Source organism: Quercus robur, chromosome 7, assembly GCF_932294415.1.
Source record: "Quercus robur chromosome 7, dhQueRobu3.1, whole genome shotgun sequence".
Classification (NCBI taxonomy): domain Eukaryota; kingdom Viridiplantae; phylum Streptophyta; class Magnoliopsida; order Fagales; family Fagaceae; genus Quercus; species Quercus robur.
In genome coordinates, this window is record NC_065540.1 from 230,867 (window position 1) to 301,912 (window position 71,046).

The 71,046-nt window shown below is 33.8% G+C and overlaps 6 protein-coding genes across 8 annotated transcripts; all 6 read left to right on the top strand.

Moving 5' to 3' along the window:
• The first annotated feature begins 10,001 nt into the window (after positions 1 to 10,001).
• Positions 10,002 to 14,623, top strand: LOC126691571 (amino acid transporter AVT1D). Its single transcript, XM_050386589.1, has 11 exons — positions 10,002 to 10,458; positions 10,896 to 11,170; positions 11,677 to 11,891; positions 12,075 to 12,098; positions 12,205 to 12,385; positions 12,474 to 12,693; positions 12,944 to 13,079; positions 13,169 to 13,334; positions 13,847 to 13,890; positions 13,996 to 14,058; positions 14,147 to 14,623. The coding sequence occupies exons 1-11, from the start codon at positions 10,253 to 10,255 to the stop codon at positions 14,240 to 14,242; spliced, it is 1,626 nt and encodes a 541-aa protein (XP_050242546.1). The 5' UTR covers positions 10,002 to 10,252; the 3' UTR covers positions 14,243 to 14,623.
• Positions 14,624 to 20,975: 6,352 nt separating this feature from the next.
• On the top strand, positions 20,976 to 22,786 carry LOC126691572 (aspartic proteinase PCS1). The gene has a single exon (XM_050386592.1). It carries the CDS (start codon positions 21,317 to 21,319, stop codon positions 22,661 to 22,663), a length of 1,347 nt encoding a protein of 448 aa, XP_050242549.1. The 5' UTR covers positions 20,976 to 21,316; the 3' UTR covers positions 22,664 to 22,786.
• Positions 22,787 to 29,614: 6,828 nt separating this feature from the next.
• On the top strand, positions 29,615 to 34,882 carry LOC126691573 (laccase-17-like). The gene is made up of 6 exons (XM_050386593.1): positions 29,615 to 29,791; positions 30,055 to 30,206; positions 30,299 to 30,543; positions 30,795 to 30,923; positions 31,247 to 32,227; positions 34,579 to 34,882. The coding sequence occupies exons 1-6, from the start codon at positions 29,660 to 29,662 to the stop codon at positions 34,707 to 34,709; spliced, it is 1,770 nt and encodes a 589-aa protein (XP_050242550.1). The 5' UTR covers positions 29,615 to 29,659; the 3' UTR covers positions 34,710 to 34,882.
• Positions 34,883 to 38,697: 3,815 nt separating this feature from the next.
• LOC126691574 (laccase-17-like) lies at positions 38,698 to 42,066 on the top strand. Its single transcript, XM_050386594.1, has 6 exons — positions 38,698 to 38,915; positions 39,013 to 39,164; positions 39,328 to 39,572; positions 39,738 to 39,866; positions 40,015 to 40,977; positions 41,723 to 42,066. Exons 1-6 carry the CDS (start codon positions 38,787 to 38,789, stop codon positions 41,851 to 41,853), a joined length of 1,749 nt encoding a protein of 582 aa, XP_050242551.1. The 5' UTR covers positions 38,698 to 38,786; the 3' UTR covers positions 41,854 to 42,066.
• A 3,705-nt stretch (positions 42,067 to 45,771) lies between these two features.
• LOC126691575 (probable protein S-acyltransferase 16) lies at positions 45,772 to 51,330 on the top strand. 2 transcript variants are annotated; one of them, XM_050386595.1, is made up of 7 exons: positions 45,773 to 46,250; positions 48,105 to 48,197; positions 48,281 to 48,382; positions 48,643 to 48,720; positions 48,837 to 48,935; positions 49,025 to 49,120; positions 50,573 to 51,330. In XM_050386595.1, the coding sequence occupies exons 1-7, from the start codon at positions 45,978 to 45,980 to the stop codon at positions 50,690 to 50,692; spliced, it is 861 nt and encodes a 286-aa protein (XP_050242552.1). In that variant the 5' UTR covers positions 45,773 to 45,977; the 3' UTR covers positions 50,693 to 51,330. The 2 variants fall into 2 exon arrangements, with proteins under 2 accessions (XP_050242553.1, XP_050242552.1); XM_050386596.1 differs by lacking the exon at positions 48,281 to 48,382 and having other exon boundaries at positions 45,772 to 46,250.
• A 7,578-nt stretch (positions 51,331 to 58,908) lies between these two features.
• Positions 58,909 to 61,231, top strand: LOC126691576 (protein FAR-RED ELONGATED HYPOCOTYL 1). 2 transcript variants are annotated; one of them, XM_050386598.1, is made up of 4 exons: positions 58,917 to 59,165; positions 60,207 to 60,586; positions 60,725 to 60,832; positions 61,044 to 61,231. In XM_050386598.1, exons 1-4 carry the CDS (start codon positions 59,128 to 59,130, stop codon positions 61,115 to 61,117), a joined length of 600 nt encoding a protein of 199 aa, XP_050242555.1. In that variant the 5' UTR covers positions 58,917 to 59,127; the 3' UTR covers positions 61,118 to 61,231. The 2 variants fall into 2 exon arrangements, with proteins under 2 accessions (XP_050242554.1, XP_050242555.1); XM_050386597.1 differs by having other exon boundaries at positions 58,909 to 59,165; positions 60,207 to 60,832.
• Positions 61,232 to 71,046: the final 9,815 nt, after the last annotated feature.

A 71,046-nucleotide genomic window follows, 5' to 3' on the forward strand; every position in this document is an offset into this window, starting at 1 on the left:
CTCTCGTTTTTTTCTCTTTCTTTTTATCTAGTGTGATAAAATTTTAGTGATGATGTGCATCAGATGCTATATTTCAGTTTTAGCTAACTCTACTTTGATGGTGCATCAGATGTTATTTTTCAACTAACTCTACTCTACTCCCCTCCCCTCCACTCCCCCTCAATCCAAACAAGCCCTGCTACATGTTAGCCATTTGGATTTAGCCACCCGAGAGGGAGGATGATGTAAAACAGACAGCACATGCCTTCTTGGAGCAGCAGCGGCACAGGAAGTCACAATGCAAGATCAAAGGAGGGTGCGAGTAGAGGCCATCAGGGCGACAGTGTTGAAATTGCATGAAATTTGGTAGGTTGAAAAGAAACAGCATTCTGATCCAGAATCACATAGATAAGCGTCACCTAGGCGAATTCCTTCATTAAGGCCCTAAAAATAGTGTTTTTGTTATTTATAGTAATATTTGTTTTTCTTTAATAACTTTTAGTTTAAAAGTCAAAATAAGGTCTCATCTGTTTTGGAACGATCCTTAAGGTCAATAGTTTATGATTCTATATTTAACTCAATTTTGCCATTTTTGATAAATTTCGTAATTTGGCACCTAATCGTGTAATTAGTGTGAATTAGGGTTTTAGACGTTTTTTTTTTTTTTTTCTCAGTAATTATATGTTTTGTAGTCGTCAGAGATAAAACAGATTATTATCAATAAAATACAGACTTTTTGTCAAATTCTTTCTCTGATGGATTCCAATTATCTCCTTGTGGATTCAAGGAAACCCCTTGTAGATTCAAGGTTTACTATTAGAAACTAATAGTTTAGTTTTTGCTCCATCAAAGAGAGCATCGTGTGTGCTTTCTTAAAGCTATCATGACATCAGTTGGTATCAGAGACTTGACTTACCTTGGTCTGATGGCTAATCAATGAGATGATGACCACCAAAACAATGATAGTGGTGACAACGTCAACAACCCAGTCCTCACTAGGGCTAAGTTCCTTAATTTTCGTGATGAAAATCAACAGTTTCGTGATTCAACCCAACAAACTCTGGACCAGATTCAAGAAGCGCTTGCCATACCCTAATCGTGATGTCGAAGAGCGATGTAATAACCGAGCGTGTGGCCCTTCCTATCACAGTCCAAATCGAAACAAGCAACAAGACTACAACGAAGAGAACAGTGAGGACAAGGAGTACGTAAAAAGAATCCTTGGGAATCATCTTGGTCTTGCGAAGGATAATGGTCGAGATTATCAGGAGCAGAGGGACTATCAGATGAAAGTAGAGTTACCATCCTTTAATGCAATGTCTACATTAAAGGGTACTGTAAAGGACAAACAAGTGTGTTTGGTAGCTTACAAATTGAAGGGAGGAGCGTCTGCCTGGTGGGATCATGTTCAATTAAACCATACCCGTGAATGAAAGCTTCCAATACGATCATGGAGGAGGATGAAGAGATTAATGGCAGATCAGTTCTTACCACCAGATTACTAGCAGGAGTTGTTCAGACAGTACCAGGATTGCAAGTAGGGTACTCGAACAGTTAATGAGTACATGGAAGAGTTTGACAGACTGGCAAATCATAATGATTTGGAGGAAATTGAAGATCAATGGATATCCAAATTTGTACACGGGCTGCGAGTTTCCATCTGCGATCAGGTATCCCTACAAACCCTATATACTTTAAATGAAGTTGTACCCTATCCAAGAAAATAGAATATCAACATCTTAGGGAAGGTTCAAATTTTTCCAACCGTAGTTTGGATTCATCTAGTTCCACTGCCAACAAAAGTAAACAGCCCATGTTTACACCACAATCACAACCTATGGTTAGGGAGAATAGTGGTATCAACCAGTCCATAGTGGCAGTGGCAGGTTCCACAGTACAACCAATAGCGAACGCCAACCCCTATGTAAGGCCAACTGGAAATAAGTGCTACAGGTATGGAGAACCAGGGCATCGATCTAGTACTTGCCCTAAACGAGTCGCAGTGAATCTAGTGGTAGCAAAAGAGGGTGAGGCAGAAGACGAAAAGGAAGGTGAAAAGGTGTATAATGATGCTGATCCATATGCCTATGACCCCAATGAGGTTCAGGAAGATGGGGAAGGCGTGTCATTAGGGAGGTCTTTAGTGTTTCAGAGTTGTTGCTTGCACCAAAGGTGGATTATGGTGATCAGCGAAATGAGATCTTCCGAGCGCGTTGCACCATCAATATGAGGGTCTGTGACTTGATCATTGATAGTGGCAGTGTAGAGAATATCGCATCTAAGAGTTTGGTTACCAAGTTGGGACTGAAGATAAAAAAAAACATCCATCTAAAATAGGTTGGATCAAGAAAGGTACAGAAACTCTTGTTACTCAATGATGTCATGTTACTTTTTCTATGGGTAAATGCTATGTAGATGAAGTAGTTTGTAACGTTATTGAAATGGATGCATGTTGGACCTTGGTAGTATGATGTAGATGCTACTCATAGGTGTAAGGATAATGTATATATGTTCTTTAAGATTGGCAGAAAAATTGTCTTTGGTCCTATTAAGGATAGCAGTGTACCTAAAGGTTCTAAAGTGGAGGGAAAGCCATCTCTTCTCATAGTCAACAATGAGGATGAGCTTGACAAAGAGTGTAAGGAGATGAAATAGGTTTATGCAGTAGTGGTGATGGATGGAGAGTCAAAGAAGGTTGCTAAGATACCTGAGGCAATTCAACCATTGATCAAAGAGTTTGAGCAGCTTTTTCTAGAGGAGTTGCCCGCAAGTTTACCACCAATGTGTGACATCTATTATTGCATTGATTTTTCCTGAAGCTAGTCTACCAAATCTACAATACTACAGGATGAATCCTTAAGAGGGTCAGATTCTACAGGGGCAGGTGGATGAGTTTCTGAGCAAGGGATAGCTCAAGGAGAGTATGAGTCCATGTACAGTATCAGCATTATTAACACCGAACAAGGATGGGGGTTGGCATATGTGTGTGGATAGTTGAGCCATTAACAAGATCACAATCAGGTATCGATTCCCTATTCCCCAACTGGATGACATGTTTGATATGCTAAGTGGTTCCAAGTGTTACACTAAGCTAGATCTCAAGAGTAGGTATCACCAGATTCGGATCCGACCTAGAGTTGAGTAGAAGACAACTTTCAAGACAAATGAAGGGTTGTATGAATGGATGGTGATGCCTTTTGGATTGTCTAATGCTCCCAACACTTTCATGAGGCTTATGAATCAGGTATTGAAGCCATTTATTGGGAGGTTTGTGGTAATTTATTCTGACGATATCTTGATTTACAGTAAGATAGAAGCAGCTAATAGGCCAAAAATGTATTGACCCCTTGTGATAAATTAACCAATTAATTAGCCAAGTGAATTAATTAAGTTAATTAACATGCAATAAGCGTGGTAGCACAAACAAATCACCGACTAAGTTAATATGCAGCGAAAAATAAATTGACATGGTGATTTGTTTATGAATGGGGAAACTTACAAAGCAAAAAATCCCACCGGGTGATTTTAAGGTCACCACTCCTTAGAATCCACTGTTATCACAACAAACGGTTACAAGTAAAATAATCCCAGTACCTTATACCAACCTACAGATGAACCCTTACCCCAATACCCAATTGGACTTGTTCTATAGTGATAATCTTTCATTTTCAATGCACGGCTCCTAGTACGTGACTAACCAATTCGATGCACGGATCCAAGTACGTGACCAACACTAACTTGAGAAGAATGTTGGCTGCAAAGTTCTTCGAGTCATCAACACGATGAAGATCACGAAGCTCCTTGGTTACAAAACCCTACTGCGTACAAATGCAGCAACTTCTTGAAGAGAAAGATGAATTAGGGCATATGTCTCCGGTTCACAATATGCTTGTGAAAAACTTTTGCATTGATGTGCATCAACTGTGACGGCCTAAACATCTATACATGGATTGGAAAGAAATCATATCTAAAAAACTGATTTTCTTAAATCTCGATAGATAGGGTATCTATCGAGCATTGGGCAAAGGCTGCCTTTTAAACTTCGATAGATGCTATCTGTCGAGCTTTAAAATCCATCACTTCTTCACTTGTTTCTTGAACAGACTTGTATGGTTTTAATACTTGGACTTGAACTCTTGTTCCTTGAAGCATTAAACACATCCTAAATCTACACAATTATAAGTAAAGTGCGTTTTGTTAAAGGATTAACCAATTCTATATTGACATATGTTCCTAACATGATTCAAATATGTCCTAATAGCAGCCTACTATAATCATGTGCGAGAAGTATTGACGGTATTGTAGGCCAATGAGTTGTATATCAACTTAAAGAAGTGCAGCTTCTTGACTGATAAGTTACTGTTCTTAGAGTATGTGGTCAGTGCGGATGGGATTCATGTTGATAAGGACAAGGTCCATGTAGTCAGAGAATGGCCAACCCCAAAGACAGTAAGTGATATGCAAAGCTTCCATAGGCTGGCGACCTACTATCGAATGTTTGTTCGAGATTTTAGTAGCATAGTAGCCCCTATCACTGAGTGTATGAAGAAGGAGAGGTTTTCATGGGGAAAGGAGGCAAAACAAAGCTTTGCCTTGATTGAGGAGAAGTTGAGCACCGCTCCAGTTTTGGCATTGCCCAACTTCGATAAGGTGTTTCAAGTAGAATGTAATGCACCTGTGATCAGGATAGGCGCTGTTCTTTCACAAGACAACAGACTAGAAGCATTCTTTAGTGAGAAAGTTTATGAAGCTCAAAGTAAATGGTCAGCCTATGAGCTACAGTTCTTTGTTGTAGTACGAACTCTTAAGCATTGGGAGCACTACCTGATTCAGAGGTAGTTTGTATTATATACAGTTCATCAACCATTAACGCACATCAACAATCAAGCTAGCATTAACTGAATGCATGCTCAGTGGGTAGCTTATATACAGGGCTTCCATTTCACATTAAAACATAAGTCTGGTGTCACCAATAAGGTGGTAGATACGCTTAGCAAGCGAGCATCTTTGTTGACCACACTACGTACTAAAGTTATAGGGTTTGATTGCCTCAAGGAGCTATACAAGGATGATGTGGATTTTGGTGATATTTGGGGTAAGTGTTAACAAACTCATACTGTTGTCAATAGTATGTACATCCAGGATGGTTTCCCCTTTTAGGGTAATCAATTATGCATCCCTAAAAGTTCATTAAGGGAGCAAATTATTAGGGAGTTGCATAGTGGAGGTTTAGGTGGAAACATAGGCAAAGACAAGACTATAGCACTGGTGGGGGAGAGGTATTATTGGCCACAACTCAAGAGGGATGTTGGCAATCATGTAAGGAAGTGTCCAATCTGCCAAACTGCCAAGGGTCAATCTTAGAATACTGGTTTATACATGCCTTTACCAATTCCACAATCACCATGGGAGGATCTCTCTGTGGATTTTATACTAAGTCTTCCTCGAACCTAGGGAGGCATGGATTCTATTTTTGTTATGGTTGACAGGTACTAGAAGATATCCCATTTCATAGCATGCAAGAAGACTTCAAATGCTACTCGAGTGGCCAATCTGTTCTTTAAAGAAGTTGTGTGTTTGCATGGAGTGCCAAAGTCCATCACCTCTAATTATGATACCAAGTTCATCAGTCTCTTTTGGTAGACCTTGTGGAAGCATTTTGACACTTCCTTGAATTACAGTAGCATCAGTCATCCTCAGAATGACGGCCAGACAAAAGTGGTTAATCGAACTTTGGAGAATCTGATCCGATGTATCTCAAGAGCAAAGCCCAAGCAATGGGATCTTACACTGTCCTAAGCAAAGTTTGCTTACAATAGCTTCATCAGCAGAAGCACTGGTAAGTCTCCATTTGCGATCATCTACTGCGTGCCCCTAAAACACGCTTTGGACTTGGTACCTTTATGTGAGCTTCCAGAAGTGAGTCAAGTTGCAGAGAATATGGCTAACCATATTCAGGTCATGCAAAAAGAGGTAAGGCAGAAACTTGAAGCTACAAATGCCAAGTACAAGGAAGCTACTAATGAAAAGAGGCGTGAAAAGATCTTCAATGTTGGGGATTTAGTGTTAGTCTATCTTAGAAAGGAGAGGTTTCCTGTTGGTACCTACAACAAATTTAAGGACAAGGAGTATGGGTCATTTCAGATTACTAAGAAGATTAACAATAATGCTTATATGGTTGCTCTTCCTCCAGACATGAGCATTTCTTCTACCTTCAATGTTGCTAACTTGTATGATTATCATCCTCCTGATGAACCAAATAGTGGAAACTTAAGATAGATTTCTTTTCAAGTGGGGGAGATTGATGTAGAACAGACAGCACATGCCTTCTTAGAGCAGCAGGAAGTCACAACACAAGATCAAAGGGAGTTGCCAGTAGAGGCCATCGGGGTGACAGTGTCAGAATTGCATGAAATTTGGCAAGTTAAAGGGAAACGGCATTCTAATCCAAACTCATAACTTATAAGCATCACCTAAATTTAGGCGAATTCCTTCGCTAAGGCCCCGAAAATAGTGTTTTTGCTATTTATAGTAATATTTGTCTTTCCTTAATAACTTTTAGTTTAAAAATCACAATAAAGTTTCGTCTATTTTGGAACAGCCCTTAAGATTAGTAGTTTATAATTTTGTATTTAATTCAATTTTGTCATTTTTGCTAAATTTCTGTATTTTGTCACCTAATCGCGTAATTAGTATGAATTAGGGTTTTAGACCTTTTTTTTCTCAGTATTTATATGTGTAAGGACTCGATTTGTAACGACCCAAAACGATACTGGGTTCGCACGTAAATAGGCCCAAACAATATAATTTGTAGAGCGTGGGTGTTTAAGAACTAGATTAACTTTTGTAGAATGAAAAGGTTCACCCTCACGTATATTAAAGGCTCAGAGCTAGTACAACGATCATTTTGTTTTGGTAATCGATACAGTTCTTTTTCTTTTTTTACGTTCTCCTTCTCCAGTCTATGCTTTTCTTTCTTTCTTTTTTTTTTTTTCGATCCTTCTTTTGCATGTTCTTCTTTCAGTTTATATACCACCCTCTGTGTTCCATCCTCACCACACACGTGTAGGTTGGGTTCGGGAGATTTCTTTCTGTCCCATCTAGCACCTCCTGGAACTTTCTATGGGCAGCTGTAAGGCTGCCTCCTTACTGTTCAGGTATCACCTCCACATTAATGCGGCCAGAGAGTTGGTTGAGAGATAATTAATGCGGAGGCAGCTGTAGTTATAGATATTTGTTTACCTTTTCTTTCTTACCCTTGGTCTGTTATCCCATCTTTAGTGGTGACGTAATTCCGAGATCCGATTGTAATAAGACCGCGTCCTGATCGTCCTCGGACGCATACTGCCGAGGAGTATGGCGTCCTCGGACGAACATGGAACTCTACTTTCGTGATATTGACCATCACCCTCCCTCGGTAATTAACCTTATAACCTGACCTGGCCTCCTCGGACGGATGTGCATCCTCGGATGGGCCGCAGGCCCAACGATCCTGACCTTAATGGGCCTGTTGATTGGCTAGCCCCTACAATATGTTTTGTAGCTGTCAAATGCAAAGAAAATTATTATCAATAAAATACAGGCTTTTTGTCAAATTCTTTCTTTGGTGGATTCCAACTATCTCCTTGTAGATTCAGGGAAACCCCTTGTGGATTCGAGATTTACTACTAGAAACTAACAATTTAGTTTCTGTTTCATCAAAAAGAGTATCATGTGTGCTTTCTTCAGGCTTCCGCGACATCAGAGGAGGAGGGGTAGGGGTGTGCCGCCAACCCATCAAAACCGACCCGACCCAACCCAACCCAACCCGCCTGGTTGGGTTAGTTTTTAGGGCTTGGTGGGTTGGGTTGGGTAACAAAAAAAATTTTGATAGCGGGTTGGGTTAGGTTCAGGTCATAAAATTTCAAACCCGCCAAACCCGACCCGACCCGACCCACCCATATATTTAAAACATATTATATTATTAATAAATTTTTTTAAATAACCAGTTTTTCCTATCCTATATAAAAGCCAATTGGTTCACACAAACCCTAGTAAATTACTATTGTTGTTTAGTCATTAGTGTTGTTTAGTCATTAGTATTGTTTGCCTTTAAGGAATTACATTGATACTAATTTTAGGGTTTTTTTAATATATTTATATTTATATATGTTTTTTATTCAATTTAATAATAATAGTAATAAAAAAAATTGTCCAACCCATGGGTTCAACCCGACCCATGTTGGGTTGGGTTGAGTTGAGTTGGACTTGTGTGATGAGTTGGGTTGCATTAAATTTTTTTTTAACCCTCCATAGTGGGTTGGGTCAAAAAATCCCTTTAAACCGACCCATGCTCACCCCTAGGGAGGGGAGTAGAGTGGAGTTGGCCAGAAAATATTCTGTTTTTCAACTAACTCTACTCTACTCCACTCCCCTCCACTCCCTCTCAATCCAAACAAGTCTTGCTACATGTCAGCCATTTGGATTTGGCCACCCCAAATCCCAAACCCTTCCTAATTCCCTTCAGTATTGTTTTCCATTCCCCTCCCAGCACGTCATTTTGTTATGTTCTAGGAGGATGAGTCATGAGTGGTTATAAGTTGAATACATCAAGTTAAAAGTTGCATATAGAGGAAGAACTCCTACGATGATAAATGATTGTGTTAGATCAGATTTAGTTAGCTATTATTATTTGAATTCCTTTTAAGAGTTGGGCTAGCAGTAGAAGTTATCAATAAATAGATATCTCCTAATCTTTAGGAGAAGTGATAGATCCATTTAGTTGATTTATTTTGGGATTAGTATTCGAATGCAGTTAAACTTATCGTATTGCATCTGTAATTGTTTTTTGTTATGCTTCATATTGGATTTGTTCATATTTTACTATTAACTTCTGTAATTTGTTTGTATTTTTAGTGCCTATAAGAATAACACCTATTAAAATTTTCTATCGATAATCCTGCACCTGCACTTATATATATATATATATACCTTGAATTTTTCTTGAATTGTATATCAACATGATAGTTTTATTTTGCACACACACATATATAATATTTATTTATTAATTATTACTTATACATGGAATGTTTGTAATTTTGATTTAACATATGATATTTTCTTACGTAAACAAAAATATTTACATCAAATAAGTCTTTACATCTTTGCACAAAAAAAAAAAAAAAAAAAAGATAAGTCTTGACATGTCTAAAAATATACAAGTCAATTTAATAAAAATAATATATAATTAAATTACGTATGGTATACATTAAATACGCTTTAATTTAATGGGTTATGTATGACATAAAAGTAATTAGAGGGAATAAAAAATACATTAGTCAATTATATAAATATATTACATATTTTTAGTGAAAATCTAAGAGGGGCCATTAATAATGGAATTTATGTCCAAGATTATTTATTTTTACCAAAAATACAAGGGGGGAGGATTTTTGAAAAGCCAAGAGGTCATTGGCCTCATTTGTGATCTCGTTTGGCTACATAATGAACTTGCCTAATATCCTTGGTCCTCTTTTTTTTGTGCATAAAACCTGGGTCATTCTTCCAGCCCATTGTCCTCATTTACTAGCATCTAGCTAAGAAAGATTAATAAAATGCTAAATATTAGTGCATACTCGATGTTGTACACAACCGCACCCATACCTTGTATTGATGTCATGATTTCAGTTTAAAACATGTTAAACTGAATCATAATGGTGTGTGCTACAGTTGTGTGTAAAATAAACTATACTCCAAACAAAAATTCTAAAAGTATAATAAAATAATACCAAATCTGACTATACCATTACCATTGTCATTGGCATCCTAATTTCCTTATAAAATAATACCAAATCTGGCTTAACTAGTGGCAATTTGGCATCTAATTTCCTTATAATATATATTACCAAATCTGACTATACCGTTGGCATCCTAATAACAATGAAACTTTGTCGAATTTGGACAAAACTAAACTAAAAAAAAAAAAAAAACATGTACAGCTCCAACATCGGATCTCCTCGTATCTTTCACATGCATGGTATCTATTCACAGTAAAACTAAAAACAGCAACGCGTGTACACTCACACAAGATCTTAGCCACCTATATTTCTCACGCATATCTTTACTATAAACTAGGATCCCCGATTAGCTCGGCATCCTTAGGTACTTGAAACCAATCCAAGCCAAAACAGTATAAGGTTTTGTTTGGCAGTAGAACGAGTTTTTCCCACTGTGAAACCTTAACGTGAGATATCAAGAGATATAGAAACTGTTCTATATAAGGTGGTGTTTGTATATGGTGTTTGAATCCACGAGGAGAAAAGGGATGAAAGTGGACGAAGAATTGGGTCGGGACCTCGTGGACGAGTGGAACTCCGATGATGAAGAAAACCAGGCCAAAACAATAGGTGAGAATGAGGACGAGACTGAATCTGAGGCCACAGGTTCCTCACCAAGTCAATCTGATAACGCCATGGACATCCCATGGCCTCAAAGCTACAGGTACTATATTTACGTTTTTTCTCCCCTCTTATTTCATGTATTTAATTTGCAAGCAAAATGTCAAGAGCTGAAGCTAAAAAGATAATTCGCTGTTGTGAAATTAAAAAAAGATTCAGATTTGAATTTTCAATGACAATTCTTCTTTGTTGGCAGTTCATCAAAAATTGTGCTTCTTGCATTGAACTGCTTTAAGTTAAAAAGGTCAAGATTATTGTTATTAGCATCACTATGAAAGCAAAAAGGCACAATAATAAATCAATTCTTTGATTTTTGTTTAATATGAGCAAGAAAAAGTACTTTTCTAATCTTAATTTAGTGGCATGAACCAATAATTTATAACAGATTAATATTACAGGTAGAGTTAAGAAGCAACAAAAAAGAAAGATTAAGCCGATTGTATCATAACATATTGACTTCCCTTTGTTAAATCTGTGCAGGCAGTCTATGGACATGTTTACAAGTGTTACCCCACCCTCCATTAGTTTTCTAAGGGGGCCTAGCTTGACAGGAGTAAGTAGCTTTCTTTCCACAGCATACAAGAGGCCACAGCCACAACCATTGGAGCGTGATTCTTCGCTGAGTAAACCTCTCATTTCTGAAGATCCTACCACACCACCTGTGAAGTTATCTGCATCTACTTACTCCAAACTTTCTATCAGTGGATTGCCACCACCGCAGGAGCAGTGTTCATTTTCTCAATCAGTCATTAATGGTAAAAAAGAATCATTAGTGACTCCCTTTCTCTTTAGTTTTATCACTATGTATAAACCAAATTGATTCCTCAGTCTGTCAGGGATTTAATTTGTTAGAAACCTCTTTATTGCCCAAACTTCTCATTGAAAAATTATAACAGAAATATAGTTGACACCCTTCAACTATTTCCCTAACAATTAATTTTAACAAAATTAATATAACAACTAGTGTTCATCAAGCATTTTTTTTTTTTTTTTTTTTTTTGATATATAGTATATAACAATTAGCATGCAGTTATATTCCTTGTACTTTCATTAGAGCTTTAATTATGGACTTCATATCCACAATCCATTCCCATGTCCTTCAAGTCTTCCTCATCGATCTACTTCAAATCCTTTTTAACTATTTTTTTCTCCACTTCTTAATGTATACATTGTTGAGGCTAATCTCAACTGGTTCAACAATTATTACAATTCTATCTCCATAGTTTCCTCTGAAAAAAGATCCTCATTTCCTTATATGCAGGAATCAATATTCTATGCGGCATAGGACTCCTTACAACTCCATATGCAATCAAAGAAGGAGGGTGGTTGAGCCTTATCTTTCTCGTGATATTCGCTGTCTTTTGTTGCTATACTGGAGTTTTATTGAAGGAATGTTTAGAAAGCTCTCCTGGACTCAAAACCTACCCAGATATAGGGCAGGCTGCTTTTGGGTTAGCTGGTCGATTAGGGATAGCTGTAAGTCCAATATGAATATGAAATGGCCAATTTTTAAATAAGCATGCTTGTATATATAAGCATATATTGAATGTTGTTATGTATGCACATATAACAAGCATGACTACCATTGAGCTTGCATCTACAAGCAGAAACCTTTGCTGTTTGGAAGCCTAATTGACACTTGGTTTTGTTCCAATGCAGATATTTTTGTATGTAGAACTATATGTAAGTGCAAAAAATTCTTCCCTAATATGTATTTCACAGTTTTCTCTACCTTTTTTGGTCCCTTGCCTTTCTTAGGCTCTGAATGGTGAATAGCTGTGGTTTACAGGCTTCTTGTGTGGAATACATTATTATGATGAGCGATAACTTGGCATCATTGTTCCCAGATACCTATATCAGTCTTGCTGGAATCCATCTTGAATCTCATCAAGTTTTTGCAATCACATCTACTCTTATTGTTCTTCCAACTGTTTGGCTTAAAAATCTGAGCTTGCTCTCATACCTTTCAGGTTTTCTTATCCATCTTATTGCTTTCATTTATTTATTTTTAAGTTGTATATTTTGCTTTGCTGCTGGTCTTAAATGCTGTGTGTTCAGGAGGAGGAGTAGTTGCATCAATCCTGGTGGCACTTTGTTTATTATGGGTTGGAGTGGTGGACCAAGTTGGATTTCACCCAAGTGGAACAGCTTTAGACCTCACAAACCTATCTGTTACAATTGGTATCTTTGGATTCAGCTATGCTGGCCATTCGGTTTTTCCAAATATCTATTCTTCAATGAAAGAACCGTCACGATTTCCATCAGTTTTAATAGTCAGGTGACCAAAAATTGTCCTTTTTTTTAATGAAACTATTCACAATGTTGTCTCAATTAACATTTTTGGATGGTTCAATACATAAACCTTATGAGGAAAGAAATGACATATTCCTTAATTGAAAAATTACATTATTTTCAAGAATTTCCAAGGTCACTTGCCTCCTTTGTAAAGTAATGAAAAATCCCCTCCCCAACCCCCCACGCCCCTAATTGCATGACAGCTTTGCTAATATTTGTTTCCTCTGCCACAGCTTTATTTTTTGCTTCATTATGTGCACTGGGGTAGCAATATGTGGCTTTCTAATGTTTGGTGACTCAATCGAATCTCAGTTCACTTTAAACATGCCCAGCGAATATCTTGCTTCTAAAATTGCAGTCTGGACCATGGTATGATAGAAAACACATTTTTATTTATTTAGTTTTTCTGAATTTATATTTTCTGCACAGTATCATCATGCGATTAATGGATTTTATAGGTTGTGAACCCACTGACAAAGTATGCCTTGACACTGACACCCATCACAATGAGTATAGAGGAACTCTTGCCTCAAGCCCAGCTTAGATCTTACAGTGTAGTGCTTCTCATCAGAACAATTTTAGTATTTTCAACTTTGGCAGTGGCATTGACTGTTCCCTTTTTCGGTGAGCATCTCTTGCGCTGCTTATCTACGTTGGTTTTGAATGTTCGTTTTCTTACCCAAAAAAAAATGTTTTTTTGATACCTGAGTCCTGAATTTGTGTTCTAAGCTTGTAAGGACAAAAAATATGAGAGATGTGCCAATTAAGCTATAAGGCTCTTGATAATATTTTAATTTAGTCCAATATTTTAATTTAATATGTTTTCAATTTAGTCATTCTGTATAATTCTGTCCAATTTTGCTGTTAAGTTTAATATTTTTGGGTGTCATTTTGGCGGATTTGATGGTTCAGATTGGACAGAAGAACTACATTAGAAACGAATGGTAGTTACAAAGACATTAAAAAAATGGAACTTAAAGGACTGAATTAAAAACATGTTAAAGTTAAATGGTGTAATTTGAGATTTACTAAAACATTGATATGAATCGTAATCAAAATAGAATTATATCAAACATTGATAGGAGTCGTCCGTTGTCTGTTGTCTGCTAAGCTGTTTTTTGTCAATTGGACTGCAGCTATCGTGATGGCATTAATAGGATCTTTACTTGCAATGTTAATTGTAAGTTCTCTCTTCATATGTATACCTCAATTTTAGTTCGTCATAGTTATAGCCTATAAACATGGGGAACTTTGAATAAATTATCTATATAATTTTTCATGGCAGGCTCTTATCTTTCCATGCGCTTGTTATCTTAAATTACTCAGAGGTAAATTGACGAAGTTGAAGGTAAGAATTCAATATCATAGAAGAAATTATTCTGTCTTATATTGTAACCCATTCCATGACTAAATCAATTCTTGACATTCTTTTTCAGATTGCAAGTTGCATATTGGTTATAAGTGTGGGTTTGGTCTGTGCTTGCGTTGGCACATATTCATCAATTACAAGACTAGCTGGCAAAATAGCTTGATTAAAGAACAGGGCATATCTATGGTCTAATCTCGTTTCTTATCCTGAAGAGCGGAAAACAAATCTGCCTTAGTAAGTTCTCAACTACAGTAAAGAACGTCAACATTTCAATGAGATTCAACCAACAAAGACAGATCGGATGAAGGAATGTTGATATGCAGTGGCGCCAAGAGGATATGGTTTATCTTAAGCACTTTATATGTGTAATCATTAGCATCCATAGATCAATTGTTAATGAAAGAATCCAACAAAAAGGATTTGAACATGTATTATTAAACGGAACTCGTGTTGTAAAAGCGGAAGCTCTCTCTTTGGATGGGGAATTCAACAGCTGTTGTCACCATGTTGATACAGCAAATCCATTCATTTGAATTCTGGTGCAGACTCATTAATAGGTTGAGGAATTGATTTATCAACAAAGCAAAGCTTATTCTTTGCAATGAGAGTCATGGTCATAGATCATGACCAGGTCTAATACCATATTGCAGTATTGCACATACAAGAAGTGAAACAAAGAGAATTGATAGAGGAAAATTGGAGAGAAAACCAATTCTACTGCAATCTGTACAAGTACCTCTGCTATTTATACTGAAAAAGGCTAACACTAATCAACTGATTAGCTGTTACAGCCCTGAAACAGAATGACAGACTCATAAGTCATAATAAACCAACTAGCTCTACAACTATTCAAAACTTTACAAGTTATTAATAAAGTCATTTGCTAAACATGCGTGTAATTAATTACAATGGGATCCTATAAGGTGCGGTCATCCTCATTGTCAACCTTTTCTTCAATCAAGTCAAGCTAATAAGGTGTCGTTGCTATCATCCATGTACTTTGTAGTCTGTTATATTGGCGAAGCTCATAGCCCTTGAGCTTGTCAACCTCTACTTCATAAACTTTGTGGTTACCATACTTATGATGTTCGACTTGTTCATACTTGATCAGTTCAACCTTGTCTTTTTTGTTCCCAATCCTACCTTGTTCATCTTCTATCAGTTCAACCTTGTCTTCAAAATGTCGGCAGTAACAAGGGTGCTCACGAAAAAGGTTCTTCACAAGTGACCTTGTAGTTCAAGGCCCTGTGCACATTTCGGTATTGAGGAATATCAGTGATAATACTAAGCATCCTTTCCATTCTTTGAACATTATCAGCATGGTAATCATGGGGAGTGGTATCCCAACCATGCACAGCTTTGGGATTCCACATTGTTTTGTTGGCTTTAATTTGTTAACAACTGTGGTTAGTGTGGTATTGAAACAACAATTTATAGACAAGAAATTTTCTTTTTATTCTTCATGATGCACAAAAATCGTCAATGAGCTAATCACCCCTGAACGCTACAATGGGTACCTTAGAAATCTCCAAGGTACCCATTGGAGATTTAAAGACCTTCCGAATGTTAAGTGAATAAGAAATCTCCAAGAACTTTATAGTGAGAGAACTAGGGATTTTCTACATACCTTGGAAAAGAGAAAACCTACTGTTTATATAGTGATGTGGAGTAGACCTAGATCCCAGGAATACAGGAGTATTCCTTATAGGGAGGAGGTAGAGTTAATATCACCGAAATCTTTGAGACATCTTCCAATATTGATACTTTTTATTTATATATCGTACGATATATAAATTTGATACTTTTTATTTTGCAATATTGGGAAGATGAAACTCTTTTAAGTGCTCTCCCACGGCAAAGGGCTAAAGATGCAAATGAGACAACAAAAGGTGCACAAGTAAAGGTAGCCAATTGAAGTTCATTTAATCATATCTAAAGGAAGCCACCCAAAGATATACCCAATTTTAGAGACAAAATTATCAGATTCTTATTTCACAATGGCCAATAGGGGTGTCCAACCCACCCACCCAATCAAACCAAACCTGACTCGTAACCACTTGATTCGGCTGCTCCGGCAGTCGTACTTGGGTCCTAACGTCGAAAACCTGAGCCGGTGGGTCAATTTTGGATCTCCTCCTCCAAAACCCATGAAACCCAACTTGAACAAAGACCATTAACTTTGGCAATTTTTCCAAATTTTCGGCTACCTTTTCAGCTAAATCTGGCAATTCCTAGCATGATATACACTAGATTTGGCCAAATCCAACGATTTTTCTGCATAATTTAGCAAAAATCTCACTAGATTCAACAAAATCTCACTGGATCTAGCGAGATCTCTCCACGTTTTAGCGAATTCCGGCGATTTTCAGTTTCACCGGAATTGACAACCACCCACTAGCAACTTGAATCAATGAACCCGTTACTGTTACAGGTTGGTTGCGGGTTGGGACACTGCCCACTTGATTTGGATTAGGTCCATTGCGGGTTGGGCACAAACCCAACCCGAACCAACTCGTGGCAGCCCTTACGGCCAAAATGGCTAGTTGGGAATGGTTAATATTAAAGTCATGATGTTAGTGGTAAGTTTAAATTAGAATCAATAAAAACCTACTAACTCAACTATTTTTTAAAAAAAAAATATTATGAAAAATATTGTGTTTGTAGTATTAATCTTTACTTTTTGATTAAATAGTAAATTGCATACTTAAAATTTAGGTGATTTTAATTTTGTTCTCTAAAATTGAAAATTTGGATTTAGAATACTTGTTAACAAAAGCCACAAACAATTAGAAAGTGATGATTGAAACTGTTCAAGTAGAAGAATGTGGAATTCAGTTACCTAAGAAATGTGATCCTATTTTTAGATACAACTATAGTAATCAAAACGTAAATCATATTGTGAATTTTTTTTTTTTTTAACGTATCATATATTATAAGATATACAGACACCCAATAAAGTTTTATAATATATATATAAGGTGTATTTATTATGAATTCGGAATATATTCAACTAATTAATGAGTAATTTTATATCACTTATATAATAATATTTAACAAACCTAATTAAATAAATCAAATTAACATGTGTTTATAACATCCACATTCAAATTGCAAAAGTAATAATACATGACATACGAGCCAAAATTATTATTTCTTTTTCATCATTTTGCCTAATCAATTTCATCTAAGTCAATGCTATAAGAATAATAAAAAAATATTAAAAATGTAATTATATTGTCATTTAATACTTTATTCATATTATAGAAAAATAAATTTGTAAATATAAAAATGAAGTGTTAGGTGTGTAGTTCAAATTTTGTAGGAGAAAAAGAGAGGGGAGGTCCTCGTGAACATGTTATTTTATTAGGCTCAATCAAATAGCTCTATAACTTTGTGATAAAAACAAAGTCTAATTTGTTGGACTCAAATCAAAGCACAAATTTTAATTAAAAAATCTCAATTTAAATCTACATATTTATATATCGTATGATACACACAATTTTACGATATAATACAATTCATATGATATACATTTGTATATCGTACGATTTATGAGTATGGTCAATACATATCTACGATATGATACTTTTTTCACTCAATACAATACATATTGCATATCATGTAATACTAACAACCATGGAAACGACCATTTTAATTTGATTGGTGTGCCCTTATTTTATTTTCTTTTCTTTTCTTTTAAACTGATACGATCATTTTTAGTTGACAATGACAACCCCATAATTAATGTTGGAACAATTTTAATTTTATGTCAAGCCCAAAATATGCAATGCTAATTTGAAGATGGAGCATTACTATTTCAATTGAGCCACTCAGTAATGAAAAATTAAAAATCGTTTCCCAAGCCGATCCGTTTATGGACCCAATCACGATCCTGTGTCGCCCTTGAAGAATGTAGCACCACATGTGATGTGCATGCACCTGGCTGGTAGCCTGGTATGTTGTTGTTGTTGTTGTTGTTTATTTATTTTTTTTTTTTTAATAACATTAAGCACTTACTGACTTTTTATAGGGAAATTAGATTTGACAATTTAGTACAGGCACCTCAACGACTAATTAAATTTCTGTCTTGTTATCAAAAAAAATTATTTCTTGTTTTAATTAGCCTGTGTTAACCTTGTAGGGTGAGAATTTTCTTAATCTCTTATTTTGTCCTCGTATTTCACATTTAACTTGTTGACTGATGAAGCGTAAGTTCGTCAATCGAAATAGGCAGATGGAACCAACCTCCGGTCTGCGTGAGGTGACCTTTTGGCCACCAATTTAGAAGTCAGAGAGCCGCTTTAATTAGTTTGTCTGTTCATTTTATCGATATGGAAAGGTACAAACATAATTTAGTGCACGAAGAAAAAGAAAAATGGAAGTGTTCCAATTCTGTATTTTTTGTTTTTGCTTTGAAAAAGAGGGTTATATTACATTACAACTACTCTCTTTTTTTTCTTTTGAGAAAAACATTATAACTACTCAAGCATGCAAGAGACAACCGAGCCCTTCAAAAAACTCCAGACCTTTAAATCAACGCCTTCCCTTCCCCTTGGAGAGAGAGGATCTATTATATAAGCTCTGATGATAATTATAAGTAATTAAAATGCTTTGGCTTGAACGCTTTAGAGAAGGTTAAAGACCACGTTTTTGGAGTAAAACAATTTAAAAATTGAGAGAATATATAAAGGAGATCATGTGCTTCCCTTTTAAATTATTCTTTGGATATCCAACAACCAGCAGAAGTTCCTTATGATTTATGAAGCTTGCTTTTAGCACGAGGGAGTGCCATCATCTTATGCTTTTTCAATTATTCCCAAGGTAAGCAAAGCACACACCAACCTTTTAGTATTTTATCTTTCTAGATACTAAACAAAGAACACATTAACATAGTTGTCAATGGTCAGAACAGGAATTAATTTTTTATTTTTTTGTTTCGTGCATCATATTGTGTTGTATATCATAAGATATACAAATATCTAATAAATTTATATAAAAAAATTATAAATATAAAGGGTATATTAATTATAAATTTGAAATATATTCAATAAATAACTAATTTAATAATTACTTATGGAATAATATTTAACAAAGCTAACTAAATAAATCAAATTAGCATGTATGTGTTTATAACATACACGTTCAAATTGATTAAACTCAAAAGTGATAATACATGATATATATGAGCAAAAATAATAATTTCTTTTAATCAAATTCATCATCTTGCATAATCATCTCCATCTACATAATGTTATTATAATGTTCATCATCTTGTGAAATTATTTCTTCATTATTATCAGCATATATTTACTATATCTTCTTATTCTTCTTTTTAAATAATTTTTCTTTATATTTTTTCTTGGCATTCTAGCTTCTTAGATTTATAATAATAATAATAATAACAACAACAACAATAATAAGTAATTATATTGTCATTTAATACCTTAATCAAAATATAGAAATGAAATTTGCAAATATAAAAGTGAAATCTTAAGTGTGCCGTCCAAATTTTGTAAGAGTTAGTGAGAAAAGAGCAAAAAAAACTCATGTACATGCTATGTTATTGAGCATAATTAAGTAGCCCAATAATTTTGTGTTAAAAACAAAGTCTAACAATTTGTTGAATTCAAATAAAATCACAAATTTTAACAAATAAAAAAAAAAAGACTCATTTTAAACCCACGTATTTATGTATTGTACTATATGTATGATTTAATAATATAATACGATTCATATGATACATACTTATGTATCGTATGATTCATAAGCATTTCTCATACACCTTTATGATATGGAGTTTTTTGTACACAATATGATATTTATCGTACAATATGTATTGTGTATCATACGATACCGACAACAATGCACATGACACACCTATCTCTGTAATCCCAGCAACCAAATACGTATACAACTTTAACCCCCTGGAGTTGAGAATTTGTTAACTTTTTTTAAAGTTGAGCTCTTTTTCAATAGAATAATTTTCTTATAATCTATATTATATCATCGTATTTGACCTCGCCAAAAAAAAAAAAAAAAAAAAAGAGAGGGGAGGGTTTTTTTTTTTTTTTTTTACGCTACAGTGCTACAAAGTGGAAGCTAGTTATTCATTTTTCTGTTTTCTTTTTTTAATTTTTTAATTTATTTTTAACATTAGAGGGCTGTGTTGGATGCTACTTATGTGTTGTTTCTAAGTAATGAAATTCCATTCTTTCTACCGTTTGAATTTTTAAATTAATTACAGCTTTTTAAAGCGAGCAATGTTGTGGCTTGTAGACATGGTTTCTTTTTCTTATTTGAAAAAAATAAAAAAATAAATGGTAAATTATAAAATTTACCCGAAATTTAAATTACTTACTTATGGTTTGAATTTTGACATTTTACCTAGTGAGATTAGTTCAATTAGAGTTTCATAACATATGTATGTTAAAACCATAGTTAAATATGTAATTTTGCTCCACTTTTATGTTTCTTTCTTCCAAAAACACAAAAACCATAAAAATATAAGATCAAATAAGATTTTTTTTTTTTTTTAAATCTAGCGGAACACTTTTATTATGAGATTTCAAATCACAAGTAGATAATTTAGATTTTGATCAAACCTTAGTTGAGTAAAGTGTCAAATTTCAAATTACTAATAAATAATTTAAATTTCAATAAGTTGTAATTTGCCAAAAAAAAAAATATATATATATATATATATATCATTTCTCTTGGAAAGAGTATTTATCAACTTTGCACGTACAACAACGTGGTTTAATTAAATTGACGGACTCGTGATGGAATACACTTTCATATAATAAAGGAGCTAGTAATTTTCCAGTTATAAATATTTTAGCATTTTAACACACGTGAAATCTACCCACAGTACCGTTTAACTCTCCCAGTAGATCTATCCCTCCCTCCCAAGAATATCTTTTTCTATCCATATAAATGGAACAGAAGCTTCGTGTTTCGGAGTTCACGGTCAATGGACTTCACTCTTCAGTAGTGTTTTCTGATTCACCACAGTAATGTCCCTAAAACCTACCAGGTTTTGGCACATGAGAAGTTGATCAGTACATCACACAAAACCCAAATATTGGCTTTGCAAGTTGCAAAATGAAAGCTTGTGCCAAGCCTTCACTCACTCATATTCACTCATAGTATTTATTTCTCTGCAGCATTTCATTTTTATATTCATTATTCACACCTACCTGTTCGGTTCCGATCTCAAATTTACTTCCAACACTACACCATGAAACCTTACTACCTTCTTCACCTTATGCCTTACTACAATTCCAATTCCTTCTCAATCCCATTTCTCAAATCTCTCTCTTTTCTTCTTTTCTACGCTGCAGCATTTTGTTCTTCTTCATCTCAAACACCGACACTTGTTTTGCCACTCAAAACTCAGATAATTCCAACTGGGTCCATTCCTAGACCTCCAAACAAGCTTCCTTTCCACCACAACGTGAGCCTCACTGTCTCTCTCACTGTTGGGACTCCTCCTCAAAACGTTTCCATGGTCATCGACACAGGAAGCGAGCTCTCCTGGCTTCACTGCAACAAAACTCCAAGCTTTCCCGCCACTTTCGACCCGGCCCGATCTACCTCTTACTCTCCGATACCGTGTTCCTCACCCACATGCACGACCCAGACCCAGGATTTCCCGATACCCGCTTCATGTGACAACAACAAGCTCTGCCACGCAACTCTCTCCTACGCTGACGCGTCCTCCTCAGAAGGAAACCTCGCCTCCGATACGTTCTATTTCGGAAGCTCCGATATTCCGGGCATGGTGTTTGGCTGCATGGATTCGAGCTTCAGCTCCAACTCCGACGAAGACTCCAAGAGCACCGGGTTAATGGGTATGAACCGTGGGTCTCTCTCTTTCGTTTCTCAAATGCGTTTTCCGAAATTTTCCTATTGCATATCGGGGTCCGATTTTTCGGGCCTTTTGTTGCTCGGCGAGGCCAATTTTTCGTGGTTGACTCCGTTAAACTACACGCCGTTGATTCAAATCTCAACGCCGTTACCGTACTTTGACCGAGTCGCTTATACGGTGCAGCTTGAAGGAATTAAAGTTTCGGATAAGTTGCTATCGTTACCTAAATCTGTATTTGTACCGGACCATACCGGGGCGGGTCAGACCATGGTAGACTCTGGGACCCAGTTCACGTTCTTACTGGGTCCGGTTTACACCGCATTAAGGAACGAGTTCTTGAACCGAACCGCAGGGATTTTGCGGGTCTTGGAGGATCCGAATTTTGTGTTCCAAGGAGCTATGGATTTGTGTTTCCGGGTCCCACTGAATCAACCGAAATTACCACGATTACCAACTGTGACTTTAATGTTTCGGGGGGCCGAAATGACTGTATCGGGCGATTGGATCTTGTACCGGGTACCGGGTCAAGTAAGAGGGAGTGATTCAGTGCATTGCTTGACCTTTGGGAACTCTGATTTATTGGGAGTAGAGGCCTTTGTGATTGGTCATCATCATCAGCAAAATGTGTGGATGGAATTTGATCTTGAAAAGTCTAGGATTGGTTTGGCCCAAATGAGATGTGATTTGGCGGGTCAGAGATTTAGTGTGGGACAGTAGGTCCCACGGTCTTAGAGCTAGCTTCCTTAACAAAGCTCTCTGATTGGACTGATCAATCTTTTATACATATGCTATGTTTTTTTCTTGGGCTAAAGTTGTATACAATAATATGCTTTTCTTTTTTCTTTTTCTTTTTAATTTTGTTTTTGGGATTGGATACGACAGGCTATGCTGGCAACAATAGATTCCAAGCATTTTGGTGGTTAGATTATTAATATGGTCCTTGGGCCATGCAATTACGGCTGTCCTAGGGGATTGTTACCGTTGGATCTATGGTCCACAATACCAAATAAAGAAGTGGCAAGCCATGATTTGATTTCAAACGGAAATCAATAGTAACTGATTAGAGAGGATGAGAAGGAGAGAATGGAGATGTGGAACTGATTTTTGAGAAGAGAGATATGCAATTCTTTCATAACAAGTTCTACGTAACATATTGTTGTTGGTTATAATCTGAACCTACCACTTTTTTATCAGTAATAATAAGTAACAATCAATCACATAAGATGTTTTTGTGAAAAGTTAAAATATTGTGAACATTTTTTTTTTTTTTAACTTCTTCGCTATACTTCGGGCTTTCAACATTTTTTTTTTAATAATTTCATAATTATAATGAAAAGAAGATTTGAACCATGGATTAAAAATATTAAGAAGTGTCAAACAATTGAGTTACAAAAAAATTTTACGCAATAACAATATTTTGCCGTATTTTGAAATTTTACTTTTCCTTCTAGAAGTTTTTTTTTTTTTTTTTGGTGGTATAAATGGTTAGCCTGTCATTATCCATTACCACGTTATTGTATGCCTTTTCTTTTTTCTTTTTACTTTTTTTCTTTCGGGGGAGGGGGTAGAGTATGCTTGTATTAACTTATTTTCTATGTTTTATTTTTCTTAAAAAATAAATTAGATAAATGTATAAAAAAAATAAAGCTTGGAAAAAAAAAACTAATCTAAATAAACTCTAAATTTCCAATTTTGTTTTGGAATATAAATAATATATTTAAATTTATGTCATCTACTCTATAATGATGGCTTTTTATAATTTAGCAATTTTTGAACCCAAGTTCACTATTTGATAACAAAGAACTTTACCGGTTAAACTAATTAGATTGGAATTCACCCATTTCTTCAAATTAAAAATATATATATATTGGAATCTGCCATAGTGCATAGTCTAAGAGAATTATAAATAGCTTCCTTTTTTATTTGGGTGATAATTCGTTAGACGAGGGAGGAGAGGAATTTGAACCATAGATATCTCATTTTGGATACACAAGAAGTTGCAAACAAGTTAAGTTAAAGGCCCTTGGCATAAATAGCTTGATTATGATTAATGATCTAATAAAAGTTTAGTTGTCATCCAATCTCATATACATTATACTTTTTATTTTTTTAAATTCAATAGTTGGGGTATGGGGATTTTAAAATATGAATGTCTCTATTGAAAATATCAAGAGCTGTCAATCAATTGAGATACTAGGCTCTTGGCTCATATATATTATCAATTACTCTCATAATATAAACTATTGCCTATGAGGAGGTTAAATATCAATCTCCCATCCTTAAGACTCATTAACAAACCACAAAATATTCTATGACCTATTTGAAATGGTAAAACTAGAACTAGAGATATACCTAAAAAAAAGTTGAGACTTTAAAAAACTATAAATAAGTGATTAAAAAAAAACTGAATTTTAAGCTTATTTAAACACACAAAGTAATAGCGTTCCTTTAAAAAAAATGGTAAATTGTAAAGTACACCCCTAAAGTTTGGGGTCATTTGGATTTTGCACCCTAAAGTTTGATAAATTAGATTTTGCATCTTGAAGTTTGGTTCTGTTAGCAAAACCCCACCCTCCATTAGTTTGGATGTTAAGTGATACGCTGGCATGCCAATGTGTATTTTTTTTTTTTTTTTTTTTTTTTGCCAAATTAGTTTCCCAAAACAACGTTTCACCTAAAAAAAAAAGTGAGTTTAAGTGTGAACTGAAATATGATTTTTATAGTAGTTTTGGCCCTTTTGGGAGGCTGATTTGGCAGCAACAACAAAAAATACACATAAGCATGCTAACTTGTCACTAGACAACCAAAAATAATGGAATGTGGAATTTTGCTAATAGAACCAAACTTCAAGGTATAAAATCTAATTTCTAAAAGTTCAAGATGTAAAATTTAAATAACTTCAAACTTTAGGGGTGAACTTTACAATTTACCAAAAAAAAGAACCACTTCTTTGTTCTTACCGTTTTGGCACAGGGGCGGCATTACTTGCTGGCCAGGGGGTTTAAATGAACCCCCTAACCTGGCAAATTTATATATATATATATATATATATTACAAAAATTGTTTTAACTCCTCTAAAATAAATATCTGAACACCTTGACCATAAAATTTTGTTTAAATCTAGCTAAAATAAACTTGAATATGATCATTTTAATGTTATTTTCACAATAATTTCACAATGGAGGGTAAGTGAAAAATTGTAACTAATTTTTATTTTGACTCACAACTGCCATCACTTTTTTACCTTTCTTTTTTGCTAATGTATTACTTTTTTTTCTTTTTTTTTACCTACCTTTAACAACTTGCCGCCTATATTTTCTTGTAAAATTTTTGTGCAAGTGATGTGTCAACAACACTACTCTTAAATATTTAATTTTATAATAAAGAAAAAAAAATTCAAATTTTGCTCATTCATTAAAAATAAATAAATAAATAAACCTTTTATTTGGGACCCTGGCTTACTTTTCTGTTGACAACAAAATGAAATTGTTTTTCCCTGCACTTTTCTTCTTCATTAGCAAAATATTACACCACCGTTCCAACCAACTGATCTATATTTATATTTGTGATTTCTTTCTTCATTCTCTCTATCTCTCTTTCTCCAATTTGTGTTTTCTTAGCTTTAATCTTTGTTTGATCAAGTAGTTTTCTTAGTTTTTATCTTTGTTTGCTCCAATTCTAAGAGAGTGACCATGTGTATGGTTAAAAAACCGTACACTTCAAAAGCAAAAATTTATATCAGTTAATTTTTTTTCTTAGTTCACATTTACTCCTAATCCCACTCCTAGATTTGTTATTATTCTTCTCTATCATATATTTTATTTAATTAATATTACATATAAATATAATAAGTTATTATGCATTCAATGGTTGTTGTCTTACTGATCTTTAAACTACTAATAAATTTTTTAGACTATTACATGATATAGTCACAGGGCGGCTTGATGTATTTGGGGGCCTAAGACGAAAATTGATTATCTTGTTTTAGATGCAAAATTACTACTAATTAACATAAACTACGTAAAAATTTTTCTTTTTTTAGAAATTTTATAAACAAAAAAAATTTGACAAAATTTTTCATACTTGTTGATATGGTAGATTGATAATAGTAAGTAAAAAAGTGGTGTTAGTAGTGGACTTAGATGAGAACTAGTAAAAGTTTGCTAACTAAACTCTTATTATTATTCTTTTTTTTTTTTAGAAGTACAACATTCACAATATTTTTTTACAACAAATCCTAGGTTTTAAGTTGCTTTTTTTTTTCTTTTTCTTTTTCTCTTTGAAAATATCACTATAATTATTTTTTTGCCATCAATAACAGGTTGTAACAACCTGCTACTTAGCATAATTGTAAAAAATATTGTGGACGTTGCATTTTTCTCTATTTTTTATTTGTTTTTCATTTGGTAAAAAAATATTATTTTATTTATTGATTACAAATAACCCTATTGGTTAAAATTTTGGGGTCTTTTTTTAACTTGGGGCCTTAGGCGACTGCATTTTTTGCTCTACTGTTCATCCGACACTGTATAGTCAGTGACGGAACTAGGATTCAAAGTCAAGGGGGGCGAATATAATATTCTTGAGAGTGGCAAATATAATTTTTCATGGACTTATTTTCCAAAATCTTAAATATATACCTATTATTTAATATTTTAAAAAAATTTGGGGGGGGGGGAACAGCCCCCCTCTTCTTCAACATAGTTCCGTCCCTGGATATAGTTGTATTATATATTAAATTGTATATAATATGGAAGTTGTATATACAAAAAATAAATAAATAAATAAATAATCATTTTATTTTTTAATTGCCCTCATAATAAATTCCTAACTCTCCCACTATTGACCCCCCTAAAAAAAATCCTGAAACCGCCATTGTTTTGTCATGAGCATAAGGTTAATGCTTTGTCATGTACTATAGTCTATAGTTACACATGTAGTAAATGGTATGGTGAATTTTCAACGCCAAGTTGTTGGGTATTTATTAGTCCAGAGAAATGGTCCCAGACTAAAAGTCCTTCCGTCCTCTCTCCCCTTCAACCCAGCCCTTATTGTGGATTGTGATGGTCTATAGCTTAAGATATGGTTCATTTTTAGTATGATGGCATGCTGCTTAAGTACAACTTTCTAAATATACTACTTCATAAACCAAATCTCAGGGCGTTGCAACCGTTCTTCTCGCCATCCCACCTAATTTTAGTTTGACTAGGGCTTCTAATAAAAAACATGTAACAAATATAATCCAGAAAAAAAAAAATGTTTGATTTGTTTGAAGAGATTTTTTTTCTTTTGGCATAAGGGGACTATGGACTGGCTAGTTGCCAATCAGACTATAAAACTGTTGTTAAGAGTCTTGTAGCTTAATTGTCAACTCTTGGTATTTTCAATAAAGATATTTATGGTTCAAATTTCTCCATTACCATTGTAATTATATAAAAAGACTACAAAATTGTTAGCAAAGACATTTTGTTACATATAAATCCTATATTCCACTTTTAGTATTTTACTTTACGTTCCTCTGATTGCAATGTCATTAGTTTGATCCCCCAATTTTAAACTTTAATTACTTTATAAGGAAATAAAAATTTAGTTCTAAAAAAAAAAAGGAAATAAAAAATTATATGTGACAAAGATAAAATTAATAGGGAATAAAATGGAACACTCTAGATGGGGACATAGGATTTTCAATTGGTTTTCATTTTTTGTTTTCTGTTTTTTTCTAAAAGAATGGAAATTGTAATACAAAAGCTTGATGTATGTTAAGGCTGACCAATTGCCCCTCAAAGGATTTGGATCCACTCCACTTTAAATGAAATGAAAATTGTCCATTTCAAGGCCATGATTTAAATTAAATTGAATAAATCTAAGGTTTAGATTTTGTCACCTCATTAAAATGGACACTCTCCTCTTATTAAAATAAATAAATAAATAAAATGGACACTCTCCATTTCACTATGAAATGGAGATGATCCAATTCCCCCTTTAAAAGCCCAATCTAGTTTTCTATTAGAGATACATCAAGCTCAATAATCTTATAATTGTATTATAAGTCTATTAATTATAATTGATGTATGATTAGTTTAGGATTTAACCTCTTATAAATACCTCATATTGGGTTCAGTGTAACATAAGATTTATATTTTACTCATTTATTAAATATGTGACCCTCAAGGATTTTCTTAGTGGACGTAAATCGACAGGGCCCAAGTACGTAATTTCTTATGAATTATGGACTTGGGTTTGATATATCTGTGAGAGTCTAACAGCTTCGTTGAACCCAAAAAGCCGATTAGGCTCGTCCTTTTGTCCACATCCTATTGAGCGGCCCACTTCATGCAGTCTTAAGAGGCCTTGAGACTGCCTTTTAATAGCCCATATTGTTCTAATGAAAACGACTTCAGTTCAGGTCCGTAGTCCTCGTCACCGTCACCAACACTGCTGACTTGGAAGAAAGAAAACCTGAGTTGAGGCCTTGCTGGTGCAGAGGGGATCTCTACAAGTACTAGTAGTTGGTGAAACTATAAAGACTAGTAAAGCTAGTGTGCTTCGCAAGTGGATGAAAATTTATGACCATTGCCTACAATTTAATCAAACTTTGAGCTTAGTCGTTGGAGTCTTGTTTCTATTAGTAGGTAATATTTACGTGCTTTTTTTCATGATTTGATACAATATAACGATTGACTATGCTTCGCTTGCTTAGAAACTGCTTAAAACAATGATTCTTTAACTAACAATCGTCTCCAACCACAATACTGTCCTTGAATGAGAAAAAAGCTTACTGATGCTCGACCATAAAACAACCGACTTCGTGATTTGCTTGATTACCAAGAATAAGACTTGAAAATGTTAAATTGCTTTTCATCCCTTAATCATAATGAAAGTAATTGAATTTTAGAAATATGGTCAAACTAAACTGTGGAAATTAAATGGACAGTTCAGATGCTTCACTTTGTATCATGCTCCCACACGTTTGGGAAATCAAGAGGAATTAATTAGGTCTTTCTGTGTGATAAAACTAAAAATAATACTTATTTTTGAACTGACCCATTTCATACAAACACAAATACAGACAATATCATCATATAGTGTGAAAAAAAAAATATAAAAGCAAAACAAAACAAGAAAATTTCCGTTTAACACTTTATAAAAGAGATCAAGAGCCTTATAGCTCGATTGTTTGACGATTTTTTCGCGTTTCCAATCAACCCTTGCTAACTGTTGGCGTTATATGAAACAGTACACTAAAGTTCATAATTAAAATAAAAATAGAAGGATAAATATTATATTTTTTATCCAAAAAAAGAAAATTAAAAAAAAAAAAAAAAGTTATCTTAATTTGTTTGCATGCAAATGGAGGTTGGTCGCGATGGAGTCTACTCGTTTGAAACCATGTCCATATGGCATCATGACGAGGAAAAATGTTTGAGTAGATTGACAGGACCGGATTAACGTTGGTCAAGATTCAAGAAGCGTGGATTTTCTTGGGCCACACTCTACAGTGATTCTTGAACTAGCATTCTATCATTTCATCTTTTGGAATAATCTTATTAGGCATATTCTAGCTACCACCCTAAATTAAGAATCTCTTTTTTTTTTTTTGGTGGAGTAACCCTGACACTTTTTATTTAGTTATATATATGTGTACAATCTTGGTGATTCAAAACCCAAGCCAAATTTTACTCATTGCTCCGCCCCCTTCTCCAAACAGCGAGAATGGGAGAAATGGGTGTTTCTTTTCTTGCATCAACAAAAACAACAAACATGAAAGCTTTTCTTTTACCATTCATAGCCTTTCTTCTGTTTCCTGAATTGGCAATAGGCATAACCAGACACTACAAATTTGATGTATGTGCTTTTCTTTTTTTTGGTTGAGGGTAAGGGAAGGGGGTTGAATCCTTGTTCTAATAATAAAGAAGAATAGCTATACTAATGGGCTAAAAAGGCTATTAGTGTGCCATTTGTTTTTAAGTTATGTTTGTTCCATTACCTTTGCACTAATATTGTCTAGCTCTTATCGTTACAAATTCTAACACTTAGATTTAACCTATTTCGCTCTCTGCTTTTTTTTTTTTCCCTTCCAATTGTTAAATTTTAAAAATATTTTGCAGATCATATCGCGAAATGTTACACGCCTATGCCACACGAGGAGCATAGTAACTGTAAATGGAAAATTTCCCGGGCCTCGCATTGTGGCTAGGGAGGGTGATCGTCTTCTAATTAAAGTGGTTAACCATATTCAATCCAATATCTCTATCCATTGGTATAAAGTTTCACCTAACAAGTTAAGCTTAAGGAAATTCATAATTCAAAGGTTTTCAAAATTAATTGTAATGGTGCTTCTCCTTGAAATAGGCATGGAATTCGACAACTTCAAAGTGGATGGGCTGATGGGCCAGGATACATAACTCAGTGCCCCATACAAAGTGGTCAAACCTATGTCTACAACTACACCATCGTGGGCCAAAGAGGGACTCTACTTTGGCATGCCCATTTTTCATGGCTAAGATCCTCTGTCTATGGCCCCATTATCATTCGACCCAAGCATGGCATCCCATATCCATTTGCCAAACCTTACAAGGAAATTCCCATCATTTTTGGTAATTAAATAAGTAATAGTAGGTAGTTATACAATACTCTAAGGGTACAAGAATACGATAATCACTCATTTCTCGTAATAATAAATTCAACTAATTAAATTCATAGTTAGATCTACTATTAGTGTGAGAGGAATGAGTATAATATTATTGTATGTCCGAAGTATAGTTTAATTTTGTGTAATGACTAACTGGTTTCTTCTTACCATTACTTTGCATCCTTGGTGACTAAATTGTCTAAATGTGGATTGCAGGAGAGTGGTTTAATGTAGATCCTGAGGCAATCATTAGTCAAGCCCTCCAAACAGGTGCAGGCCCAAATGTCTCAGATGCATATACTATCAATGGACTCCCAGGACCCTTATACAATTGTTCTGCCAAAGGTATCACGTTAAGGAAAAGAATCATTTTCATTTGAAATAAATCCTTTTCATAGTTAGAATTAGATATGACAAATCTGAAGTGTATTTAGTGTCACGCCATTTAAAACTTTAAATGATTTGATAGTCTATGCACTATCAGGTTCAAGAATTAAAATATTAAATATAAAATAGACTTTCTTCATTTCACATTTTCAAGAGAAATGGAAAGTATCTTGCTGCTCATATCTCACACTATGACTGAAAAATAAACATGCTTTCATATTCCACAGAGAAATATACATTTCAATTCTACACATATAATTAAATAGATTTTTTTTTGTCAGATACATTCAAGCTGAAGGTGAAAGCTGGGAAAACTTATCTTCTCCGCATAATCAATGCTGCACTCAACGATGAGCTCTTCTTCAGTATTGCAAACCACACTCTAACAGTTGTTGAAGTTGATGCTGTCTATGCTAAACCTTTTGAGACTCATACCATTCTCATCACCCCTGGACAAACCACAAATGTTCTTCTCAAAACCAAACCTTACTTCCCAAATGCCACTTTTCTCATGGCTGCTAGGCCATATGCAACTGGCCAAGGCACCTTTGACAACTCCACTGTGGCAGGTATCCTTGAATATGAACAAATATCATCTAATTTCACTCATTCTACAACCTCAATTAAGAAAATTCCACTCTTCAAACCAACTCTACCAGCTCTCAATGACACTTCCTATGCCGCAAATTTCACAAACAAACTCCGTTGCTTAGCGAGTGCTCAATACCCAGCTAATGTCCCACAAAGTGTGGACAAGCACTTCTTTTTCACAGTAGGCCTAGGAACAAACCCATGTCCGAAAAACCAAACATGTCAAGGACCTACTAATGTGACAAAGTTCACAGCTTCTATCAATAATATATCTTTCCCAACACTTCCAACCACAGCCCTCCTCCAAGCTCACTACTTTGGAAAATCAAAAGGTGTTTACACCACTGATTTTCCTAGCAACCCGATCATTCCTTTCAATTATACAGGCACACCACCGAACAATACAGGGATTATCAATGGAACCAGAGTAGTGACTCTTCCTTTCAATGCTAGTGTGGAGCTTGTGCTGCAGGACACTAACATTTTAGGGGCTGAGAGCCATCCTCTCCATTTGCATGGCTTTAATTTCTTTATAGTTGGACTAGGTTTCGGGAACTACGATCCAAACAATGACCCTCCAAAGTTCAATTTTGTTGACCCCAGTGAAAGGAACACCGTGGGTGTGCCGTCCGGTGGTTGGGTTGCAATTCGTTTTCTAGCGGACAATCCAGGTGAGAAACATCAATACTGTAAAAAAGTCAATATATTTCTTTTCTTTTTTTGATAAGTCAATATATCTCATTTAATAGAATTTAATCCTAATTAGGTGACAGAAAAAGATACATGCATCTCCATGCAACGCACTTCTTAATTATTCTAGGTAGGGGTTCGTACAAATTTGTTAAAACTTAAAAATTACGTCCGATATCTGCTATAGGTAGATATTTATTTCATGAGTGATGTCAAACATTTTATAAATTTTACTTTAAAAATTTTTCATATTACAAAAATGTATAGGTAGATACGTGTGATGTGGAGAAAATTACAAAAAAGTAATTTAGACACATATTTATTATAATGTTAAATTCATTAATCATATTCATTATTATATTAGTTTGTAAATATTTTATGATAAAAATAAAGTAATTTTTGATAAATCATTGACTATCCACAAAACTTAAGCTATTAGTAAATAATGAATTTAATTATTGAAAAAATAAAAAATTATTGCACACACTATTACTCACATTTTTTTAACTAAAATCATGAGTTGAAAATATGATTTCAAATGTGAGTTGAAGACATGATTTCATCACGATTTTAGTTTAAAAATTGGAGTTTAAAAGTTTATGTAACAAATACTATCCTTAATTATTTAACCATAATTCTAATATTCTCTCTCACGTGTAGGCCTAAAATCCTCTTTGATTAGTGGGGCCTAACACATGAGTTTTTTAACATTTTAAATAAGAGATAAAGTAGAGGCAATTATCGAATTCAAGATGTCATGTTCTGATACCATGATAAATTAATAATTGATTGTACCAAAAACTTAAACTAATCTGGGAATCAGTCTCTTTGATAAATTGAGAGTAATATTGTCTATCATAACCTCTCCTGAACTTCACAAAATTGAGAGTTTTATATACTAAGTATGACAAGCTATTAGGTGAATTTAAGCATTTAATCATAAACGCTTTCCTTATTTCATTATTCCTTCTAGATCACCCATTGGCAAGTAGAAGTTGGTTCCTTAACATGAGTAGTAAATCTTATCCTTCAATCCTGAATGTTTAAATATTAAACCACCTATAAACTATCTCTTCTTTTGGATTAGCTTTTTACTTTAAACTTAATTACTTATTTGTTAAAAGTTGAAAAAATTATAGTTGTACTTTAAGGGTTTTGAAAAGAAAGAATATAAGATAAAAAGTAAAAACTAAAAACTAATTGAAAACTTATACAATATATATAGCTTTAAAATTATAGTTGTAACCCTAAACTAAAAGGGAAATGATATTTCTCTCCCTTGAGATTTAGAGAAATTAGTTCATCCATTAATAACAGTGATAGAATATTTCAAATTTTGAAAAGATCCCATTGTTCAAACCCTAACCATGATTTGTTGAGAAGGAACAATAGTTAACCAAAAAAAAAAAACTAAGCACAATTAGGGTTTGGTCAAGGGAATCTTATTAAAATTTAGAATATTGTGTGTATGTTATTTATAGGAGGACTAATGTATTGCTTTCTTCAAATCTTAAGGTAAGAGAGTGCTATTTTACTTAAAGAAAAACTGGAGGTTTTTAAAATGCTGCATAAACAAATAACTAATCCAAAACTCATACAATACATAAGCTTTAAGAATAAAATATAACATGATAGTTAAAGAAAATATATAAATAATTAATGAAGAAAATCTAATAAACTTACAAAAAAAGCTACTCAATGTTAGTAGTGAACCCAACACTAAAAACATTTATATTTGATAATTGCTCATTAAGTTGATGACTAATGTCATTAGTATTCTCATCTATAATATTGAAAATTTTATATAACTTAAGGACACAAACATAAATTGAAAATGAGTCAAGAAAAAAAGTTAAGTTTATAATATTAATTTAACAATAAAGGCTTTGCTGAGAGAGTCGGGTTAGGTACAACCTGACTAGACTGGATCAAAACGAGTCAAGGACAAAAGCTTTCTATTTATATTGGCCATACTTTTTTTTTATTGGGCTTTGAGTGGATTGGCAAATCCGGATCCAATTTTGTTAGGTCCAGATGAAATAGTCTAAAAAAGAGGGTCTCAAGGTTTAAACAGATAAATGAGAGGTATTGAAATCACAATTTGGAGAGTAATTGATATATATATATATATATATATATATATATAACACTCAAACTTTTATACTAACATATGGCTCTATTCACTATTTATTTTTAAATGGAGAATTCAAGTCTGTTCTGTGTGTGTGTGTGTGTGTGTGTAGAAAGTAGAAACGAGCATTTAATTGATTAATTGAAATTTGTTCACTGAATCTTTGAAGCTAATGGTGATTATTACATTGTGTGAAAATAGGGGTATGGTTAATGCATTGCCACTATGAAGCCCACTTGAGCTGGGGACTAAGAATGGCTTGGGTTGTCTTCGATGGAAAGCTTCCCAATCAGAAGCTGCTTCCTCCGCCAGCAGATCTTCCCAAATGTTGAGTTTCACAATTTCCGGATTGAGTTGGAGACTTTGCAGGAATGAGCTTGGAATAAAATGTTCAATTCAACTTTTTGGCCTTGGCCCATTTAAACTAATGTTTTTTTTTTTCTTTTTTTCTTTTTTCCTTTTTGAGGACAATTTAAACTAATGTATATTGCATTTGACTCATAAATTTGTTGATTCCAAAAAAAAAATTCTTATAAATTTAGTTATTAGTAATTAGTTATATAAGACTCAATTTAAAATAAAAAAAAATAAAATAAAGTAATTAGTTATATATTTATTTGATTTTTTCCCCAAAACTTAATTATTTGTTAACAACTAGTGAAAAGAAAAAAGTGGCACAACTTTCACTTTATAAGGCCTGAGAGAGGTAATAGGTAGGCCATCCTACTTCCATTTTTTTTTTTTTTTTTTTTTTTTTTTTTTTTTCTGTAGGCTGATTCCTAAATCCAAATTTGCAACGTGTCACTTTGTGTTAACAACTAGTATATTAAAAATAAATAAAAACTATTTTTTTTACAAGGTGACAAAAAATTTAATTTAAGAAAAAAAAAAACAAAGAAACTCTTCTTCTTCTTTCTTTTTTTTGTTGAGAAAAAAAGAAAGGAATGCGGACAATGGACCACTTATATTACTATTAATTTTTTCAAGAAACATATAATATACTACTATCCCAAAAAATTCTTGTATACGGCTAGTGTATGGACTTATGTCTCATTGTTCACAGGTCAATGAGACATAAGTCTCATACGTCATACATATGAGATTACCACCTCCCACTATCCCACTCCAAATTGTAAATGAAAGAATTAATGGTACTATCCATATGTCCGTTTAAAGTGGAGTGTAGATTGGATATAAGTGGTCTATACTTCTTTTTACACAGATAAATTAAATAGAGTACAACTAACTTATATGGAAAAAATCAAACAGAGTGAAAGGGGTTTAACACAAATATGAAATTGAATTGTTGAGAGAGAGAGAGAGAGAGGATTATATGATTCGGTCTACTGGTCTATGTCCACGAGGGAAATAACATATATTTCTTGCATACTAAGTATGATTCAGCTTGTGCCTAATTTGGATTGAGCTTGATAATTTTAACAAACATCTCAATTAATTCAAGCGTAAAATCCATGGATATTTACAAGATGCCCTCCCATCGTTGGAGAATTTTATTTTTTTTGAGTGCACAAGTCTTTGTTTTGATCAATACACCCATACGCATATAACATGAACTCCTAATTTGTTTTATATATATATAGAGAGAGAGAGAGATCTATTAGTTAAAGAAATGCGTCATTAATGTTTATTACTTTTGACATCCTTAATTAATTGTATTTTTTCTCTCTCTCCTTATTTATTGCTTTCCAAATTCATCCTCATTAAAGGGCACATGCAATCATGCACCACCACTTCTTCTTCTTCTTCTTCTTTTTTTTATTTATTATTATTTTTTTTTTTTGGGCAAAGAAAAACTAAAGAATTGTAGTTGCTGTTATCTCTGCGTTTCGTTAATCCTCTCCACTGAAATTACACTTTAGTATATTACTTCCTTTCTCATAAAATGATGTCATATTTGCGTTTTAAAACAATGACCCCTCATTCATCAACAATAGCAGATTCATTATAAAAACAAAACCAGATTCGAATTTGTATTTTTTAAAATCTTTCACATTTATAAACTCAACTAATAAGGAACTCAAAATCTCCTGGCAAAAGAAATTATTAATATTTAGTTGCAAAAGTCAAAGAGGCTGAGACTCAACACATAAGTAATTTTTAGTTTTAAAAACTAGCTTTTAAATATATATTTTTTTTAAAAAAAAAAAACTGGAAAGAAAGGTTTAATATTTTAAACTTCAAAGTTTTAAAGCAATAAGGGTTTGTTTGGTACTATTGCTTAAACAACAATTTTCGTTGTTTAAACAACAATACACATATTTTTGAAATATTTTTTCATCCACACATATTTCCACAATATTTAAACAACGTTCCACAACACTTTTTCGTCTATGTATTGTTGCCTCAGACCCAAGCTTTAGCCTTAACATGGGCTTCATGTTGTTGGTGGGTGTCTATTACCTCACCATCAAACCTTAATTTTTTTTAGGCCACACAAATATTATGTATTTTATGTTCTCTTATTATGAATCACGTACGTCCTTAGTTTATGATTGGGGACCGCAATTTCAACTCACTAATTTGCAACTTAAGAACATTAAAAATAATAGAAAGAAAATATGCAACTTAAGACAATAAGAATAGGCACTTGTGCAAGGTTAGGGATGTACTAATTAGGGGAGAGAGAAAGAAAGTATAAAAGGAAATAATATAATAATCTCTCAAATTAATTAGGTTAGTTGATATGGTCATCGATCAATAAATTTTAAAGATGACATGAATTTTAGTGATTTTTTGGCCATTAGAATTTTTTAGAACTATAATCTAAAAAATATGTAATTTTTGTAGAGTTTACACCAGATATAACTTGAATATATATATATATATATATATATGAATTTTTCTGATTAGCCATATAATATATGATTTCTTCTTAATTATTTGAGCTTACCATTGCAATATATATTTTCAGAAATATTGTTTTCTGCATAGCAAGCAAATTCTGGCAGCCCTTTTTTTTGGGTTAAACAGAAGATATATAATATTTAGGAGTTAAAAAGTTTGTAACAAATTAAACATATCAGCTTTGTCAGCCAAAAGCTAACAAATTTTCCACCTCAGGCGGAGGAACATCAAAAAATACAAAAGAGGAAATGAATCCAAATTAAATTGTTGTCAATGCATCAGCACATTAATTAGTCTTGCGGTAACTAACAGATCGACCATGCAAGAATTTTGGTTTTTCTTTGTCTTAAATTAATTATTGATTTTTTTTGAAGTCATTTGATCCAATGATGCTCTAATTAACTTTCAATAATGATTAATTCATTTACTAAAAAAAATGATTAATACAAAATAATAAGAACAATTTCAATAATGGTCTGATAGAGACTTTCTAGAGGATCACTCCCATTGGCAATTTGGCGTAGTGAACACCAGATGTAGTATCTCGATCAGTACCTATCAAAGAAAACAAAAAATATGATGTAGTATTTCTGTTCCTCAAAACATCTGATCTGAGATGGTGCTTTCAGAGTTTGGCATAGTGGTCACTACTCACTAAGATTTTTAGAATAATCGATCTTCCATCTCCAAATCAAACAGATCGAGAATCCAAAAGAAATGGCAGTAACATCACAAGCTGTTAGAGTTTGTACAGTAGTATGGAACAACCGACAGCTAACGTACAAGATGGCGCAACACCCTCGACCCTCCTTTTTTTCCTTGATTAACAAGTGTCAACCATTGGCGGTTGAAGGGTACCTGCAGGCAACCATTTCCATCTAACCCTAGCTAGTTTCGATAAATTATTAATACCTTTCAGTGCTTAAAAGTAAGTTAATTTCTTTTCTACTCAAACTATATATATATGGATACAGCTTTCAGTTAATTTGACAAATTTGCCCTAGTATATCACAATTAGATACCCTTATGTTGCTTTACAATTAGTATGGTTACTTTAAAATTTTAGAAAAGAAAGTTTCTGAAAAAAGAAATTTAGAAAGAACTAACTGGATCCATGTGAAAAAGTGTAAATTTTTATGAGAATATCCATCATTTTGGTCTGACCCACTATTAGTCCAGTGACTGGGGACCAGTTGACCTATTTAATTGACAGTGAATAAGGGGCAATTATGGAATTTAAAGGATACCGTTAGGAATGAATTCTGATATTTAATGTGTCTTGAACAATACTCTAAAGTAAAACTTGACCAGCTGCTCCAGCTTGATCAGAGTTTGCAAGTTGTTGCTGAAGGCATGGGCTGTCTCTAATGAAATTTCATTCTCAATCACCTAATTAATATTATCCAAATTCCACACATCCCCTTTTTTGAACTATATAAACCGTTAGACTTGCTCTCTATTATGCATCCAAAGCATTTTGAGTCATTTGAACAACAACATTATTGTCTCTAGTGCTTATCGTCTTGTCCACCAAAAGAGTGAAGATGGGTTCTAGGTTTCTTCCATCACCAGCCTTTTTGAGAGCCATCTTTCTTGCTTCGATTGCATTGTGGATTTTGCCTAAGCTGGTACTCGCAAAGCATGCAGGCACAACCAGACATTACAAGTTTGATGTGCGTGTTGCATTTCATTATAAGTGTTCCAAGTTTTTATATTTTTGAAATCGGTTCAACTTGTTAATTTCTCTGTCGATTTGTCAACCTTTTACAGATCAAGTTACAAAATGTGACCAGACTATGCCAAACAAAGAGCATTGTGACAGTTAACGGGCAGATCCCCGGACCTCGGATCATCGCACGGGAAGGTGACCGGCTCGTGATTAAAGTGGTTAACCATGTCCAACACAATATCACCATCCATTGGTATGATACTTGTAGCTTCATTCTTATTCTTCTTCTTCTTCTTCTTCTTGATGATGAATTGATGATGTTAATATTCATTGGTTGTTTGCAACTAATGAATATTAATAGTCATTAGTTGCATGTACTTGAAATCTAATGAAAGTTCGCTTAATTTGGAGGACAGGCATGGAGTGAGGCAACTAAGAAGTGGATGGGCAGACGGACCCGCTTACATTACACAGTGCCCTATTCAGACAGGCCAGGTCTATGTGTACAATTTCACCCTTACAGGCCAAAGAGGGACTTTGTTTTGGCATGCTCACATCTCATGGCTTAGGGCAACTCTCTATGGACCACTTGTCATACTCCCAAAACGACATGCGTCCTACCCATTTCCTCAACCCGAAAAAGAAGTTCCCATCATTTTTGGTAATTCAAGATTTTGTTCTAGAAAATAAAAGTAGAAAAAAACATACAAGAAGAAAGAGATAAATAGCATTAATTAATTGTATACTTGTATCTATATTTAAGTAAAGGTACTATAGCTTCTTAAATATTGAATTAATTATTATGAGCATTTTCCTTCAATTGCAGGAGAATGGTGGAAAGTAGACACAGAGAAAATGATCAACCAAGCCATGAGTACAGGATCAGCACCAAATCTCTCTGATGCCTTCACTATTAATGGTCTTCCAGGACCCTTATACAACTGTTCAGCCAAAGGTACTCATTTCTCCTTATTTTACTTGAAATAATGCATTATAAATTTAAAATAAAAAGGATTCTAATAATAGAACAAGGGTATTATGGTCCATTTGTATTATTTTTTAGGGAATATGAAAAACAAATTGAACAATTTTCATGCATGCAGATACATTCAAGCTCAAGGTGAAGCCTGGGAAAACCTATCTCCTCCGTTTGATCAATGCTGCACTCAACGATGAACTTTTTTTCAGCATTGCAAACCACACACTCACTGTGGTTGAAGCCGATGCAGTATATGTAAAGCCCTTCAAAACCCACACTGTCCTCATCACCCCAGGACAGACCACCAATGTTCTTCTCAGAACCAAATCCAAATCCCCAAATGCCACTTTCATAATGGCCGCTAGACCTTACGCTACAGGCCCTGCTACCTTTGACAACACCACAGCCACAGGATTGCTCGAATACGAAAACCCTTCAGTCTCAAAAGCCAAAAACAAGAACAAGAAGCTACAGCTTCTCAAACCAGTGCTTCCACAATTCAATGATACATCCTTTGCTACGAAATTCAGCAACAAAATCCGTAGCTTGAACTCAGCAAAATTCCCAGCAAAGGTTCCAAAAACAGTTGATAGACGCTTCTTCTTCACTGTAGGTTTAGGTATAATCCAATGCTCGCAAAACCAAACGTGCCCAAATAACACCATGGTTGCTGCTTCAATCAACAACGTGTCATTTGTGCAACCAAGCACAGCATTACTTCAAGCCCACTTCTTTAACAAATCTAAAGGTGTTTACACCACGGATTTCCCTGCCAACCCATTGGTCAAATTTAATTATACAGGCAATCCACCTAACAACATTATGATGAACACTGGTACTAAAGTTGTGGTGCTACCATTTAATGCTAGTGTGGAGTTGGTATTACAGGACACTAGCATTATTGGTGCAGAGAGCCACCCTCTTCACCTCCATGGCTTCAATTTCTTTGTGCTAGCTCAAGGTTTTGGAAACTTTGACCCCAAGAAAGACCCTGCGAAGTTCAACCTCGTTGACCCAGCTGAGAGGAACACCATAGGCGTACCATCTGGTGGTTGGGTTGCAATTCGCTTTCTTGCAGACAATCCAGGTTGGTACACAACTGAATGCAATTAATAATATTAATGTGAAGGAAAATTAGTTTGTAATGGAGCAGTATATGTGGGCTAATTATTATCTTCAAGTTATGATGACAATGATGAAATTTCAGTGCTTGGTTGGAGTAGGAGAAGACCATCAATTAGTATTTTCTAATTAAATTGGTAGTTATACATATAGTATAGTTTGTTGAGAGGCTTATGTGTGACAGGTTCACATCACCATAAATTAAAAATCCAATTATTCCTAGACTTAGTTAGCTCCATTTGTTGTTTGTTTTGGGATCTCCCATAGGTTTAGTTTATTATGCTTCACATGGTCAAAGCCATTGACTACGTTTAATACTGAATTCTTAGAAATTCCAAGGTATCTTAAGTGGTACCGGGCATGATGACAAATTATCTAATTTTGACATTCCTAGATTTGTTTTACATATAAACATATTCATTCTGAAATTCAGTGAATCTGCAATGTGAAATGTTTTAAGTATTAGTTCAAATTATTCATTGTTCCATCTTAATGTTGATTTGTGAGCAAACCAATTCCAATGTATCTAATTCTAAATGCTTATTATGTGTTAAAGAATTTGCAATAAAGTATTCTATAATCTGTAAAAAATACCTTTTAAAAAAAATTTTAATTTGTAAACATTGCAATAAATTTATAGTGATTTTTTTTTTTTTACCAAATCCATAATAACTGAACATGTTCCGATTTTTTATTCTGTGGAAAAACAGGTGTTTGGTTTATGCACTGCCATCTGGAAGTACACACAAGCTGGGGCTTGAAAATGGCTTGGGTAGTCCAGGATGGAAAAGGGCCCAAGCAAAAGCTACCACCTCCACCGTCCGATCTTCCCAAATGTTGAAATCATTTTTCTATCTCAGATCCATGATTCATTTATACTTGTACTTTTTTTTCTTTTTTATAGTTATTTTTTTATTTTTTATCATTCTTCTTCCTTCTAATATTCAGAGGGATGGAAAAAGGTTTCTCTATGTTCTTAGTCTATGATAATTGTTTCCATAAGAATTTTTGTACCCAATTCGTTAAAGTAATTAAGTGAGAATTTTGAGTTCGAGTATCAGGATTCAAACACTATTCTTTTTCCCTTTTTTTTTTATTTTTTATTTTTATTTTCAAATCAAACACAATGATAATTTCATGTTTTTCTTGTACTTCTCATTTTTAAAATAAGTTAAATAAAAAGAGAAAAAGTATAGATAAAATTCATTAAATATTGCTATATCAAATGCACCAAAAAAAGGCTTTGCTTCCTTTCCCTTTCCGTTTTTGCGGCGATAATGATCTTTCATTAATAAATTTTCGTCAACACATTCTTTCGTGCACAACAAACATTTTGACATGTTGCTTATTTTACGAGTTCGGAGACTTCAATGATCCAAATTTCAAAATCCAAATTGTCATTTAAAAAAGGAAAATGGGGGAGGGGAATGAATCTACCTAAAAGTTTACAATCAAATCCCTCTATTGGAAAAACTTTAGTGAAAAAACAAATATTGATCTAACAACAATATTAGAATAATAAGCAACAATAGAAAATAAGAGAGAGTTTTCACTGCTGGGTTCTCTAGGTTGAGTATGGGTTCTCTAGGTTGACTATTGAGGGAGATAATAGTAATGTGATCCAATCTATCTCTTCTTCTTCAGAAAACTTTTCACTGCTTGGGAATGTTGTTAGTGAAATCAAACACTTGTTGAGGGGACTACAGTGGGCTAGAGTTTGTTATATTAGGAGAGGAGCAAATAAGATAGCTCATGCATTAGCTCAATATGCTAGAAATTCTTTAGATGCAGATTTGTATTGGATGAAGGATTCTCCCCCACCAACCTTAGAAGCTTTGTATCATAACTCTTTATCATAATAATTGAATGAATATTTCCCCTTCAAAAAATAAAAAATAAAAGAGAGTTTAGAAATGATCTTATAATACTATAGAATCAGGACAAATGTATTGTGCTTAAACGTCAATTTGTGTCACCTAGAATAAAATTTGATGCTATTGGTTCTCTTGATTGAACAACCCCCAAAATCAAATTATAACATTGACTTCTGTGTTAGATGCACTTCCACACACAAAGTTTCAAGAGCAACCTTCTAAACTATGCATTTCATTTATTCTCAATTGACTAAAACAAGCCAATTACACAAGCATAAACAATATTTGCACAAGAGAAAACTATGTGCTGAGGAAAAACACTTTCAAGAGTAGAAAAGAACAATGTTACTGTTTTGATCTAGAAAGAGACAATAACAACTGATGGGAAAGTGTTCTAATCGTTTTTTGAATAAGCCACTAAGTTGGTCATATAACAATAAAATATTAAGTTAAATTACTAAGGAAGCTAATCTTCAACGATCACAAATAGCTCTTAAAAGCTCAAATGTGCTAGAAAAGAGAAAAATAAAATAAAAGTCTAAAACAAAACACACGTGTGAGACACACGTGTTATAGATAGGCCAAAGGGCACACCAAACGAATTATTTTAAAATATCAATGGAGATAACTTATAAGATAAAAAGAGTTCACTCTAAACCAATGTGGGACTTACAATCTTATTAAAAAAAATGTGGGATTCACAATAATAGTTGAAGTGTTTAGAACACACTCACACCACTTAGTATGACTTACCGTTAAATCTATAAGCTAAAACTGAGAAACTACAATGTTCAAACTACAAGTTGCCACTTGATCAGAATCGTGTGCATGGGTGCAAATAATGTGTTCAAACTATAAGATAAGACTAAGAAACTATGAAGAGTGAAGACTACTGGGAATTATTTTTTACGTTAAATCTCAAGAAACAGACAATTCTTGACACATTATATTCCAAAAACATTTTTTCTTAAAAAGAAAAAAAAAGGTAATAATCGTGTTTTTTAATGCTAATGGACAATGCACATAACTGACATAAGGCACAATATTTCTCTCCTATTATCTTCTCAATTCTCAAATGGACATCGTATTCATTTGATGTAGAGATCAATACATGATCTTACAACACACATTAGTTTAATCTAATTCAATATCAGATCCATTTGAGGTATCCTGGGTGGGCACTGGGTAGTGATGGCTTGTTAGGGACTGTTGCAAGATGCAAGGGTATAGTGGTCAGGTGCGTGGTAGGTGATGGGTGAGGTTAGTACATCGAAGCATTTCTTTTTCTTTTTCTTTTTCTTTTTTTCTTTAGAAAGAATTGGGTTTTCAATTATCACATTGCAAACATATTTTATGTTTAAAAGCCAACTTCAATCTGTAATATATTACTCTGTATTTTATTTTTTATTTTTATGTGAATTTTGACAAAACCATAATTAAATTACTAAATTTTTTTTTTCTTCTTCTTCTTATGGTTTTCATACTCGCAAAATTTCCAAAAATATCTTATATCAATAACTATTTCTAAAGAGTCAGAATGAAGGGTAGACGAGGCAAACGGGTTGGGCCAGGTTGACTCTTTTTTTTTCTTTTTGGAAAACAATTTTTTTTTTGAAATCATATATGTGTGAAATGCATTAATTTGGATTCTCTCATGACAAGAAATAGTTTTTGTAAGGACTCGATTTGTAACGAACCGTAACAGTGTTGGGTTCGCACGTGAAATGGCCCAAACAATATCATTTATAGAGCGTGGGTTTGAAATGCTAGGCCTTAGTCACCAGACGGTGGGTTTTTCGTGGTGTTCATACATGGTTAAGACGTTTTCGCCCTAGGAGTCTTTCTCCTGGAAGCGGGCTGGGAGGCTCTGGTTTTTGGCCATTTTTCCCAGCTTCTCTTCTGGATTGCCCACCTTTCCTTTTATGCTAGCATATGTTCCTTATCCTTCGTCCATGTGTAGGATCGACTTTTCCAGGACTGATACTTGTCCCATCAGCCCATATCCAGAGTGGTTAGGGGTGGTTGTAAAAGCTGGAGAGTATGGCTCTATCAGGTGTAGAGTATTGAATGGCAGTAAGGGCAGCTTTCCCTGGTCGTTTACACTTTCCAGCGTATTCTTCTCTATTAACCTAGATATTTTTAGATTTTTTCCAAGCTGCTCCTATACCGTTTTTGCCCTTTCTTTCAGTGAGACCCCGTACATGCCGAGGACTGAATCGTCCTTGGCTGTGCCCCAAGACTATTTTGTACTCGTATTACCGAGCCTGGGCTATAACCTTCCTCGGCTCGGGCCTTGGGCCCCAATGAATAAACGGGTTAGGGCCTCAAATCATTGGGCCCCACAGTTTATATAAATAAATTTATATTTGTTCATTAATAATAAAATTATACAAATCCTAGCCTTTCTAACCAAAAATTATACTTGTTCCAATTGATTCGAGTTGGACAATTTTGTCTGTACGTGTGTGGTTACAACTTCTAATAATAACGCATGGGCACTTTTCTGTTAGAATTTATGAAATCTCACTCTTAAATTTTATGTTGCTATTGAATTTTATGAAAATTAAAACAATGAGCCAATTTTTTTTTTTACTCATTACAATTTTTTTGATATTGATTCATTGATATTCTTTATCTAATGAGTATGAACCCTGATGAAATATTAGTTTGATATTAATTTTCAAAGCATTTCATCATCATGGTACAATGCGATTTAATCTTATCTTAAAAAAATAATATATATTTAGAAATTTGAGAAGGAAAATATATCTAGAAATCTAGATATACTAACATCTTAGCTTCTTCTCAAAAAAAAAAAAACCATTTTAGCTTAATTATAAATTTATAATGAAATGATCAATTCTTCAAAATAAAATAAAGGGTATATTTTGTAAAAGGAAAAGAAAGAAAAGCTCAAATCAGTAAAACGACATACATCGGCACCATCTAGAGATTCACAGAACCATCACCAACAATACCAATCAAACTTTCTCATTTTTTCAGCAAACTTTAAATACACCTCCGCCCCCGGAGACGCCGTCGTTTTGACGCCGGTGGGCTCCGACACTTCAATCTCTCTCTACCAAAAACAATGAAGGATCGCTCCAGCTTCTCTGTACCGGTAACCGTCGTCGTTTTGGCCATCTTGTACATATACTTGTCCACGGTCTTCATCTTCATAGAACGCTGGTTCGGCCTCATGTCCTCCCCTGGCGTCTTTAACGCCGTCGCTTTCACCTTCATCGCCCTCATGTGCGTTTTCACCTACTCCGACTCTGTCTTCACGGATCCGGGTCGCGTCCCCGCCACCTACGCACCCGATATCGAAGACACCGAAAACCCAATTCACGAAATCAAGCGCAAGGTTCTCTCTTTTTCTTTCGCACAAATTTTCCTTTTATAGAATTTTGTGTTTTTTTTCGTCTTCTGAGCTCAATTGGAATTTGATTTGTTAGTTACTGATTGATTTATTGCTATGACAATGAGTTTCTCGAAATGCTATTTTTGGGGCAGAAATTCGTTTTCTGTTATTTGCAAGAAAATTTTATTTTTTTTGGTTACTGTTACTGATTTATAATTAGGAAGAAAAAAAAAATCTAAAACTTTAAGGATTGATAAGCAATGAAATGTATACAATTATGTTGGAGGAACAGCCTTGATGAATGAATTTGTTTCTTCTTTGTATCAAAAGATCTCAAATTCTCGAACAACGGATATGTTCAGGGTTCAAATCCACCCTTCCTCAACTATCGAATTATTTGAACTTTTAGTAATCCAAATATCCCATAATAGATAGTGTTCTTAAATGCAAGCATTCAATTCTATGACTAGATGAAATGATTTATAATAATTTGTTAATATTTGAAACCATTGAAATGATGCCAGAATTTGATTATACTTGCGTAAAGAGGAAGACAATTTTATTGCATTTCCATGATCTGGGTCAAGTTGATGCTTAGAGTTACTGTTAGGGTTTGAAGGAAAGGTGTTTCTTACATTTAGTAGTTTTATTGTCGTTTTCAGCTGTTGTCATACACCACCATTTTCATTTCCTTTTCCAAACGGATTGCTGAAAAGCATGGATTAATTTCATTGGCCATTATGTTACTTTTTTCACATGGATCTCAACTACTGAAGTTGGTTAACCTGGCTCCCAACAACTTCCATTAAGATTAAGTGAATCTGATTTTTGTCGTGTGGAAAGAGTTTTTATTGTATTTCGCTGCACCGTGTATGCTCAAACTATAGTAATCAGAAGACAATATTTTTGTTACATCTCACATAAGTGAATGAAGAATTTTTGTCAATCCAAGACCAGATTTTTTTTTTTTTTTCTCAAAATTGTGACCTCTAAGGATGCACCAAAATAATTGCTTTAATGCGTGGACTGTAAGCCCCTACTCCTAATACATTGCAGAGTTCAGTCCCTTCCAATATGAGTGTAAGACTTGCATCACATTATCTCCTGTGCTAAAAAAAAGCAGCTAACTGAGAATGCCAGCTGATATAGGACTACCCTTGCTTGTTTGGCGTAATCCCTTAATCGATTTTTTTGTAAAAGAGATCCCCCTTCCCTTTCTAGTTTCACTAAACCAGTCTGGTATTCCTAGATGCATTCCTTCTTTTAGTCCTAATTGTTTATTTTTAAAAGGTTATCTTTCAATAGGTAGCATATTCGGATGTTGCATCCTTAGTTTAGGAAACATATGCCCTTTTCCTAAATTGATCTCTTAAATTTGATGTGCCTATGGAAACCCTTGCAGCTGAATATACATCTCATAAGTCTGATAGATTCATATTCAGCCCAGCCAAGATGTTGTGCTGCAGTCTATTCCTTTTATATATTCAGATGCTTTTCAGTTGTATGAAGAGAATCCAGCTTCTGTGGAATTTCTATTTTTTAGAGTTCCTTTATTAAATTTATATGTTTCCAGCAATTATCTATATATTGAGGGATACTACAGTAGTACAGTGTGGTTTGTTGTGGAATATTTTTGCATGGTGTGTGTGTGTTTGGGGGGGGGTGTGTAGAGGAACACCAAAAATAACATTAGCAGTAGACATGTCATTTAAGGAAGTAATAGAGAATATGACTTTGGATAGAATAGAATAGTGGAAAAAATTACATGTGGCCAACCTTGACTATTTGTTGAGGATTCATAGTCGACCCCAAAAATTTAAGACTAAGGCTTTGTTGTTGTTGTTGTTGTTTTTGCAGAGTGGGGATTTGAGATATTGTCAAAAGTGTTCTCACTATAAGCCTCCCCGTGCACATCATTGCCGTGTTTGCAAAAGATGTGTTTTGCGAATGGTATGCATGATCTATGTTTTTATTCCTGCATTATCTCAAATGTCCTGTTTAATGTGTGAAAGTACTGACTTTTGATTGTAAAGGATCACCATTGCATTTGGATCAATAATTGTGTTGGGCATGCAAACTATAAGGTGTTCTTCATCTTCATCGTGTATGCTGTTATTGCATGCATCTATTCCCTGGTATGTTTAATTTATTTATGTCCAAGATTTTGACAGTTTCTGTTCTGCTTCAAAACTTCTTTTCTGTATGTTGTTAACTTGTTATGGTATGCATTTACCTGCTTGTATTTTACTCTTTTGTTTCCTGCTGGCATTGAACCTTTATTATTGTCACTTTTCATTATTTGGACTTGGTTGATCCTTTTGTAATCACCAGATGGAGAAGGTTCCAAGACCATAACTTTCTTTTTATCTTTTTTTTTTCCTTCTTAAATTTTCAGGTCTTGCTTGTGGGTAGTCTAACAATTGATCCCCCAAAGGATGAGCTGCAAAGTGGAGACTCTTTCAGAACTGCATATGTAATATACTGTTTTTTTATTTTTTTGACAAGTGATATACTATTATTTATAAAATCTGTTTGGCTTAAGTACAACTCAGCACGTAAATCATTTTGCTTATTGATCCCATTTTACAGATCATTTCGGGGCTGTTACTAGTCCCCTTATGTGTGGCACTGGGCGTTCTTTTAGGTTGGCATATCTACCTCATTTTGCATAACAAGACCACAATTGAGGTTATAAAAAGTCAACAAATTAGTTTGTTTCACAACCACTGTGTTTGATGGATAATTGATGAACGCTGTTTATTTGGCATTTCCTGCAGTACCATGAAGGAGTTCGAGCTATGTGGCTTGCAGAGAAAGGAGGGAATGTCTATACCCATCCATATGATCTTGGTGCCTATGAAAACCTTACAACAGTAAGAACCATCTCCTCCTCTTTTTCTTCCCTTTTCTTTGATTGGTAAGTTTTGCATCTGGTGGGTCTTGAACCCGGAATCACAATCACACTTTCCATGCTATGCTTAGGGTATGAGAGGTACCATTTTATTGGCATGCCCCTTCCCCTTTTTTGCAGGGAAAATCTAAAATATGCACTTGAATCTTCTTGAAAATTGGAAAGCTTCGACATTGCTATGTAGGACAAATTGAGGAATTTTTCTACGAGTGCCTGTTGTCAGGAGAATTTGTGGATTCTGGGTTTAGAACCTTTTTGAAGAAGGGTTAGGGTTCAAAAGAGAGAATATATGATTTATGGTTGAAAAGAGAGTGAAAGAAAGAAAATAGAATACACACATATATATGATTAGTACCCCTGAATAGTACTAAAGTATGAACAATACTGCAAGAAAGAAAAGACAAAGAACACTCAGGCCAACGTGCCTCAACATTCAATATTCAAAATATTTAATATTTATTTATCAACTTCTTTTGTTTTGGGTACGATAAGACTCTTAACTTCTTGCAATAGAACTAGGATTTAGACTAGTAATCCAAACCCTAATTGAATTGACCAAAAGGCCCATAAAAGACTCATTAATAAAAGAAAACCCATGGCCCATAACCAACAATATTAGAATTACTAAAATACCCTTGGCTTTAGAATGACCAAATAAAACATAATATAAAATATAAAACTTAATTAATTACCAATCTACAACTACAAAGGTTAGGCCCTTTTGTAGTTGTACTTTGATTATGTAATGTATTTTAAACCCGATTTAAAACACTAATATTACTATTTTCATGCATGTTCTAATAAGTATTACTGTTTACTAAAAAAAAAAATAATGTTTATCTCACATTGGTTGTGTGTGTCTAGTGTTCGCTGTTTATAACCCTAGTCCCCTAACTTTTGTAGTTGTACTCTGATTATGTAATGTATTATAAACTCAGTTTAAAACACTAATATTACTATTTTTGTGTGTGTTCTAATAAGCATTACTGTTTACTCAAAAAAAAAAAAAAAACTGCCGTGACCGTAGACTTTTAAAGAGGATATTGTTTCTAAACATATTATGGTTATGCCAACATCAACCCTAAGTTTACGACTACTTCAGTTTTCAGCCACACAGACCCTCAACCCACTTATGTTCCTTCTAAGCTATAGAAATAAAACAATGCGATGGTGGGGGAAGAATTGTGTCACAAAGGGCCAGAGATTCTCTGTGCCCTATTTTCTTTTTGTACATTGTCCAAACTGGGATGCAAGATACTGCTACGGATCTGTAGAAAAAGTATCTAATGTTTCGGATGTATCCAACATCACACTTAAAATATGCGGGGATACTGCCGCTTGTCTGTATGCATGTATTTATGCATTCTGTTCTCATTCACACCCATCTTATTAACTATTTGTTTTACTGCTTCAGGTTTTGGGTCCAAATATCCTCAGCTGGGTATGCCCCACTCCAAAACATATTGATTCTGGCCTTCGCTTCCAGACTGCCTATGATAATCTTATTGGTGCATCAACATCTAAAGGAAGTTGATTGGTTACTGATTTTTTGACATTGCACTGGTAATATCAGAAATATTTTTTAACAGTTAAACTGTGAAGGGGTGGGTGAGTGCTGATCTTGAGATGATGAGTTGACGACTTGGGTGGTCTGCTTGTAAGTGTCCTGGCATGTAGAATACCTGCTTGGATAGTTCAGGAAGGAGAAAAAAAAAAAAAAAAAAAAAACCTTGATCTATGTCTCACCCATCATAACCACACTCTAGGAGATGTAAAAGCTGTTTGCTTGGTGATTTTCAGGAATGATTTGAGTATGAGGACTGCTGTTAATAACTGAAGCCAAACTGGTCTTTGCATCATCTAACGTACAGGTTCTTTTTTTCAAATTTTTTCCTCCTCTTTACTTGTTGACCTTAGGATAATACAGAGTTTAAGAGGCACTTAGCTGATAAAAGTTCATATAAAGTGGGAACCAGAATCCCAGTTTGCCAAGCAAAGTCTCATGTAGAGATGTTTTATGTCTGTGAAATGATTGTAGTAGTATCAATGTAACCTAGATTTGTAATTGAATTTAATTTTTATTTTTTAGGTTAGTAGAGTTGCAATTCTTGTAACTTGATAAAATAAACAAATTTGTGGTGTACTATATCTCAATGCATTCATTTTTCCCAATGACATAATTCTTATTTGAGGTTATTTATTCAGCTGGTTTGTTATCAAACGGCAAACAAATTTGTGGTGTACTATAGTTCAATGCGTTCATTTTTCTCAAACGTAATTATTATTTGAGTTTGTTTATTCATAAGTTAAAATTTTATTATATTTATTTTTGAAAAAAAAAAAAATTCAGCAAAAAAAGTTCAGCTAGATTGTTACCTAATAAAAAACTGAACAAGTGGCAGTCTAAAATTTTAGAACTGGTAATAGCACCTGTATTCCCATCTCTAGACCACGATTCTCTATGCTAGGGTCACTTAATGGCATTTGATGATTTGAAGGAATCATGTGATGTACGGAACGATTATGGTTAGTTCGTCTATTCTAGAATAGCAGATTCTTGCCAAACTCAAGAGGTCACTTGAGGGATTTTATGGTAAGACCTCTCTCTCACATGTATTGTGAGAGAGATGTCTTATAAGGCTACCTCAAAAGATAATATTTCCTTATGATTGTTCTATACCAAAAATGTAATTGCAACTATAGTGGATTAAATTTATTACCTAATCAATAGTTTATATAGATACTTAAAATGTGATAGCCAACTAATAAAAAAACACACACACACACTTTTTAGTTTTTATCCTCAATGTTTGAGATGATTTTTATTTTGGTCCTTTAGTGCACTTTTTATCCTTAATGATTGGTGTGGTGGGCCTTTTGTATTGTTGGGTTTAGGTCTCTCTTACTGCACTGCAACCCGTAGATCTGAGGTAAGAGAGTTGGGGCTGGCCTAAATGAAACTCACTTTAGGCCAGTTTGTGCACAAGTTGAGCCATCTCAATATGGACGCGTCTTGGTAGAGGTATTGAGCATACAGCGTGCCCACAGCAAAAACAGCTCTTACAGATGTTATAGCAAGAATACAATACAGTAGAATAACTAAAATACTAAACAAATAACATTAAGACTTAAATAAGAAAAGAAAGCTTGGTAAAGTTACGGCGAGATAATAATACAACAGTAAAATAACACTACAGCAAGCAGTTTAATCACAGTAAACTATTCACCCCACGAGCACAAAAGAACAGCTTGTCTACCATAGAAAATAAGCTTAACTTCTTAGCAGATAGAAATCCAAGAAATGAATCGATCCCCAACGTGAGTAACTTCAGAGAAGGTTTCTACGATAGAAGTTACGCACTTTGGAAAAATGACCTAAATGGTTTTAAGTGGGTATGTTGAGGAGAGAAATGGGTAGTCTATTGATTCATACCTCTATTCCTACCACTCATGTTTTTCTGATTTTTTATATTTTACTTTTTTTCTTGTTGTTCTACCTCTTCCTCCTTTTTGAGTTTCTCTCTATTCGTCCCCTTTACTGTTCATAACCATTACTCTTTATACTATCTGTCATGGTAGGATTTACCATTTTTACCCCTTAACTGCTTTTGGCTTCTTATAGGCATCCTTCCGAGACTACCCACTAGCCTGCCGACTCTTCAGCCACTACCATTGCTCTAAGCGTGTTGGTTGCACTACTACCCATTCCCAGACAAAATTGCTTGTCTTGTTTCGTACCTCTCTCTATTTTTTGCTACTCTTATCTGGATGAGGATTAAGTCTTTCCATTACCCACCTCTATGGCATGCATCAAGTGGTCCCAACCCGTTTTACCTCTTTTGGGTGAGATGTCATCCCAACAGGACATTCCTCCCCAAAGAAGTTTGAGCGGGAACCCCAAAATAAACTCCCTCTTTCTCCCTACCATCAGACCACACCCTCTGAATGTCTTGACCTGTGGCCCACCTTTCATGTATTGGCTGGGTACAAGTAGGTGGTGCCTTGCCCTTTATGCATGTTGTTGGGCTTTGTGGAGCCTAGCTATGTGTTGACCCGATTAACGACCCGACCCGACCCAATTCGAATAATGTTGCGTGGTTTTTAATGGGAGATTTTTTGAGGTTTGGTCCATGAAGCGGAGGCTTGGGCCGTTTTGTAGCCTATTTTGAATCTTGTGCGTAGGATATAGAAAACGCAGCTTTGGTGATTAGGGTTTTGTTGTTGTAGTTTTTGAGAGAGAGAAAAAAATGTATTGCTGCACTTTGTATTTTTCCTTGATAATAGTGAAACCTCTGCAACTCCGTAGATGTAGGCAAATTGTCGAACCACGTAAATACTGTCTTATGCGTGTGACTGTTTTTCTTTGGCATGTGTTTTCTTTATTTTTTGTTTCTCATAGGTTGGGAATTTCGGGTTATTTCCCTACACATGCTCCACTCCGTCTGAATTTGTTTCCTTCTAGCCTTCACACCATTTTTGCTGCCTCTGTGTTTGTTTGATTCTGATGTATGTTCTGGTTGGTGTTTATCTCTTGTGACGTGAAGGATGTATGGGCTTTTGGGCTCATGTTCCCTGCCTATCATCCTTTCCTCGTACTGGGCATTCCTTGGGTGAAGGCCTTCACCTTCCTGTCGAGCCCATATTCTTTTTTTCATTGTGTCCGTGGGCCTCTTGGTTGTGGATCCTGTCATACTACTTCATTATGGTTGCTATAACATTACCTCTCTTTTTATTTCTTGTTACCCATGGGCTTACGAGCTGATGCTCCTGCCGTGCCAGCCCACTTTTTTATCAATCTTTTGCTCAAGGCTTCCTTAGCCCATTTTTCACATCTTTACCTCTTTTGGGCTCTATTGACCAGCATTCCTGCAGTGCCAGCCTATTTCATTCCTCAGGTTTTCTCGGCTCATTTACTTCTTTTTTACCTCTTTTACTCTCATGGGCTTTTTGCTAAATCATTTGGGCTTCCTCGGTCCAATACCACATCCTTACCTCTTATTTACTTTTTGGTCTTACTAGCCTTTAAGTCAACCCAATGTATTTACTAATTCATTTCCTAGGCTTCCCTGGCCTATTTACTTTCTATTTACCTCTTATTGCTCCCAAGAGCTTACTTCATTTCTTAGGCTTCCTCGGCCCATTTACTCCCTCCTTACCTCTTTTGATTCTTGTGGGCCTACTGGCCATCAATCCTATCATTTCAGCCTGCTGGGTTTGCTTCCTTATTCCCTTACTATTTTCCCTTTCCCACCCTTTCTATATTGTTGGGCTTCTTATGTTATTGGGCCCTTTGTCAAAAGTGGGCTTCAACAATTGGATTATTTTTATTTTGGTCATTTACATTGCAAGATTTTCATTTAGGCTATTTATGTTTGATTTCATTTTTACATTCTTTTTTTTTTAATCATTTTTGTTAGTATTTTGACTGTTTAGTGCCAATAAGAGCATCTCCAATAGACTCTCTAAAGCCAATTTTGGAGAGTAAACACACAAAAAACAACCTCTCTAACACTAATTTTTTTTTTTTTTTTTAAGAGTTGCTACAGTAGCTCTCTTGAAGAAGAGTGCACTTTAGCAATTCAAGAGAGCTACTGTAGCAACTCTAAACATTATTATCCCTTGAAATAATCACCCAGTCGAATAAAAAATGATTTTTTCCTCTTTCCTCCATTTCTCTTTCTTCCTCACTCTCTTTCTCTCTTCTTTATCTCAACGGCTACAAAACACAGAACACAATCCAAACACAAAAACAATTTTTCTCATAAACCAAATGAAAAAAAAAAAAAAAAAGTGAAAAGAGGGAGACCCATCTAGTTTTTGTTCTCCACCGGCTCTCTCTCTCTCTCAAATGAGATTTTTCATATTATGAACTTTGGTTTGTGATGGTCCATGGAATTGTAAAATTATGCAAGAGGTATGTGTGAGAAATTAACTATATGTTGTCAGGAGTGTTAGGACATATGTGAATCATGTTAGGAACATATGCTATCTAGAATTAGCTAATCCTTTGACAAAACGCACTTTACTTGTAATTGGGTAGATCTAGGATGTATTTAATACTTCAAGGAACAAGAGTTCAAGTCCAAGTATTAAAGTCATGCAAATCTATCGAAGAAACAAGTGAAGAAGTGCTGCATTTTAAAACTCGACAAATAGCATCTATCGAGGTTTAAAAGGGATCTTCAGCCCGATGCTCGACAGCTGCTTGATAGATAACCTATATCTCGAGATTTACGAAAATCATTTTTTCAGATCTGATTTCACACTAATTCGTGTATATTTGTTTAGGCTTTCTTTTCTCATAATACTAAATATATATAAGGATTATTTTAAAAGCCGTCACAGCTGAAGCAAGTGAGTGCAACATGATGCAAAGGTTTTTCACAAGCATATTGTGACAGGATACATTTTATGTCCTAGTTCATCTTTCTTTTGAAGAAGTTGTTGCGTTTGTACGCCGTAGGATTTTGTAACCAAGGAGTTTCGTGATCTTCATCATGTTGATGAAATAAAGAATTTTGCAGCCAACATCCTTCTCAAGTTGGTGGTTAGTCATGTACTTGGATCTGTACATCAATTGGGTAGTCACATACTGGGAGTCGTGCATTGAAATGAGAGATTATCACTACAGAACAAGTCCAATTGGGTATTGGGGTAAGGATTCAATTGTAAGTTAGTATAAGGTACTAGGATTCCTTTACCTGTAACCTCTTGTTGTGATAATAGTGAATTCTCTGGAGTAGTGACCTTAAAATCACCCGGTGAGATTTTTACCTTGGAGGTTTCCCCATTCGTAAACAAATCACCGTGTCAATTTTATTTTCCGTTGCATATTAACTTAGTTCGTAATTTGTTTGTGCTACCACGCGTATTGCATGTTAATCGGATTAATTAATTAACTTGGCTAATAAATTGGTTAATTCATCACAATGTTCAATACATTCTTGGCCTACCAAGGAGTACAAGAAGTAGAAAAACAAGAACAAAAGTGAAGATAGAGAGAGGAGAAAGAGAAAGAGAGCGTGAGAGCTGGGTGTTCTAGAGTGAAGTAGAAAAGCAAAAACAAAAGTGAAAAAGTTGAAGATAAAGAGGAGAGCGGAGAGCGGGTATACGTGTGTGGAGAAGAAGAAGAAGAAACATATAGATGAAAAAAAAAAATCAAAATTGAGAAATATTACCACAATATTTTTGCAATAAATCTTAAATGACAGATTGTTCTTAGCTAACATTGATGAGTAAAAATAATAATTTCAGTAGTAGGTTCAAATTAAAACTAGTAACAACTTACCACATATGATTCTTTTGTGAAATTATTACAAAAATGTTGTAAACGTAACACTTCTTATTAAAATTAGATAATCTTATAACTCATATTGTTGTAACAAGTGTTCAATGATATTTGTTAAAAAAACATTATGGGAAAATTTAAAAATATTACTGTTGGAAGATTAAAAAATATGGATATTGAGAATTTGAAAAATATAATCATTATGAATGGATGAAGTAAGATTAAAAAAAGAATAAAGAAATAATGAAAAAATAATATTTTAATGGGATAGAAAAAATATAGAGAGTATGTTAGAAAGTGTATTTGAAAAAGTAAGTAAATAAAAGATAAAAATTACTATTCATATTCCAAATTGTACAAAAATTTGGAGAGATGGTTGAAGATACTCTAAGTGGTGTCTTTTAAGCCACACCACCGATATAACACCAAATGTCACTAGATTACTAATGAAAACGAACAGCATGACTAATAAGATAACAAAATTAAACATGATAGGTCAAAAATGATAATTTTGCAACGTATGCTCTGTTTGTTTCAACATTAACGTTTTCTGAAAAATGGTTCATTTTCCAAAGAGCATTTTCTAGAAAACTGTCTTATTTTCTAGTGTTTGGTAACGACCTTGAAAATGCGCCTAAGAATGTTTTCTGGTGTTTGGTATGCAATTTTTTTTTAAATATTTCTTGTATAATTTAAAACATGTATATTATGTAAACTAACCAATGTAATCATTATAAATAAAAAACCAAGAATGAATTTGGTTTTCATACTAATTAATCTAAAATTTTGACAATAGATACAATCAAAATTAATTAGTTATCAAATTTCATGATCTCTACCACTCATCTTGCTCATATATATAGACAGTAACGTACGTACACACACACACACATATCAACCTTTTGTCTACTATGGTCAACCACAAGTCTTCAATATTACTCTAAATTATGTATTTACATAATGTACTGCATAATATATCATCACTACATAGTATCTGCCAACAAAAAATGTATTTGCCAACAAATGCAATTCTCCTAAACAATTATCATTCATTATATAACAATATTATTAGTCCACGGTAAAGATTGTCCCATGTAAAAGCAATTTAGAATAATATAGGTACTATGTTTAAAATTTTCATCTTTTACTTCTTTCATTCTTTCTTCTTCTTCTTCTTCTATTATTTTTTTATTTTTATTTTTTTGCACTTTATGTACGAAAAAGAAGTAACTTCCGCTTGGAATCCATCAAATCGAAAATTTCTTAGAAAAAAGAAAATCGAGCTTGAAATTCAAAGCAAAGAATTGGGATTTTGGTAGAGAGGAATGAAATAATTACAGCTAAAAATTTGTTCTCCTTTGCAAGTCGGAGCTATTGGTTGATTAGTGAAGTAAAGAAAAATCTAATCAGAGAATTGTGTTACAGAGGGGAAGAGAAACATGGAGAAAAGAGATAAGAGAGACAGTTAAAGAAAGAGATCTATGGGAAGAGGAGAGACTAGAGTTAGTGACGGTGAGGATGTGAGGAGAGAAAAAGCAAAGAGAAGAGAGAAAAAGTGAGAAAACTTACCATGAGAGAGAAAAGGCGCCAAAAAATTATGTTTCTCATGGCTATAGACGAAGATAATATTTATAGGAGATGCAACAAATGAGAGAAATATTGTTTTCCAAAAAAAAAAAATTGGAAAACAGCTTATAGAAATTAAGCCTTATTTTTATTATAATTTTCCGTTGACCAAAGATAGTTTTCCATTGACCAGGTTTTTTTTGTGTTACCAAACACTGGAAAATGAGGAAAACTATCTTTACAGAAGGTTTTCCAACGAAACAAACAGAGCGGTAAATTGTCAAAATAAAAATTATTTTAAGATGAGTTGGATAAGAACTTTACTGTAGAGTTAGCTCTAATAATTCTAGGAGAGCTTAAAGCACAGGATGCAATAGGCAATGAGAAGATGGAGGATGATCTTAATTTGAGTAGAGAATGCAATGGGCAATGAAAAGATAGAGGATGAGAATCTAAATTTGATAAGTAACCGACAAAATTGATAATCTAAATTTGCCCAGTTTGAAAAATCTTTTCTGTAAAAAATATCCAAATAAAATCATCGCATTCCTTTTGGCTCATCTAATATGCTCTGCTTTTCTTTCCACCACCATCTCCATCTCGGTCTTCACCTCCACCTCCACCTCCATCCAAACACAGTATCAAAAAAGAAAAAAAAAATACCGAAAATTAAAAAAAAAATAATAATAAAAGGATAGCGTGGGGCCGACAAAACAACGAGCCTCGCGCCAAAATCACGTGGACGAGACGTGGTGCTATCCAAGTCAGCATCAACTTATCACGCGCCCCTCACAAACATGTACTACAAACAATGTTTCTCAGTTCCACGACCAAACCAAGTAAAAATTTGACTTCATTATTCATAACGAACCCGTAAAGAAACATAAATAGCCTTTATGCTACGAAACTGGTGATCACACGCGCTCTGTAGCAGCTCCTAGTTTCACATGCCAAAGATAAGTAGAAAAAGAATAAGAAAGAAACAAAGAGTGAGATAGAGAAAGATGACACTCACACGCTGAAAGAAAGTTACTTTATTCTGGGATATCCTGGAAGAGAAAACTGTTCCGATAGTTCTGGGTTTCAGAGACTAGCTCCTATAGTTCTGGGTCGAGATGAATGAATATAACGAGAACCCATCTGAGATTAACAGGTTTTTATTTTTGTTATTATTTATTGAAGTTAGTGCATATTTTTGAGTTAATGAACCTATATGATGATTCCAGCTTGTTTATATGTGTACTTATTGTTGAAAATCAGCTGAAAGTAAGTAAATTAGGAGTGTATTCTTGTCTTGGGTTGTGTTTAATGCAGAATATTTGTGTGCAATTATGAGTAATTTTGAGTAGGGATTAATGGATCTCTTTGTTGGATCCACTACTTGCTATGCCATTACTCCTTGCACTTAGTTCAGAAAAAGAATTTATATGGTTGATTCTATGCCATGTGCTCAGGCCGTTTCACATTTTCTATAAGTAAAACCTATTTTGATCAACAAACTATGATATTTATCAATTGATACCTTGTCAAAAGGACTATATATGTGGGATTAATTTTTAACTTAACAACAAGGGACTATCAGAATAGGTATGTATGAGTTTTGAGTCTACACATAAAGGGAAGCGTTAGAATAACGATTAAGCGGCTCAATTAACCCTTTCCTAATGACTTTAAGCTTTTGGGACAAATGATAGTTTATCAGGGTTCTTCCGCACGAACTGAAGATAATTTTTCTGATTCTGTATTTGGTTCAAATTAATACTCTTAAAATTTTGTATTAGGGTCCTGCATTTATTTACCAATGAGTTTACTGGTGCTTATAACTAAAGGCCTCACGTTATTTATATACCTTGTATTTTTTTTTTTTTTTTTTTGTTGAAAATTTTACCTCCTTTTGCAACAAAGAGCATCACTAATTCTAGGCCAGTGTGATTGGGTTCACATATAGTGATTGTTTCCTAAATGTTATCTAGCATGGGTTTTTTGATCTAGTTTCCAAACCTAAGATTGGGATAAGCATGTCAATGAAGAACAAACCAAGCTTCAATTTCTCTCTTCTATTTTGAGCTTGTGAAGACTAAAGTGAGTTATATTATGTGCATTGCCTATTTTTTCTTGACTAAATTATTGCTACATATAGCTTTCAGCACAGGCCTCTTGTTATCCTTTTTAATACTTGCTTATCAATCTTCAGCTTCCAAGTCAATAAAGCTTTCAAAAATAACGTTATTAGCTTCAACAAGAAAAGAAAATTACATGCGGAGCAATTGGGATTACCCATACCAAAGCATGGATGCTGGGATCACAGCTTCGCTTCTGAAGATGTCACTGTGTTTGAAAAAATTCCTAAAGCAGAGAGCTTATGTACAAACATAATCAACAGGAAAACAGGGGGAGCAACCATGGTCAACAATGAGTCAGAACCTGAATCAGGGGAAGGTAGCAATAGCTTTGCTGAAGATTCAGATTCTGCCATGTCTACATATGATGAAGCTAGACTTCAACCAGAGTGTGCAAACACACATCTATCCGATGGGCCATCCACTTCATCTGTTAATTGTCCGAGCAATTGTGGTAAGTACTACTCTTTGGGTTCCAGAAAAGACAAAGTAGCATTTCTTAGTGGAGGGAATCCTTCTTCCCATCACGATGGATTACAAGCATTTCAGAATGCCGAGGATGACCTCCTAGAATTTGGTAACTATGATGCAGATTACAATTGCTTGGAATATGGAGAAAGTATTGAAGATATTCTCTACTCCAATGGGGCTAACCCAAATAAGTATGTTCTTTCATCTGGAAGATGGAACGTAAACCAAGGTAATTTAGGATTCAACAGGAAGTGTATTTGTGTGGCTTGGAGCTCAATATATGTGATCATGCCTGTGATGTGCATTTGTATGGGGGTTCATACCATCCCATCTTCTTCCTGTCAGTCATGTCTGCTAGTATTTATATGTAATTTGTTGCATAAAGGATCTATATTATACTTTTTAGGGTGTGGAGAAATAATTTCGTTTTTTGAATGCAGATGCTCAATCAGGCACTAGGAAACCAACTATTGATCAAGAATTCGAGCAGTACTTTTCCATGCTTATGCTGTAGCAGCAATTATGTTGAAATAATCATATGCATCTGCTGTATATAAATTTTGTGACTGACATAAATATGTAAACAGCTTGTTATTTTTGGTCATTCCAAATGATCAATGTTAGACTACTCTTACATTTTCCCCTCCCCCTGCCTTACTCATCCTAGATCTTGCTTGCATGTGTTACAGTATAGGAAACTCTTTTTTTTTGTGTCCCAGTACTTGCGTAATTTCTTTATGTAGGTATCTTTCCCAAGAATCCCTTTTCTCCTTAAGATTAGAGGTTGATAAAAGAAAACACCTACAAACTCAAAGCCCTGGGCTAGTCCACTTATTTCCTCCAATGAGGAATGTCTTCTCACCGAAGCTGTAAAAGTGAACATCAACAATGCTGGTCCCTTGGGGTGCACTTCAAGGAGGTAAAAATCATCTAAATAATTTTTTTTGTTTCTTGCTCAGTCATTTTGTTGCCAATGTAAATATCTCTATTTGGAGATTCATGCTCAGTCATGAATCATGATGAGTGATAAATAAAGATCCATGATTCATCCTATTAGGAACAATTGTGTGGTCAACAATTATTTGTGAAAAGTCACATTAAATAAGTGTCAATAACTAATCCCTTGATGGAAGAAGCTTATAAAGGACTAACATTAAAATAGAGATAAGAAGAATTCTCTCTAAATTTGGGTTTGTTCTTCAAGCACTTGAACAATTATGGCTGAACAAATGTTCCACTATCCCGCTATGTTTATTCTGTATGAATTTTTCTTACGTTGTGATATTAGAGCTTCCTTCAAACTTTATTGTTCTCTAATTTTAGTTTGAGAGAGAAATTCTTATCAGAATTTGTATTGTTAGATTAGTTTTTGTATTTTGTAGATTGTAATTTTCTCTACACATTTTCCATATGTTTTTATATTTTCCACATGTGATTTATAATTAGTTAGAATTAGTTAGTTTGTTAGTGATATTTTCTTGATTGTTAATGATATTTTCTTAGGCTACCTCTTGTATATATAAGAATGCTTTTTCTTTTTCTTTTTTGAGAAAGATATATATAAAAATTGATGTAATTAATACACATTAATAATACTAAGAAGTTTATTTATCACTCTCTATTTTTTGACTTGGTATCAGAGCAGACTAAAAAGATTTTAAGGCAGTTATTGCTTGAGGATTGTTATTAGCAATGAAGGTCCCTGCAATCTTAGTGAACCTCAAAATAGTGGATGAGAATTTGGAGAACCATTGTCGAGATTCTTGCTTCAACCCATACAATGACTTATTGCTACTGACAAACCTCAAGCAATAAATATATTATATGCTCTGATACTATATATCACCTTAAGGTTAGTGGGAGTAATTATATTTTCCTATTCTTATATGTAGATGATATTGCACTTGCTACAAGTGATTTGAGTTGTTACATAAGGCATCCTATATACTATGAAGTTATAAAAGAAGCATTATGGGTATGTTTTAAGGGGGTAGATTATGTACTGCAGCCTTAACAAGATTTTCTATGATAATTGAGTGTATAACTATTGAGTTAATTATTGTTGATTCCATGATTAAAAATTTGCTGGCAAAGCAATATGGAAGTCATTTGGACATGTGACTTATTAGTGTCTAATTTCTCTATAGTGGTTCTATGTTTTGGACATAAATTTGGTTGTTCTTAAAGAAGAAAAATACACGATTTTTTATTTATTTAATTTTTGCACCTATATGTATACATTTTTATCTAGAGGATCCAAATAGCTAAGTGGAAGTTCATTTACATTGAAATTATGACTTATAAGGGGCTGTTTAGATTTGCAAGTTTTCATCACTCATAACTCTGTTTTCATCACCTATAACTCAAAACTGGTGGGTCCCACACAGAGAGTTTGTTTGGCTGTGTTTTCAGTTTTGTTTCCATCATTCAATTCTCTAATTTTTGAGTGATGAGTTAGCAAAACTGAAAACAACTTTTAGGTGTTTTTGAGTTATGAAAATAGAGTGATGGTGGCATTTTTGTAAATATATTCATATGGTGGGCCCATTTTATGTGTTTGGTCTTTTCCTGCTAACAAACTATTTTAGGAAAAAAAAAATTAATACAACTTTTATGAGAAGTATAAAAATTGTATAAAAAAAATTAATTACCTTTTTCCCTCATAAAAAAGTTTCTAGAAATATTTCCTAAATTAATGTCAGCATTTGTTAACCTTTCCACTTAGAAAAAATAAATTATACAATTTGGAATTGAGCAATTTGACATGCTGGATACACTAAATTCCTTCCTATTCTAAATATGGTATGAAAACTGTGTCGTAAAATTGTTTTGTTTTAAAATTTTAAGAAGAAGCATGCAATTTTATTAGGGAAAAAGGGAAAGTCCATAGACCAAAAAGAAAAAAAAAAGAAATTCACACCTTGATTGATTTGGCAAATTATTAACAATAGGAAAAAAAAATGATATTGATAATGGATCTAGATAAAAATTAGTAAAAACTTATCAATTCAATTGTTATGAAAAATTTTGTGAAATTTTAATGTTTATAGCATGCTAAAGGAAAAAAAGGGGGGAGGGGAGGGGTGAAGGTGGGCTATTATTGATTAGGGCTGTAAATGAATCGAGCCAATTATGAATAACTTGAGCTTGGCTCGATAAGAAGCTCACTCACATTTGTTTGTTTATAAATAAACCAAACTTGAGCCTTAATTTTAGGCTTGTTTAATAAACAAGCCGAGCCTAAGTAAAAAAGTTTGTTCACAAACAAGCTCGTGAGATATAAGTAGGGCTGTCCAAATTCATCCAAGTACCCGACCCACCTGAAGAACCGGCCGACCCGAATACTCCGGCGGGTCGGGTTTCAGTTTTCCTCCCTTAAAACCAAAAAACCCGAACTGACCGAAATATTTCCAGATTCCGGCCCAAAATTTCCAGAATTCAGCGAAAAAACCCAAATTTTGGTGATATTTTTCCAAATTTCGGCGCTATTTCCCTTAGATTCGATGAGATTTTAACCGAAACTGGCGAAATCTTATCCAATTCGTTGAGATTTTCGCCAGATCTGGCGAAATCCCATAGAATCCGGTGAGATTTTCGTCGGATCTGTGTTTTTTCCACCATTTTCTCGCCGTCCCAAATCCGACCGACCCGCTCGCCACCCATTGATGTTCTAAACCGCCCAACCCAATTACTCTGGCGGGTCGGCGGCAGGTGCCTTTTTTCTCCACCCGATTCCGGCGGGTCGGTTCCAGGTTAGGCACAAACCCGATCCGTGGACAACCCTAGCTATAAGGCTTGATACAAAACAATTCAAATATAGACCAATTTATAAGTTTATATGTGTTAGCTAAATATTCGCATTACACATACCTTAATAATGACATGGCCAACATGAGACCACTACCCATTACCTTAAATTTTTCATTCCCTCTAGACTCACCAAGAACGACTTTAGACTTTAGTTATATTTAAAAATAAATAAATTAATTAAGTGTTCCACATATGATTCTTCCCCATCAATCATCTAATATAAAGTCATGAAACATGTTAGTATTTTCCCACTCATAATAGTTAAAATCAAGTATTTTCTAGCTCTTCACCATCTAACATGAATGTAAAAATTGTATTTTGAACAATTACTGAAACTCTAGACAAGAAAGGATGAATAAATGAATTTAATTATGTATATTTTTAACTTGAATAATAGCTATTCATTAGTAAGATTAGACACATGATAAAATAAGTAAACTATTTTTTTCCTTCTTAATTTTAGAGATTTAAGCAATTGATAATGTAATTTTTTAAAATTTTAAGCTCAAAAGTTTGACTTGAGCTCGAGTTTGAGCTTGATATTAAGTTTGAACTTGACTTGACTAATTAATCAAGCCAAGTTAAACTCAAGCTTTTTGGCTTTCTCACAAACTCAAGCTCAAACATCATTTTTAAGCTTGTCACATGCTCGAATCATATTTGAGCTTTTGATTTTTTCTAACAAGCCAAGCTTGAACATGCATTATTCAAAAAAAGGTTGGCCCGTTTGGCGTTTACGGCTCTATTGTTGATTAACGTGGGACAATCATAAATGCAACAAACGGTCCAGATTGGGCAAAAATGAGGTGCAGTGTAGGTCTGCCCGAAGGACCAAAGGGCGCAATGTAATTCAGAATTTCTTTGGTAGAAGAGTTCGAATAATCTTGTTTAAGTGTTTTTAATATACGCGTGGGTGAAAAAGTGTGTGAAAATGTGTGTAAGTGTGTTTGAAATGCTCAAAAAATTGCTCAAAATAGGCTACCAAATGGGCCTTAGGATTTGGAATTGGATTGGCTGGAAAGAGAGAGCTGTGAAGTGGGGCCCAACGTGACGCGACAATTAGTCAATTTCCGGAAGCTCAAGGTTCAACGCATGAGGATATAGATATAATTATAGAGCACTCACAACAGTGGTGCTATATTACTATATTGCTATATTTTAGCTCCTCAAACACCAAAACGATGCTCCAGCAGTGGAGCTAAATCTATTTTTTTTAGTTTCATTGCTACAGTGCACATTTATAGATAGATGTGCACAATTCATTAGAGCTAAAAAAAAAAATTACTATTTTATTCTACTGGTGATTAAAATAATTCCACTTGCACATTTTTTTTTTTTTCATTCTTTTATCTGTGCCTCTCTCTCTCTCATTCACTCTCATCTCATCTCTGACTCTGAAGCTCATCTCTCTCAATTCACTCTCTCAACTCCAATGATTAAACTCCGGTATTCACTCTCTCAACTCCGGTCTCTCAATTCACTCTTTCAACTCCCACTGAAGCTCGACGTCACCGACCCACCAGCCATCCCAAGCCGCCGATCAGCCTTAGACCCACGCCACCATCTGCCTCAGACCCACTTCTCTTCCGCCAATCCACTTCAAGTTAGTTCTCTCTGTCATTTTGTAGTGGATGCTTGAGATTTTTGATTTGGGTATAACACAAAGAATGGGTATATGATCAAAGAATGTGGGATTTTTGATTTGGGTATAACATCAAAGAATGTGTTCAATAATTTCTTTTTCTTTTTCTTGTTCTTTCAGTTTATTATTTTAGATGCAATAATTTTTTTGTTATTCTTGCTCAATGAAAAGTTCTGTCATTTGATCTCAGAGCATCCATTCGTTTTGATTCAGAGATTCCATAAATGGACAAAATGTATTTGTATTGGAATGTATTGGGAATTTTATGTTTGCAGGAATTTGTTATGTGGTTTTCTTGTAATAAAAATTCTTGTCCTAGTTTTATGTCCTAGTGGCGGTGGTGGCGGTGGCAGCGGCGGCAATGGCGGTGGCGGCAGTGGAGGTGGCAGTTGTAGGTGGTTGTGATTGTTGTTTATTGTAATGGATATATTATTTTATTGTGATGTTTATATTATTTTATTGTGTTGAAAGCTAAAATAAATCAACTGCTGTCGCATGTATGTAGGTAAAATAGATAAAGTAACTTTTAGTAGAGCTAAAAATTTAACTTTTTAGCTCTACTGCTGTGGATGCTCTAAATAAAGCATAGGATAATGCCATGACCGACGCCTTCCACTTTACGATTTTTGTTTTCAATAACAGTAAGTACTGACGCAACCAAATTCACATCTGAATGTATTTTTTTTTTTTTTTTTTGCTTGACATTTGAATGTGATAGGGATAATAATAGATAATGTTAAAATTATTACTCTAATTTTAACTACTTGTCAATATATATATATATATATATATAAAACCGAAACTCCTGACCTCTCCACAATTTTTCACGTCAACATTACTTAAATAAATATAATACTAATTAATTAATCTATATATATATATAACTTGTGTTTGGATTCAATTAAGTAGACTAAAATATTAAAGAGACTCGCGTTAGGATTAAAACACAAAAAAGACTTACGTAAGGATTCAAAAGAGAAGAGACAAAGACTCATGTTATAACTCCTCTCTTCCCACCTCAAAACCCTAGCAACCTTACCCTTTTGGGGAGGGGCAGTTGGTTGGAGGATGGTCCCTCCACCCACCACCCACGTACATTAGCTATGCATCCATTAATCCTTGCAAAGAGTCATAGACAACCTATCTCTATATAAAATTATAAATAGATGGAGATGCCACACACTCTTTCTGTAGCAAAAGGGGAAAACCAAAGACACATCAGAAAGAGCAGATGAATCCATTCATCCCTCACTCAGACTCAGAGTCGCTGAGATGGACGGCCACATGCTGGGCAATCTTCATTCCGAAAGCAACACGTTATGTAAGTTAGGTCAATAATTGTTAAAAAAAAAAAACCACTTCAATAATTGTGAAAAAAAAAATTGTATTACTAGGTTAATTTTAAGACGTCATACTTTGTATCAAATTCAGGAAAGAAAAAAAAAAGGAAATAGATTTTAACTTATAAAGTTCAGTTTTTATAATGTTAGTTTTGTTTATAAATCAAACATAGTAGTACATTGTTCAACACTTAATATTTATATAATCAATTTTCAAGTCAGTGTTCAAGAATTAAACCAAAATTCTAACTATGCAATCATAAAAATACTATTATTGGTGTGAATTTTATGGAGTTGCAGTGTTTAAGATTTAAACCAAAATTCTTTTAAATTAATTATAATATTTTGTTCTCAGTAAATTTTCTATCTCTTTAATTTTAGTATATTGTGTTTCTTAAGCTATAAAGAGATTTTTTTATATATATATTTTAAAGTTTGTGGGATGTAAAGAGATCTTTGATTTCGTGAAATAGTTTATACTCTCCTTCTTTGAATTGATTTACTCACTATCTTTGGCACTTGCCATTGGCAATTACTCAAGCCACTCTTATAGACCAAATTAAATAATTCTCCAGTCACCATCATTGATAAATGAGAAATCAAATCAAGGTTATAGGTTTTTTATTTGGTCCAAAAAATTATTTGCTTATTTGTTTTTTTTTTTTAAAGCAGAAAAGAAAGTATGACATTGGTTTCTAGGGTTTTTGTTCGTGATCTGATTCCATTAATCTAGGAAAAAAATTACATTACTTATAAAAAAAATTTAGGAAAAATCTCAGATTATATTTTTTCTCAATAAGTATTAAAAAATTTCTATTGTCCATGAAATTGCTATTGTCTATTAAAAAATTGTACATGTAGATCAATATTTATATTTCTTAACTTGGCATTTTGCACCTATGGCTGAAATTTGTGTGGATCTTTGGAAGCTTAGAATTCTTTTCTTTCATTCACCATGGTTTTTCATTGAGTAATTTCTCTCTCTTACTCCTCTTGATGAGTTTTGTATTCGATTAGAAGAAAGATTTTTTGCTTTGAAGGTCATGAAGCACCTGTCTCATTTTATTTGTCCTCACCACAAGGAAAACATTCAGGTAAGACACATAATCTATTTTAAAGTTTGAATAGAAAAAACCATATCATACAAGTGCAAGAGATAAATTTTTAAGGGATGAGCTTGATTGTTTCTCATTGTCAATAATAAATCATTTTACTGCAATATCGGTAATTGTTTAAGAAATCCGACATGTTCATATTGCTATAGAATAGAGAATGGTAGAAGCTAACTTTATTACAACTACTTAAATTGAGTTGAGTTAGTTGACTTAATGTCATACAATTGCAAAGTATTGCATGAAAGATAATGAAATTAATTATTGTAATTTTTATTTTCTTTCCATGTTTTGAATTTTCTCTATATTATTTTTACAACTGAGTAAAGATTGAGAAAGTGATATTATTACTCTAATTTGAAGTTTAATGCGTCCCCCTCAAGTCATGGTCTTTATTTATATATTCATGGTTGGTCTTTATTTATATATTTCAGTTTATATTTTTAACCATTGCTGAGAAATTAAGGTTTAGTTGCACAATATGTGTAAATTCTAATGACAGAATAAGCCCATATTTTTGGGATTAATAGTTTATAAATCCTTTGCATGACAACAATGAGATTTGTATAACCAATCATGTTTTTCAGAAGGCTACTTTAAATAGTGAGTCAATGTGTTTCTTACATTTGGATATTAGTTAGAATTGCTTTTTCAAATGAGTGTATACTAATAAAAGTGAATGTGTATAAATTTTGTTTAACTATCCCGTGCATCGCACGGGATGACGACTAGTTTATATATAAAACAAGTTTAACTACTTTAAAATCTTCAAAACTAATACGGTAATTTATGTGATAATGATTGGTGGACTTCAAATATAATAAATGAATATTTAAAATATATTTTTGTGATTGGTAATACATTAATTTGTAAACTCTATGTAATCAGGGATGGCTCTGTTTTGGTGAAAAAAAATTTGCATTCCTATAGACACCCCATTTTGTGGTCACTCACAATACCTTTAAAAATTAATTTTAAATTAATATGAGTTCTTCTATGAAAAAAATAATAATAATAATTAATGAGTTGTTGAACACCCCAGAATAGTAAATAAATAAGTAAATAAAAAACTTGACCACCTTAAAACAAACTTTGAACACTCAACAAAAATTTGAACTCATTCAAAATAAAATTTAACCTCTCCAAAATTTTGGTCTGTTGAACTTGAAGGTTAATTTTAGTAATTTGCATTGAAACAACAAATTTAGGTCAATAGTTCAATTGTCAAACTGCAATTTTATCAAAGTTTAATTGTGATTTTTAAAATTGTGTTTTCAAAAGGCATATTTTAAAATTGCTATTTATTTTTATTAAAAAAAACACACACACACACACACATTTTTCAAATATCTAGTTTATTAGTACTTGCTTTAGTCTTTAACTAAACTAGTTTGCAACCCCATGCATATGCATGGATACACTTAAAAATATACAACAAGATGCATAATATAATTCTTATATATATAATTTAAATACTATTGATAGTCATTTTTATATTTTGTTAACTCATTAAAAAATTTTGTAAGGATATTATTACGTATAAAATGTAAATTGTCCATATTTATTTATTTATTTATTATTGTGAAGCACTTTTTTTTTTTTTTTTACAATTCATTTATTCTAGACACTTTGGTTTTTGTACTTAATAACTCATTTGGATGAATATTTATAACGTGGTCCCACGTTTGATTCTAAAATTAAGAAATAAAACTCTTTAAGAATAAATATTTAGGACACATGGCGCAAAATTAAAACTCTAATTTGGAATTCTTATTTGAGTTTCTCTTAACTTTACCTATTATTATATATATAGATATATAGATTTGTTGAATTTATGTAATTCATTTTGTTTATACATATATGCACTAAAATAATGCCTAAATGCTTCATTGAATATAATTAATGTCATGGTTAAGAAAATCACTTGTATTGCAAGATTAATCTTCTAAGCGAATTCATATTAACTTGAATAATCTTCTTTCAGATCTTAGGATATAAGAAAATGTCTCATATTTTCATCTTAATGATTAGGATGAAATAAGAAGAGTATATTTACAAATAGGTTCTTGTGTACCTTTTAGCCATGATTTCCCAACCAAAAATAAATAAAAATAGTGGAGCGTTGCATCTATTTAATCTTGATTGGTTTAAAGAATGCAAAAATTGGTTGGAACATATTTTGTTTATATTGTTATTTATTTAAATAAGATGTTGATAATTGAATAGGAAATTAGTAGAAGTAGATGAATGATTGATGGGTTATGCATATTGAAAAAGATGTAATTGATAACATTGATAATGAAACTATTACACAATAATTTCAAAATATAAAAACTGTAGAATGAAAAATTTTATACTTTATGTATTTACATTTTTTTTTTTTTTGCGATGTCAATATATTCATATTTTATTTTTATTAATTAAAAAAAAATTTAAGTTCAAGTTTTATTTTTATTAATTTTTTTTAAAAAAATTTAAGTTTAAGTTTTATTATCATTATTATTATTTTAAAATTTAAGTTTCTTAACAAACACCATGA

Excerpts from the sequence above, each read along its gene's own strand:
- LOC126691574 (XM_050386594.1), top strand. The coding sequence starts at position 38,787 with ATGGGTTCTAGGTTTCTTCCATCACCAGCCTTTTTGAGAGCCATCTTT. Across the intron at positions 39,573-39,737 it reads AGAAGTTCCCATCATTTTTG|GAGAATGGTGGAAAGTAGAC; the intron begins GTAATTCAAGAT and ends CTTCAATTGCAG. Across the intron at positions 40,978-41,722 it reads CTTTCTTGCAGACAATCCAG|GTGTTTGGTTTATGCACTGC; the intron begins GTTGGTACACAA and ends GTGGAAAAACAG.
- LOC126691572 (XM_050386592.1), top strand. The coding sequence starts at position 21,317 with ATGAAACCTTACTACCTTCTTCACCTTATGCCTTACTACAATTCCAAT.
- LOC126691576 (XM_050386597.1), top strand. The coding sequence starts at position 59,128 with ATGAATGAATATAACGAGAACCCATCTGAGATTAACAG. Across the intron at positions 59,166-60,206 it reads AACCCATCTGAGATTAACAG|CTTCCAAGTCAATAAAGCTT; the intron begins GTTTTTATTTTT and ends ATCAATCTTCAG. Across the intron at positions 60,833-61,043 it reads AAGATGGAACGTAAACCAAG|ATGCTCAATCAGGCACTAGG; the intron begins GTAATTTAGGAT and ends TTTTGAATGCAG.
- LOC126691573 (XM_050386593.1), top strand. The coding sequence starts at position 29,660 with ATGGGAGAAATGGGTGTTTCTTTTCTTGCATCAACAAAAACAACAAAC. Across the intron at positions 29,792-30,054 it reads CCAGACACTACAAATTTGAT|ATCATATCGCGAAATGTTAC; the intron begins GTATGTGCTTTT and ends AATATTTTGCAG. Across the intron at positions 30,924-31,246 it reads ATACAATTGTTCTGCCAAAG|ATACATTCAAGCTGAAGGTG; the intron begins GTATCACGTTAA and ends TTTTTTTGTCAG.
- LOC126691575 (XM_050386595.1), top strand. The coding sequence starts at position 45,978 with ATGAAGGATCGCTCCAGCTTCTCTGTACCGGTAACCGTCGTCGTTTTG. Across the intron at positions 48,936-49,024 it reads ATAACAAGACCACAATTGAG|TACCATGAAGGAGTTCGAGC; the intron begins GTTATAAAAAGT and ends CATTTCCTGCAG. Across the intron at positions 49,121-50,572 it reads CCTATGAAAACCTTACAACA|GTTTTGGGTCCAAATATCCT; the intron begins GTAAGAACCATC and ends TTACTGCTTCAG.
- LOC126691571 (XM_050386589.1), top strand. The coding sequence starts at position 10,253 with ATGGTGTTTGAATCCACGAGGAGAAAAGGGATGAAAGTGGACGAAGAA. Across the intron at positions 12,386-12,473 it reads CTTGCTCTCATACCTTTCAG|GAGGAGGAGTAGTTGCATCA; the intron begins GTTTTCTTATCC and ends CTGTGTGTTCAG. Across the intron at positions 13,891-13,995 it reads CTTTACTTGCAATGTTAATT|GCTCTTATCTTTCCATGCGC; the intron begins GTAAGTTCTCTC and ends TTTTCATGGCAG.